General features: G+C 57.1%; 4 protein-coding genes and 1 non-coding gene across 5 annotated transcripts; 2 read left to right on the plus strand and 3 right to left on the minus strand.

The window, feature by feature from the left end:
* Positions 1-1,733: 1,733 nt before the first annotated feature.
* LOC113454515 (leucine-rich repeat and fibronectin type III domain-containing protein 1-like protein) lies at positions 1,734-7,789 on the minus strand. The gene is made up of 4 exons (XM_087940232.1): positions 6,158-7,789; positions 2,721-3,325; positions 2,406-2,511; positions 1,734-1,967 (listed from the first exon to the last, which is right to left on the minus strand). Exons 1-3 carry the CDS (start codon positions 7,609-7,611, stop codon positions 2,456-2,458), a joined length of 2,115 nt encoding a protein of 704 aa, XP_087796358.1. The 5' UTR covers positions 7,612-7,789; the 3' UTR covers positions 1,734-1,967; positions 2,406-2,455.
* A 19,796-nt stretch (positions 7,790-27,585) lies between these two features.
* Positions 27,586-31,109, plus strand: LOC148124993 (uncharacterized). The gene is made up of 8 exons (XM_087939446.1): positions 27,586-27,722; positions 28,384-28,523; positions 28,696-28,769; positions 28,919-29,152; positions 29,790-29,882; positions 29,997-30,140; positions 30,250-30,339; positions 30,946-31,109. The coding sequence occupies exons 1-8, from the start codon at positions 27,586-27,588 to the stop codon at positions 31,066-31,068; spliced, it is 1,035 nt and encodes a 344-aa protein (XP_087795572.1). The 3' UTR covers positions 31,069-31,109.
* A 4,084-nt stretch (positions 31,110-35,193) lies between these two features.
* LOC113450335 (U4 spliceosomal RNA) lies at positions 35,194-35,334 on the minus strand. The gene has a single exon (XR_003375934.1). It is a non-coding gene; the product is annotated as a U4 spliceosomal RNA (small nuclear RNA).
* A 1,252-nt stretch (positions 35,335-36,586) lies between these two features.
* Positions 36,587-37,753, plus strand: SYCN (syncollin). The gene has a single exon (XM_026721445.2). The coding sequence runs from the start codon at positions 36,869-36,871 to the stop codon at positions 37,274-37,276; it is 408 nt and encodes a 135-aa protein (XP_026577230.1). The 5' UTR covers positions 36,587-36,868; the 3' UTR covers positions 37,277-37,753.
* Positions 37,754-43,270: 5,517 nt separating this feature from the next.
* On the minus strand, positions 43,271-59,617 carry PAK4 (p21 (RAC1) activated kinase 4). The gene is given in 11 exon segments (XM_087939336.1): positions 43,271-43,558; positions 43,965-43,984; positions 43,987-44,046; positions 44,049-44,097; positions 44,728-44,853; positions 46,633-46,759; positions 47,560-47,693; positions 48,500-48,964; positions 50,301-50,981; positions 54,684-54,907; positions 59,535-59,617. Coding segments are annotated over 11 exon segments (2,070 nt in total). The 5' UTR covers positions 59,563-59,617; the 3' UTR covers positions 43,271-43,402.
* Between the last annotated feature and the right edge of the window lie 8,434 nt (positions 59,618-68,051).

The raw sequence follows: 68,051 nt of genomic DNA on the forward strand, positions 1-68,051 counted from the left end.
GGTTTGACCTGCTTTCCCGAAGGCCCGGGAGATCTCCTCTCGGGAGGAGGAATCCCCCTGCAGGAGCCCCGTTGAGGTCTCGCCCCAAATTCACAAACCGATAACCGGAGGAAATGGGCCCCGCGGAGACTGAGGTCCCCCCCTCTCGTCCACCGGGGTTGCCTCGGCTCTTGAACTTGGTCTCCTGGAGCACTGAGGTCCCATCCTGAGAAGAAGCAACGTCTGGTCCCCCCGACTTCCAGCCCTGCCTGCCCCCTCTAGGGCAGGGGCTCCCCTTGGCCACTCCAACGCCCTGAATCCCCCCCAGTTCTGGGAGTTGAAGTCCTCCAGGCTTAAAATGGCCAAGGTAGGAGCCCCCCGCCCTAGGGCCCCTCGCTCCCGAGGCCTCACCCCGACATCTCCAGCTGTTCCTGAACCCCCTTCCGGAAAGGCAGCCGATGCCTCCAGGGGGAAGGTGGGCTGGCTTGCCTGCCCTCCCAAAGAGGAGGGGGATTTGCCAAGGCTCTTTTATTTAAACGGTGGTTTTTCTCGCCAATTGCTTTGGGCGGCTCTGCCTCGTCTCCACGCCCGAGAAAGCAAAATAAACTCTGGGCATGTCAGAAGCGACCCACCACCCTCCTGGCAGAGGTCCCCTTTGCCCTGGAAAAGCCACAGCGGCCCAGCTGGGAGGGCACCCATTGGGGGTGCCCAGGGACTGGCCTTCTGGGAGTGGCTTCTGCCAGGGCTGCTCCCTGCCCGCTGCCAGTCGCTGGACACAAGGCCGGGAATGGACCCCGATGTGTGCTGGGTGCTTCCCAGTCAGCAAACACCCCCAAGAGCAGGAAAGGCCGTAATCGTCCAGCCGGGTGATTTTTAAAGCATCTTAATTCAGGAAGTGGGGAGGGGTCTCATTGGGGCTGTTTTCTCTTGGTCTGGGGGCCTCCCTCTCCCTCTCCCCCCCCCCAAATTGATGCAGCCACAGAGATCGGCTGCACGAAGCGCAACTCCCACCTCCCCGTTCTCTGGGAAGTGGGGGTTAAAGGCGATTATTCCCCACCCACCCACCCAATCGCTATGCTGGACAGGCACTTCTCCACTTACAACCAGGGGGGATCCTTCTGCCATTTTGGACCGGTTGGCTCTGAGGATCTTGTGGGCCGCCCACCCACCCGCCTGCCCCTGCGCTGCCCTGGCCGTGACCGTCCCAGCACGGAAGAGCAGAGTGCCCCTCCCCCCCCAAGGGACGTAGCAGCAAAGGACTTTGGCACTGCCATTCAGGCGGGGTCACCGAACCGGTTGTCATGCCAGCAGCCTCCCACCGCTGCTTCCAACCCTCGTTCGGCCTGTGGCGCTGGCTCTGAGCATGGGACCCCCACCCAATTTTACGACTTTTCATATTGTGGTCATTAAGCAAATCCCGTCTCCGCAATGGGGGGATATTTTGGCCAGACACTACAATTAAACACGAATTTCTGGCAAAAAAAAACCCCAAATAAATCATAAATTGTGGTCACAAGACTGAGGAATGCCACACAATGGCCGTAAATTTTGCCGGTTGCCAAGTGCCCCAATTAGGTGACAGCTGGGGGGGGTCGTCATAATCTTGAACCTGGGGTGTGAGCAGCCTTGAAGAGACTGGTTGTAACTCTGAAGGTTCACTAACTTTCCTTGCATTTTCTGCCCCCCCCTCCCCTCCCCCCCCCAAATACCTGCCAAAAGAGACCAGCATCCTCCCTGGGAAGAACCCCGCCCTGTTTTTCACCTCCGTTTATTAGAAAATTCCAGGTGTGGCTTAGAAAAACAAAAGGACTTTGTAGAAAACGGGCCTTGAAGAGAGTCCAGTAGAAAGAGGCCCGAAAGGCCGAGGTGAGACCCCAGGGTCTTCCCCCGCCCAAGGAAGAGGCAGGTGAGTTGGGGGGGGTCTCCTGGGGGGGCCGCGGCACCGTGTGGTGGGACAGCTGAGGAACGGCGCCAACTCCGGATTCAGCCTGCAAGAGAAACCGGCAGAGTCTGGCTTCCTTGCGAGCCTGGAATGCAGACTGAGTTCACCTAGCACACCGCATCGTGGCTTAACTGTGGCTTATGGAATAAACTGCCATTGTCACCTGGGTTTGCACAAGGTGTCGCTGCAATCTGGGACCCTTTGGGCTCCTGCATGAATTTGGGGGTGGGTTGTGGCTCTGCCCCACTGCAGCCCCCCAAATCTTTCTTTTGGGGGGGGGGCCAGGCACCAAAAGCCATTTTTCATGGCAGCAACCCCCCCCCTCGGATAGGAAAGGAGGAGCGCTGGGGTGCTGGGTGAAAGGCCCCCCAGGCAGAGGAATCAGCTGCCCTCTTCAAATGCACCCCCCCTCCTGCTTTGGCCCCATAGTTCCTGGCAATCGGGGGGTCGGGGGGGGTGAGGGTGCAGAGGGAGGGGCTCCTACCTGGGGGACTCCGGTTCCGGTTCCGTTCTTCGACGGCCGACTGCCAGGGCTCAGATCTTGACGCCGGTCCACTCGTTGGCCTTCCTCCTCTCCTCGGCTGGGAGCGCTAACGGGGGTCTGCAGAAAGCCGGGGGCAGGGAAAGGGGGTCAACAGGAGGTAACCAGCACAGGAAGCGGCCTAGAAGCCTAAGCCCCATTGCTACCACGGAGATGCTGAAAGGATCCGAAGGGTGAAAAGCGGTTGGGACTTAAAAGGGTCACTAAATGGACCGTCACAAGTCGAGGGCTACCTCAGGAGCAGCCTGCCCCCTTTACCTTCCTCTTCTGCTTGGGGGTCCTCGGGGCCTCCATGGGGGCAGTCGAGACTCGTCCGGGACCACCTCCGCCTCCGCCGGGGGGACGGGACCACCTCCTCCTCCTCCTCCTCCTTCTCAGAGGAGGGGGGCCGGGCGCCTTTCGCACAGTCCTTGGCCAGCGCCCCCAGGCCACGCTCCCTCCTGGCCCGGCCGCTGTCTGGCTCCCACCCCTCGTGTCTGGAGGCCGAGCAGGGCAGCCCGGCGGGTGGGTGGCTGCCGTTGGTCTGCGAGTAGACGTTGCTGACCCTGGCGGCCTTCTTCTCGGGCTCCTCCGGGCGGCCGCTGGAGGCCTTGTAGCGGATCATGAGGAGGATGATGAAGACCAGCACCGAGGCCACAATGATGCCCCCCACCACGATGATCATGGTGCCCCCCAGGAACTGGGTGTGGAGCGCGTGGCACTGCAGGCCGTCCCGCAGGGTGCTGAAGCGCAGGCAGCCCAGGCTCTGGGTGACGGTCAGCGAGGTCACCCCGTCGTCGTAGATGGCCAAGACGCAGAGGTGGTAGCCCCGCCCGGCAGCCAGGTCCTTCATCAGGAAGCCTTTGCTCGTGGGAGGGATCATTCTGGAGGGGGAGAGAGAGAATCACAGCGTTGGAAGGGACCTTGGAGGTCTTCTAGACCGACCCCCCTGCAGGAGGCCCCAGGCCAGGAGAGTCCCAGATGGGGAACTTTGTGGGCTTCAATTCCCAGAATTCCTCAGTCAGCACAGCAACGTCAAGGCCTGGTGGATGTCAACTCCTACACTGGCTGGGGGATTCTGGGAGTTGAAGTCCACAAGCCTTAAAAGGTTCCCAAGGTTGGACCCCCTTCTCCTATTCCGTCCGGGACAAACCCCACTCCGACCTCTTCTTGAAGATGGACGGAGCCCCCACAGCTTCCGGGGGGGAAACCCTTCCACAAACAAGGCTGTGAGTTCTGGGCGGGGGGGAGATTGGGGGGCGGAGAGACTATCCAGCCGAGGGGAGGCAGCAGGCCGGCCGTGTTGTAAAACGGGGCAAAACTCCCTTGCCCCACAGTGCCTCCCTTAACGACATAAATGGTGCTGAATCGTAAGTCGAGGAGGGTCTGGGTGGAACAACCTCGGCTCAGGGAGAAAACGCCCCTCTCTGTAGGTGGGGGGCTGTCCTGAGGGCCCCCAGTTCTTGAAAAGGAGGCCCCTCCCTCAGACTCGGCCCCCAGACCAGGAGGCGACCCCCCCAGGCAAAGCCTTGGCGGAGGAGACTTCGCAGAGCTACCTGACTGGCATGCCGGCTCTTCCCCCCCCCAGCTCAGCTCAGGAAGAGGAGCCTTGCATGCTAACATGCCCCCCCTTGTCCTTGAGCCCCCCCGTTCTCCTCCCCAGGCAGGGCCGGTGCAGAGGGCGTGGGCGGCCCTAAGCCCCCCGACTCCCCTCCCCAGGATCCCAGGGGCCCGCTCTTGCCAGCCCCTCCCCTATTTGGGGAAGGGGGCCTTTCCCCCCGTGACATTTCAAGGAGACCAAAGGCCCCCTCTCCAATGTGGGCGGGGCTGGCGGTTGGACAGGAGCCTCTTGGATCAATAGATGCTAGATTGGAAGGGCTCCCCCTCCCCCTCCCCAGCTGATTCACAACAGGCAGCGGGGACTTCCTGCCCCCCAGCCCCCCGCTGGCTCTCACTTGCAGGCACACACACACACACACACACACACACACACACAGGGCTGCTGACATCCAACGCTGCATCCTAAGGAGGCCACCCATCTTCATTTCCTTTCCGGCCAGCAGGCACTGGATGGGGGGGGGACCCAGAAGACCCCCCCCCTCCAGCTTCCCCCCCTCTTTGCCACGGGCAGAGCAAGGCAGCCGGGGACGGGAGAGGCTGGGGACGGATGGAGGGGGGGCTCTGCCTGGGGGGGCGAGAGGGAGAAGAGCCCCTCCTGGGATCTCCACTCACTCCCCCCAGCCCCCCATCCGCTGGGTCCGCCACCCCGAGGATCACGTGATCAGAAGTCCAACACATAGCCCCTGACTCCTATTTATGACGGTCGTCATGTCCCGGGGTCACGCGGTCCCCTTTTGCGACCGGGTCACTCCTTCAACAAGTCCAGTGGTTCACTTAACAACGGGGGCAAGGAACGGGGGCAAAACTTGCTTCACCACTGTCTTGCTTAGCAACGGGGATTGGGGGCTCAATTGTGGTCCTAAGTCGAGGACTGCCTGGACCTAAGGACCGGGAGAGGATGATGGGCTCCCCGTTCCCTAGGCCCCATCCCTCAGGGAAGACCCCGAGCCCTGTTGGACTGGAGGAGATGGGACCCTCAGCGGGGGCCCAGGGCAGGGAAAGGGGGCCCCTAGCAAGGCACAAGGTTATGGGGTGGGGCCCGGCCCCCTCTGGCCCTGGGTTCGAGGCACAACCCTCCCCAAGGGAAGCCGAGGGACAGGCCGGCTGGGCGCTCTTGGATGGAAGAGCTGGACGGCATTTTTATCCCTTCAAGGCAGCAGGTTGAGGGTCTCCAGAAAGGAGAAAAGGGAGGAATCCCCCCCAGCCAGGAACCATCCTGTTCTGGGAGCTGGAACCTGGCCGGGCTGTTTGGGAAACCCCCCGTTTACTCAGCCCCTTCCAAAGGAAAGAAAACGACGTTGTGCATCCTGTTCTGCCCTCCCCCTGCCAGCTGCCCCCTCCCCGGCATTCCGCGAGGAGAAGAGGAAGCTGGAGCCAACAGCCTAGATTTGAAAGAGAGAGAGAGAGAGAGAGACCTAAAAGCTCCGTGCAAATCCACCCCCTCCTTTCTGCATTCATTTTGCAGGCTGGGAGGCCGGGACCTGCTTCTCCAGAAAGAGGCCAGAGCCGGAGAGGAGCTGAGAACCGCCGGCACGGACGTCCCGCCGGCTCCTCTGGGATTCTCCCAAGATTTCACTGTCAAGTCTGCGTTCCTCATCAGGCGGGGAAGGATCTGACCTTCAGGAAGGAAAGAGAGGCCAGGCGCCCGGCACCAGCCCTTCAGCCCCCACCTCCAGCACTCAGGTTCCGCAGATCGGCCCCTCCAAGGGGGACTGGGGGCCCATCATCCCCTCCCAGTCCTCAGAGAGCAGGTCGGAATTGCATTTTTCAAGTGTGCCAAGTGTGTTCACACTAAAAGAAATGGCAATAAAGGCAACGCTGTGACATCTACTCCCTTGCAACTCTTTTGGCAACCTATTATGGTGATCTGATTATGGTTTATCGGGCCAACGGTGGCCCAACCTCTTCTTAACATCCCCCCCCCTGTGTTGGGAGCACTCCCACGTCCATCCGGTCCCAAGAGCTGACCTGGCCAGTCCTGCCCCCCTTGAGCGTGAAAGTCACTCCCAGCCCTGGAGGGGCTCCCAGCACTTACTAACCCCGGGCAACACGCCCCCCACCCACCCCCAGGCCTCCCAAGCGGGGCACCCGCTCACCTGTACACCAGGGTGTCATCCGAGGAGCTGTTGTACTGGATCTGGAACATGCGGATGCCAGGGATGTGCCACTGGGGGTACCAGCGGATCAGGACGGAGGAGGAGGAGATCTCCGAGGCCACCACGCCCTTATCCGGAGAGGCGCCCGTGTCGTTGGCGCCCAGAGGTAGGGTGGCCATGGCAGAGGTGAGGATGTCCGAAGGCCCCACGGCCTCGGGCACCTTGGGGGTGGTGCTGTTGGAGAGCAGCGGCAGCAGGTTGACCACGAGCTCCACGGAGGTGGTGGCCTCCCCGGCAGCGTTGGAGGCGATGCAGGTGAAGAGGCCGCTGTCCTGGATGGCCGCAATCAGGATCTCCAGGGTGCCGTTGTCGTAGGAGACGGTCCGTGAGGTGTTAGCCACCACTTTGCCCTCAGGGGAGACCCAGTGGATGGAGGGCTCCGGGTCCCCCGCCCCGCGGCAGCGGAGGACCGCCCCCTCGCCCTCCGTCACCACCAGGCGGCCCGTGTGTCGCGTGATGACCGGCGGCTCGCAGATGAACTCCTCTTCGGCGATGGTCCAGAAGTACTTGCCCAGCAGGTCGGGCGGCGAGGCACAGGTCTCCAGGTCGTCCTCCCTGGCCAGCCGGCGTAGCCAGAGCAGCTCGCAGTTGCAATGCAGGGGGTTGCCGCCCAGGCTGAGCACCAGGGAGGAGGGCGGGGAGCCCTTGGACTTGGCGTAGACCGGGATGCGCAGGAAGAGCGGGTCCGGCGGGATCTTCTTCAGCTTGTTGGAGGTCATGTCCAGGCGGGCCAGCTTGAGCAGGTTGGAGAAGACGCCCTCGGGCACGAAGTCGATCAGGTTGTGGTCCAGGCTGAGGGAGTTGACGTTGTGCAGGCGGTGGATGGTGTCCCAGGGGACCCGCGCCAGGTTGTTGTAGGAGAGGTCCAGGTCCTCCAGCGTGCCGGCGAAGTCATCGAAGGCCACGGGGGAGATGCCCTGCAGCTGGTTGTTGCTGAGGATGAGGTGGCGCAGGTTGGGCAGCCCCTTCAGCTGCTCGGCCCCGATCATCAGCAGCCGGTTGTTGTCCAGGTGCAGGGCCCGCAGGCTGCGCAGGTCGGCGAAGGCGTAAGGCAGGACCTGGCTGATGGTGTTGCGCGAGAGGGTGAGGTGCACCAGGCTGGTCATGTTGGAGAAGTCCTTCCGGCGGACGACGGTGATGAAGTTGTCCGTCAGGCGCAGCTCCACCGTGCGCCGGTCGATCATGGTGGGCACAAAGAGGAGGCCCGTCTTGGTGCACAGGATGGCCAGCGAAGGGGAGAGGTTCTGGCACATGCAGCGCTTGGGACACACCTGAGCTCGGCCCAGGTGGGCCAGGAGTAGCAGAAGACACAGCAGCAGGCCCTCCATGGCGCCGGTCAGGAAGGGGTCTGCAGGGCAAAGGATGGAGAGAGGTGAGCAGAGGGCCTGGTCCATGGGCACCACCAGAAGACCCAAAAGGTGGGGGGAGTGACCCCTGCAGGCTGAAGCCTCCACCGATGAAGCCTCCAGCACAGGTGTCTCCAAACACGGCCTCTTTTAAGATTTGGACTTCAACTCCCAGAATTCTCCACTTCAAGACCTGTGGACTTCAGCGCTCGGAATATCCCAGCCGGCACAGCTGGTTCCTCTCCAGCACAGCTGGCTGGGGAATTCTGGGAGTTGAAGTCCCTGAGTCGTAAAGTGGCCAAGGTTGGAGATTCCTGCTTCGTGCCGGGGTCCAATTCAGCAACTGAATTGGGTCCAATTGCCGCCCCCCCCCCCGCCCCGTCTTCTTCCCCGAATCCACACAACCAAAAGCTGCCAGAATCCCTTCTGCTTGCCTGACCTCTCCCCACCCCCGGCTGACTCCCTCGCCACGGTCCTGAATTATGGGGAAAGGGGGGATGTCATTCTTTCTGGACCCTGCGCAGGGTTTCTATAAGCCTTGGGGTGCCTTTTCCTTGCTCGGATCCGCCCCTGCTGAATCACAAATAGGATTAAGATTCACATTTATCGACGGTGCTTTTCATTGATTTTCCCCTCTCCATCTCTCCCTAAAGCTCTGCAGGTCTCAATGATGCCTCTCAGCCGAAGGATAAAAACCGTCTCGGACAAGGAGGCAGAGAGCCACAAGGCTGCGGCTGGAGGCCTGCTCCTCGCTGGACGGATCCTGTTACCTGGGTGCCGTTTGGCCTAATGAGGGATTCGCTCTGGAATACATTTGCAGGGCCCCTCCTTTCGGCACCCGGGCCCTTTTTCTTTTAATTTTATTTTTAATTTTTAATTTCAAGCAGCTAGAAAGCTGCAGGGCAGATCGGGTGGCTAGCCTTCCACTGAGGCCTCCTGCCCTTCCTGGATTTCCTTAGCAGGGGCATCCGAGGTGGGCAAAGACCCCCAGCCAGAAGTAAAGCACCTCTCGTTTTCAAAATGCTATTCATTCATCACAACAAAAAATACAGAAAGACAGGTAATACTCAACTTACAATTGAGCCTAAACATTCTGTTTCTAAGCGAGACAGTTGTTAAGTGAGCTGTTCCCCGTTTTACAACTTTTGTTGCCATCGTTGTTAAGTGAATCTCTGCAGTCGTTAAACTAGTCCCCCGGTCATTAAGTGAATCTGGCTTCCCCATTGACTTGGCTGGTCAGAAGGTTGCAAAAGGGGATCACATGACCCCAAGGGGATGCTGAGACTGTCGTAAATACGAGTCAGTTGCCAGGCATCTGAATTCTGATCATCTGACCAAGGGGATGATGCTGCAACGGTCAGAAGTGTGAAACATGGTTGTAAGTCCCTTTTTTCAGTGCTGTTATAACTTGGAACAGTCACTAAGCAAACAGTTATAATTTATTTATTTATTTATTTTTTATTTATTTATTTGATTTGTCAATTGCTTACAAGATAATAGGTATTAAGTATATAAATAGTTATGAATACATGAAATGGGTACCTATAAGAAAAATAAAAGAAACAATAGGACAGGGACGGTAGGCACGATTGGTGCGCTTATGCACGCCTCCTACAGACCTCTTAGGAAAGGGGTGAGGTCAATAGTAGACAGTCTAAGGTTAAAGTTTTTGGGGTTTGGGGAAGAAACCACAGAGTCAGGTAGAGTATTCCAGACATTGACCACTCTGTTGCTGAAGTCGTATTTCCTACAGTCAAGTTTGGTGCAGTTAACCTTGAGTTTGTATCTACTGTGTGCTCTTGTGTTGTTACGGTTGAAGCTGAAGTATTCATTGACAGGTAAGTCATTGCAATGTATGATTTTATATACTATACTTAGATCAGAACGAAGACGGCGTAATTCAAGGTTTTCTAGGTCTAGAATTTCAAGTCTGATGGCATAAGGTATTCTGCAACGAGTAGAAGAGTGGAGAACTCTTCTTGTGAAATAATTCTGGACTTTCTCAACTGTGTTAATATCAGATACGTAATGTGGGTTCCAGACTGATGAGTTGTATTCAAGTATTGGTCTAGCAAATGTTTTGTATGCTCTAGTTAGTAGTGTGATATTACCAGAGAAAAAGCTACGCAGCTTAACAACTCTTAATGCCTTTTGGGCTATGTAGTTACAGTGGGCACTAGCACTTAGATCATTAGAGATGAGTATTCCAAGGTCCTTTACAGAGCTTGGCTCATGAACAAGGTCTTGACTATTCAGCTTGTATTTTATTTTCTGATATATATTTTTTTGCCAATATGTAGGAAAGAGCATTTATTTGTTGAGATTTGAAGTTGCCATTTGTTTGACCATTCTGATACATAGTCAAGGTCTTTTTGAAGGCTAGCAGTATTGTCTGTGGTATTGAACAGCTTTACATCATCAGCGAAAAGAATGCAGTTACTCTTAATATGATCACAGAGGTCATTTATGTAGCGTATGAAGAGAGTTGGTCCTAGAATACTGCCTTGGGGGACACCACTATTGACAGGTACAGAATTTGATAGGACACTCCCAATTTTGACCATTTGTTGTCTGTTTGACAGGAATGCTTCTATCCAGTTATGTAGTTGTCCAGAGATACCATAGGATTTTATTTTTAGGAGTAGTTTGTCGTGTACCACTGAATCAAAGGCTTTACAGAAGTCTGTGTAGATTGCATCTATTGCTTTGCCCTGATCGAGTCGTGTAGTCCGTATGTTTTTGCAGTGTAAGAGTTGCAGATTACAGGATAGTTTTTTCCTGAGACCAAATTGTTTATTGGAGAGTAGGCTGTTTGTCTCTAAGTGGAGGATGATGGATTGGTTAATAATTGATTCCATGACTTTACAGGTGACGCAGCATAAGGAGATTGGTCTGTAATTTTCAACTAGGCTGGGGTCTCCCTTTTTGAAGATGGAGATGACCGTGGCTTGTGACCATAGGTTAGGCAAGGAGCTGGTCCTGAAAGATTTTTCAAAGACTATGCTTAGAGGTTCTGCTATGGCAGTGGGTAGCTTTTTTAAGAAGTAGGCACATATTCCGTCCGGTCCAATAGATAGAGATGGTTTTAGATTGCCTAGTGCTTTTTCAACATTATCTTCTGTAAAATCGATATGTATTAGATCATTGTGGTTGTCTGTGGTTCGACTAGGAAATACTGGGCATGATCCATTGCTGTTTACAAATACTGATCGGGGACAAATCGGGGACGAAGAATGTGTTAAAGATGTTGGCTTTACTGGTGTCGTCATTACAGTCTTTACCATTAGGTCCTGTCGGGGTGGGATGAACCTTGAGTCTTTTAGTTTGTTGTTTACAAAATTGTAAAAAGCGCGGGTGGAATTGGTGCATAGGTTTTCCTCTTGTTTAATGTGATAATTGGTGCATTCAGTCTTTATCTGGTGGCATAAATTTTTGTATCGGCTTTTGAAATTGGCAACGTTACCAGATTTGTTTTTCCACCAGGGTGATCTCTTTTGGGATTGAAGTTTCCTTATTGTTATGGGTAATCTGTTTTTTTTTTGTTTTTTTTTTGGGAGTTGTTGTTGGTACATATAGTTTGATGACTCTTTTGACTTCAAGTAAAAATATGTTGTAATGGTCTTCAACAGTATTGCATCCAGTGAATAGAGATTGCCAATCAAGGGATGAGAGATCGTTGTCTATAAGATCATAGTTGCCTTTTTTGAAGTTATAAGTGGGGATTACGTCATTGTGATTATTTTTGTGTGGGCGTATGTTGAGACAAAAGTCAATCAAATTGTGGTCACTGCTTAAAAAGGGTTCTTTAGTTTGTATTCCGTAAATTAAATTCAAACTGTTGCAAAAGATGAGATCGAGGCAGTTGTTTAGTCTAGTGTTGTTGGTTACTAGTTGTTCCAGTCCCAGATTTGTAACAGCATTATAGAAGGTCCTGTGAATGGGTTCAGTTGTACATTCATTTAGGGTCCAGTCAATATGAGGTAGATTGAAGTCACCGAGAAAGATAAAAGCGTGTGGGCAGGATGCTGCCCAGGTTAGTAGTGTATTTAGCTTGTTTACACGTTTGATGTCATAATCAGGGGCTCTGTAACATAGTAAGAACTCACGGACTTCCTGCATTTGATTTCTCTGATTCAGGGAACAAACTGGCAGCCGGCTAGTTTTTTCCCTTCAGAAAAAAGACACGTGCCCCGAGTCAGCTCGCCGGTTCCCTCACTTTTGCTCTGCCCCCGTAAGAGTGACCGATGAACTCCCAGCGGCTCTGCCTTCAGAAAGCCCATGGAGAAGTAGCCCAAGGAGCTTGAGTGATCTCTCTCCCGTCCTCTTCGATCAGGCAAGGCTGGGAACGATGGGGGATGTAGCCCCCTATCTGGAGGGCAGAGAGGAATGCTCTAGCAGCCCACCGCTCTTCCTTGGTGCAGAGGCCGCGGTTCAAGTTTTTATTATCAACATCATTTGGGGTGTGCCGTATCTATTCACCCTGTAAATCAGATCTTGGCTTCTCTTCTCCTTGCAAATATCCCCAAGAAACAGGTTCTCAGGTCACCTGAAACGACCCGACTGGTGTCCCAGGGAAGCAGAACGGAAAAATAAATTACCATAAAGACAAAACCCAGCATTGCTGTAACGCCAGCAAACGCCCAGCAAGAAGATGAATATTTCATGATCAAATACTTAGCAAGCAAACACTGGAGAGGAATGTAGTTTCTATCTCTTATCAACAATTAATCTTAAATCTCCAAATAGAGCGATATGGATTTCTCCTTTTCCAAAAGATAAGCCCCCCCAAATCCATGACCCAAATCCATGACCAAGACACGGAATCAGAAGGCCGTTTGGGGGATCCTTCCACCTGTAAACCCCACCCCTCCTTTTTTTTCTCCTAGACATTATATTAAAAATTCTGGGAAGGGTGGGTAGGTGGAGCTAAGTTCCACAGGACGGCCCCTTGGGGGGTCTTCTCAATCTCTGCCTGGCGCCAGTCCCTTTCTCCCTCAGCCACTTAAACAGTAAGGGAAGGGGAGAGGAATGAGAGAAAGGTCAGCACTCGCTTGGAAAAAGCCCCCTTCTCCCCCCAAGCTAATAAAACTCAAGATTGGACGGTGCCCGTTATGCCAGGGGCCTCTAAGCGTACAAAGGAGAAGCGAAAACCACTTGGAGAGACCCACAGAGGGTACCCGATCCCCTGCTTAGACTTCCGCCCGCAAGCAAGGAAGTCGGTCAGAATGCAATTTATATTTTCCTTCCTAACGACACGGCAATGTTCCCCGACGGCAGAAAAGGCAAGGAGGCCGGTTCTCCGTGCTGACAAAGAAAAGCCCAAAAAACAAACAAGGTTGGATCGGGCTTCTGAAAGGATGCAAGGGATCCCACAAGAGCTTTCCTCATCAGCTCCTAAGGCAGCGGCCTGGTCCAGAAGAGCAGACGGGGGGAAGGGACCCTTGCCAGCTGACATCCAGGTTTCGACTCATGAATCCTCCAGCTCAGGACTCTCCTCCTTTGACCACTTCTAGGATCTGTGGACTTCAACTCCCAGAATTCCCCAGGCAGCTAGAAGACCGGCAAGTCCTTTCCCACTCTGTTGTTCTGTTCAGCTTTGCTGGCCTGAGAATTCTGGGAGTAGAAGAGATCCCTGATTTAAGGCTCCATTGAGGAGCTGGGCAGCCACATCCCTCAACCTTCTCCAACAGTGAACAATGGCTGCAAATTAGGACAATTGCAATAAGGATTTTAACTAATCAGGTCATTTATAGTGGCTCGCTGTCTATAGATTTCAGTCTCTTATTAAATATTTCAGCATTTGGGCACATTGTCAAAACTCAATATGGATCCGAGAGTGAGTTTTAATGGGGAGAATGGTGTCAATTAGAACCCCTACCCATAATTCTGAGCTGCGGCAGCCGGCTTTGAAATACGCCGTTCCAGAAGAAAAATAGAAAGGGCCCTCTACAAATTAAATTAGCAATTAGCATTCTCTTTGCTGGAAATGGCAGATTAATCATTTTACAATTTGGCTGGTCAAACTGGTGATTAAAAGCTGAGCTCAGCTTGCTGTATCAATAAGCAATTTCTTTAAATGCTCAAACCGATTGGCGGGTCCTCAAATGGGTGAGTTTCGGACCGGCCAAATCCCACTACGGGTAGCCTTCGACTTACAATGGTTCATTTAGTGACGGTTCAAAGATACAACGGCAGTATGATCATTTTTCATATTTATGGCCGTTGTAGCATCCCCGTGGTCACATGATCAAAATTCAGACACGCGGCAACTGACTCGTGTTTATGACGCTTGCAGTGTCCCAGGGAGGGTCACGTGATCCCCTTTTGCGACCTTCCGACGCACCAAGTCAATGGGGGAAGCCGGGTGCTCTGAACAGCTGCAGCGATTCACTTAAGTGCAGCAAGAAAGGTCGTAAAACGGGGGGGAAACTCACTTAGTGACTGTCTTGCTTAGCAACAGAAGTTTTGAGCTTGGCTGTAGTTATAAATCAAGGACCCCCCGTATTGTTTTATGGGGAGAAAAAAAATGCTGAGGAAGCTTTCAGAGCCGGCTGTTTCACACCAGTAGACCGAGAATAAGGAGGCCGGGGGGCCTCGGAGAAGGAGCCAAACGCCTTCGCAGAGAACGCAAGAATCCGGCGCCGCTCTGGACGGCAGGGAGTCCAAGGAGTCTGCAGGCCCAGCGATGCTCGGCCTGCCTTTTCCAGCTCCAGGGCCTCCCTTCTTTCGGGATTAACTTCCTCCCGTTTTTATTCCCACACCACTGAATCCTGGAACTAAGTCGCAGCACTGGAGCACGGAATCCCGTGTAGCCACTTGTCACACTAATATAGAGAAAGTGAGGCAGAGCCCCAAAGGCAGAGGGGGGAGTTGGGGAGGCATTTTTGACAGCCTTGTGCAAACACCCGGGACAGGCGAACTTCCAGCAGCCCAGGACAAGGGCAGCAGCCAGAACAGAATGCAGAACAACAGGGACCCCGGAGGTCCTCTAGTCCAACCCGCTGCCCAGGCAGGACACCTTACACCATTCTGCACCAATGGTCGTCCAGTCTCTTCTTCGAGGCCTCCAGGGATGGAGGGAGCGCCCACGCTTTCTGGGGGGAAGCCCTTCCACTGGTTAATTGCTATCGCTCTCAGGACATTTCTCCTCTGTTCTGGGTTGCTTCTCTCTTGGATAACATATGGGAGAAACCAGGGTTTCAAATTGCTTTGTTTGGTTCTTCTAGGGGGGCGTTTGGGGGGCTCCAGGTTCATGCTGCCCACCCCCTTTGGGCTTTTCCATTTATTCCGGGGTCGCCTGGTGGCAGTCGAAGGACGGAGCCGCTCAGGGATCTCTACGCCAAGTGACTTCCTTTAAAACGGGGGTCTCCAACCTTGGCAACTTTCAGACGGGTGGGCTTCAACTCCCAGAATTCCTCAGCCAGCTGGTTGAGGAATTCTGGGAAATGAAGTCCACCCGTCTGAAAGTTGCCAAGGTTGGAGACCCCTGCTTTAAAACCTCCATGCTGCGATATAGAACAGGGGTCTCCAAAGCGGGCAACTTCCAAGACCTCCAAGCCTCCAAAGAAATGTTTGTCGAGGACGAACAGAAACATTTGTATTTCTGTTCTATTAAACGAAACAAGGCATGGACACAAGAGTTCAAGATCAGGATGTGAAAACCCCAGCGGCCTTCAGCAGGGGGTGGTGCTTGTCCTTTAGGTGGGAGGAAAGCCGTCCCCCACCATCCTCGGACAGCCCAGCTAAGAGCAGGAGGAGAAGGGAGGCCCACTCAACAGCTGGAGAACCAGAGGCTGCCCAGCTGAGGATGCAAACCGCACAGGGGCAGAACTCAGTCAAAGGGACATGAAATGCAGGCCCCTCCCGGTTCTCTGCTCTGAATCCAACTGGACCCCCCCCACACACACACAAAGCGTAGGGAAGGGGCCTGAGTTCCTGACCCCCCCCTCACCTCATCCACCAGCAGCATGAATGTCAGAATAACACCAGCCTCCAGGATCTGATGACTCCCATTAAGAGCCGGGGGCTGGGGGCAGCAATATCCCCCCCACCGCCAGCTTTGAATTAATTGCACAATATTTCTGCAATTAAAGGTGAAACTTGGTTGTTCTGCTCGTCACCTTCCACAGCAAAGTTTCTTGGAGATTTTAAGACAGGTGGACGTCAATTCCTAGAATTCCTCAGCCAGAATTCTGGGAGTTGAAGACCCCGAGGCTTAAAGTCAGCCGGCTTGGACAAGTTTCTGAACCGAAAGAAAGAAAGAAAACCAGAATAATCCCCTCGAAGCGAAATTCAGAGCTCCCCCTTCCTGCCCCAAAGAACCCGGAGCCTTTGATCCCCCTGGGGAAATTAAAGGGAGGCCCCGGAATTCCTGCAGGGGTTTTTTTTCTCCCCATTGAAAAAAGTTGATTTGCGCTGCCCCAATTAAGGCATACAATCTGTCACTAATTTACATCGTTTGCATGATGCATTCGGATGGCAAAGCTCCAGTGTGTTTGTTGTTATTCCAAAGGCCCCGCCAAGCAAAACATAGCCAGGCCATTTGGGGGTGGATGGGCTGTTGTGGGGGAAATACAGCCAGGAATGGAGACAATTTGGAGTCCAAACAAGCAGCCCCCAATTCAGCTTCTTCCAGGTAAAGGTGATTTTTGGAAAGCCCCCTGCCCCTTCTATGCAGATCACCTTCCTCGGCCCTCTCTTTCTGGCTCAGCCTCTTCCAGTCCCAGGCTCCTTTCCTGGACTGGGGAGGGGTCTTCATCGCCAGCAAAGGGCGGGGGCTGCTCCCGGGAGGCCTTCCCAGCAGACACGGGGCCTTCATCCAGGCCCCACCTGACTGGCAGATCCTGACAGAGAGCTGGAGAAAGGCAGGGGCGGCTTTGCTGGTTCCCTTTGTCCTCCTGGCTGGAGAACTCCGGGGTGCCAGCCAGGCGGCCAGCTGGTGCCACGATGCCAGCCAGGGCAGCCCTGACCCGCCCAGCAGATCCGATGCCAGGAAGGGGCGGGGGGGGGCGTGAGTGAGCTGGCGGTCCCTCCAAGGCGCCGCGATCCCGGGGAGCCGGCAGGGGGAGGGGGCGTTGCGGGCCCGGCCCTCGCCTCCCTCTCCCGAGGAACAAAGGCCGGGAGAGCCCAGCTCGGAGCCGAGGGCCCCGGACACGCCGCCGCCGCCGCAGCCGCCGCCGCGGCAGCGCTGGAAGAAGATTAATGCCGCATTAGCAACGATCCGTCTGTCTGACCCAGAGCACGTGACCTTCCCTCCCCCGCCCCACAGGCCGCGGGGAGGGGTCGCCTCCCTCCTGCCCGACCGGGGAGCCCGAAGCCCACCGCCCCGAGGCCGGAGCCCGCCCGGGAGCTGTCCAGCCAGGCCGCTCCGAAGGGCCCGGCGCCGCGGCTGGTCCGCAGCCAGGGACGGGCGCTCTGCCTATGCTCAGAGGCACGGGGCGGGGCCCCCCTTCCCCTCCCAGAGAGGCTCCCGGGCGGGACAAGCGCTCTGCACGTGCCCAGAAGCCCCCGCCCCCCAAGGCTCCCCCGAAGCCCCCTCCCCGGCCGCCGCTTACCTGGCCCCGTAGCTCCGCGCGGGGGTCCTCAGGCCCGCCCGACGCCCAGCCGCCCCTCGGGCCCGTCCCGGCGGGGAGCAGCCTCCGCCCGGCCCCCGCAGCGCCCCGGCCCGGGCGGGGAGAGCGGCGCGGCCATCGGCGCCCAGCCAGGCGAGGCGCGGCAGCTGCAGCGGGCCGGGCTGCGGGGGGAGCCGGCGGGGACGGAAGAGCCTGGCGGCAGCCCGAGGGAAGCCCGGCCGGCCGGCGGGTAGCGGATGGAGCCTCCCCGGCCACGAGCGAGCCTCCGCTGCCGGAGGAGCCGGGAGGCGGGGAGGCGGGCGCGGGGGCTCCACGGCGGCCCCTCCCGCTGCAAGGCCCGCCCCGGCCGCGCCCCTCGGCCACGCGCGCCGCCCGCCCGCCCGCCTCCGCGGCGGCGGCGGCAAAGTTTGCCCGGCAAAGGCCGGTGGCGCTCCCGGGGATCCCGGCCGCTCCGTGCAGCTCGGCTCGCTCAGCCCCGCGCGTCCCCGACGGCCCGGCTGGCCGGCTCGCTCCGGGGAGGGCCTGGAAGCGCCGCGCCCCCGAGGAGACCCTCCGCCGCCCCGATGGCCCTGCGGGAGGGGCGGCTCCCCCCCCCCCAGCCGCTGCCCCAAGTCAGAGGAGGGACCCCCGCCCCCCCCCCCCAAGCCAGGCGAGCCGGTTCGTCGCTCTGCATCGCGGCCAGCGCGGAGGGACCCCGGCCCACCTTTCCCGGGAGCCCGGGGCCGGCGCTCCAGCCGGATCCCGCGGCGGCGTTCTCTGAGCATGTGCAAAGCACGGCATCGCGGAGCCTCCCGTTGGGCGCTGGGGCCTCGCCGGGGAAGGGCGGCCTCCCCTCCCCGCCCCTGCCCGGTTCCGGCGCTCCGGTTGGGGAAAAGCGGGCGGGGGTGGGTGGGGGGATTCTGGGATTGAGGCGGGGGGAGCCCAGGACGACTCCCGCCTGGCTCCGAAACGGCCTCGCCCGGGAGCCCAGGCAGCCCTGAAGCGGCCCGGGGAAAGGGGGCGTCGGGGCGGGCAAAGAGCAGCCCCCACCCACCCCCAATCCTGCCGGAGGCCCCCGGACCTGCTGGAGAAAAGAGGCCGCCGAAATCGGCAGTTTGGCGGCTGCCCGCTGAGACTGGAGGGCGGGACTGAGGGCTGCCCGGCCGGCGGGCAAAGGCGGCGCGGATTCCCTTGAAAAGTGACTGATTTTCCCCCTGGTCGTCGTTGTTGTTGTCCCGCGTTGTGGAAGAGCCGCCGCGGTCACCCCGTTTTCCTTTCCCCGGGAGCGACGGGGCTGCTTTGTAAATGAAGGGAACATTCGCGTGTAGATGAGCGCCTTGGAGATTAGACAAATAAAGAGGGGAAGAAATGCAGGTTTCCCACCACGATCACCCTGCACATGACTCAGATTGAAGCGGGACGGTTGTTTACACCCTCGCCCTCTTTTCACACACAGACACGCAACTCCCAGGCAGTTTGTTTAGCAGCTTCAGCAGCACCGAAATCCCTAGAAATCATTCGCAGCTCGTCCCCCTTGCGCAGCCGGGTGATCGGGTGTCGTTGCCCACTTAGCCCTCTGAGGAGCGGCCAGGGACAGGAGCCAACGGATGAAGGATCGGCAGGTCACAGATCAGGCGGGCCTGGGATCCCCCAGTCGATCCCAGGAGCCGCCCGGGCTCTCCTCCTCCCCACGTTCTCTCCCCGTCGGAAGGGCCCGTAGGAACCCTACAAAGACGTCCACCCTTCTCCCTTCGGATCAGCCTGCCGAGTGCACCTCTGGGGAGGTTTGAGGGGCGCAGAAGCCCTTCTGCAGGTAGTCCTCGGCTTACAACCGTTTGTTTAGTGACCAAAGTTACAGTGGCACCCAAAAAAATGGACACGACCCTTTTGTACACAACCATAGCAGCATTTCCCCTGGGGCCGCTTGGCAATTGCTCCATATTGATGACGGCTGCCATGCGCCAAAGTCGTGTGATCCCCTTTTGCAACCATCTGACCAACAAAGCCAACAAAGAAGCCAGATTCACTTAATGGCCAGGTTCCTAACTTAACAGATGCAATGATTCACTTAACAATGGTGGCAAGAAAGGGGGCAAAACCCACTTAAGAACGGTCTCGCTTAGCAACAGGAAGGTTGGGCTCAATTGTGGTCATAAATATCCAGGACTCCCTGTACAGTAGCTCCCCAAAGAGGCCTCCACACTGTGGGGTTTTACAGCTGTGGGGTCCAACCGGAGCATCAGCATGGTGCCAAGTCAAGGCTGGTCCCTCTGAGCATGTACAAAGTGCTTTGCTCCCCCACTGCACTGGTCCTCCCCTTGCAATTGGGGCCCTGGGGGGGAGGAGCAAAGGAAACCCACCACGGCCTCATTTTCTTAATGGCAGCCAGCAATTCCGCCCCTGGCTAGCCATGTGCGGTCACCCTCGGCCAATGAAGAATTCTAATCTGTACTCTAAATTCTGTCCTAGGAGACCCTCTCCATGCAGGATTATCCCTCAGGCCCCTCAGCTTGCACCCCCCCAACACACACACACACACACACACACACACGCACGCACAGAGTGGGACCCTGGCCCCGCCAAAGCCGTTTCCCAGGGCAGCTTCCAATTTCTGTGCTTCAATTGCTTCTCAGCACAGCCTGACTTATTAATCCCTTTTCTGCCGCCTCCTCTCCCCGATGCAGCAGCGGCTGATATTAAATTGGGAGGAGGAGGAGGAGGAGGAGGAGGAGGAGGAGGAGGGTCCCTCTAGAACTTAGCAATTATTTCCCTGGGCAGAAGGGAGGAGGGGAGGGAGGGGGCTGGTGACAGCATTGCCCCTGACCAATTCAGCCTGCCGTGTCTCGGTCAATCTGGAGCTTCTCGGTCTGTCTGCAACGGTCTCTGCCCCTCTCTTCAGATTGGGGGCAGAGAGAGAGGGGGGGGTGACTGGAGGGGAGGGCCAAGCAGATCCATGGGCAGCGATGAGGAAGCAGCCCCTCGCTGATGCTGGCTCAGGCCTTTGGCCTTTCGTGATGCAAACATTTTGGGCAGAATAGAGCCGGGGCCATTTTCTCCCTTCAGGGGAATTTCTATCCAAGGCAGACCTGGGCGTTTTATGGCCCCTGGGCCACTTCCGGCCCCTCGGCTGACCCTCTCCGGCCCAGGGGAGGTCAGAGGGAAATCCGAAATCCAAGGTAAACACCGTAAGTGCCACGCATGGAAGACAACTGGGTTGCTTTTATTTGGAAGCTGGCTGCTATTTTTCCCCCCAATTTACCTGCGTGTGGGTGCGTGCGTCCCTGCCCGCCTTCAGAGGTGTGTTGTTTCAGCCCTCCACAACATTCACCGTTTGCCACGTGAGCCCCGGGAAAAATTTAGTTGCCCGCTCCGGTCCGAGGCATCCCGAAGGAAGCGGCTACTTCCCCCTTTCGGCTCTATAAACGTGAAGCCGGAGCGAAGGAGGGTCAACCTGAGGGGCTCGCCTGCTGCCCAGGTGTCAGCCAGAGGGGAGAAGGCGGCTTCCAGATGGCAGCCCCCTTGCCTGCTGCTTTCCCTGGCGCAGACCTGAAAATGCCCGAAGACGCCCGAGGCGTTTTGGAGACGGGCAGGGGGGAGATGGGGATGAGGCCTCCCCTCCCCTCTAATGGCAGCCCCTCAGCAGCAGCCAAATCACAGGCTCTCTTCTTCTCTGGCTGAATTCTCCCCAAAGCGGGGGGTGGGGGCAGCTACCTGAACACCCCCGCCCCCAATTTCTCATTCCTGGACTTGGAGCCGTGCAGGGCGGACCCCCAGATCTGGGCCTCACTCGGCCCCTTAGAGGGCTTGGAGGCCAGGAGAGAATCTGTGAGGCCAAAGCTGCTTCCTCCACCGGCCTTTCATTCTGGGGAGGGGCACCAGGCCTGCAGCCCCAGCCGAGGTTTGTGGCAGGAGCCTCTCTCAGCCTAATTGGATTTTAATAGACTTCGTGGAAGCCGATTGAAACTAATCAGCACCCAAATTCCTGGGAATTGCAGCCAAAGGGCAGGAGGATTTTGGATGCCGGCAGTTGCGGGAGAACGGGGGTGGGTGGGCTGGGTTTGACTCCGGGGCCAGGGGACCGGCTTGTGGGCACCCCCTGGCCATGGCTTTGGGGGGGTGAGGGTTTGCCTGGAGCCTTGGGTGCTGCCCAACAGGTGCTGCTTCCCTGCCATCTCTCCTCCCTGCTGCACCCCCCACCTTCGGCGTTCCTACCACGGAGCACCTGTGGCCAGCTTCAGCGCTCCTCCCCCCGCCCCCTCTTCAGAGGAGACCACAGCCTCATTCGTATTCATTCCGTCCATTTCCATGTTTTGAGAGCTTTTGCTCAAAGCAAAAGACTGACGGAAAGGCAGGAAAATCGATGAAGGTGAAACCGACTGACAGAAGGCGGCTGAAGGGGAAAGCACTCTCCCCACCCCACCCCCGGCTCCCCCCCCCCCTCAGGTGAGACCCTCCTTTGAGCCCCGAAAAACGGCTCAGCCGCTCCTGGGGGTCAGGGGGGATCGGTCTTAAAAGAGGAGAGAAGCACCTGCCCATTTGGGGGCGCAGGGGGGGGACGACAGTCCTCTAGATGCAACATGCCTCAGATGCCGCTAAAGGAGGCAAGCAGACGGAAGCCCTCCGGGGTGGGTGGAAAGAGGGCCCGGCCAGCCTCCCTCGAGGGCCCCTCGGACTTCGGGCCGCCTGAAGCCAGTTTGACCAAGTCCACCAACCACAGTTAGGCAAATCGTAGTTTGTTTGAAGGGAGCCCGTAACGGTGCGGAAGGAGAGAGGGGAGCCCCTCCCCTTCTGCTGTTTTACCTCCTGGGGCTCCAACGACACCCCTGGGGGGCATTTCAGACAACCAGCGGAGGAAACCACCCCCCCATCCCTCCTCCCCCCCCCGTTTCTCCCATCGCCGCCTCCACGTGTTCTGCCTCTTTACATTGCAGCCGATCCCATCAGGCCAAACCCGACTAATTCTTTATTTTTTAAAAAATTTGGCAGGCACATTTGCATATAAATTGAATTCTGCACCCCAGGATCTCCCCCCTCAGCAGCTGTGGACAGACCCCCCTCCCCCACGCTTGTCAAATCGGAGAGAAGAGGCCGCAGCCTTGTTAGCAGCAGCAGCAGCAGCAGCAGCCCCCAAATGGGGGACGTTTGGGGCTGGCAGGCAGGTGAGCCACAACGCCCCCCTGCCCCCAAGGAAGCCCAGCCGACCAGCCCCAGGGGCTCCAATGCCCCATAGCAAACAATGAGTTCGCTTAACAACCGGGCTCATTTTACAACGGCAGCGATTTTCTTAATGACCACCACAAAAAAACAGGTTGTAAAATCAGATCGACCTGCTTTACAACCATCATGACTTGCAACCCAGTCACAATTCAAGGACCTGAACTTCTGGGGGTGAACCCCCTCTGGACTCAGGCCCGGGAAGGTCCTGGATGCCGCCAGTCCCGCGATGGAAAGGCAGCACCGGCAACACTGGGGAGGGAATATCCCGGGGAAGGCCTGGGGGTGGTCTCTGCCCAACCTTAGGGAGTTTTGTGTCCCGCAGGTGGCCAGGAATCCCTCCGGGAGAAGCCATTTGCTACGAATCCCTGGACAATCTGGAATTCGGGTGGGGGTCTTGTGGCCTCACACGCAGCGTTTATTTCTTGATCACATTTGCCTCCTGTTTCAATCAGGCTCTCAGCACTTAACTCAATGGGTGGGGGGAGGAGAACAGCTTCAACCTCCACGGCAGAAATAAAATCCACATAAAATGAAAACATCGCCATAAAACAACAAATCGTGGGGAAAAAAAACCTACTAAAACCACATCCCGTGGAAGCTCTGATCTGATCCGAAGGCCCTCCGGGCGTCTCCTTCCGCCTGCCGTGGCAGGGAGGGGCCGGCTGGCTTTCCACTGAAACGGCTCGGCTGCCGAGAAGTGGCACCTCTTGGTCCCCTTTCCTTCAACCCTCCCAAGCAGTTTCGGTGACCTCACCGGAGAGCAAGCTGGATGACGGAATCCCTTGGCCCCCAGGGAGGGACGGCTGCCAAGGATGGGTTTTGCCAAGCTGCCACCATGTTGTAACCGGAAGAGCCGAGGGGAGAGGCTGCTCGCCTCACGTCTCCGGCCCTCTTTGAACGGCCCCGGGGAAGCAGTCTTCCAGGAACTGGCTGGGCGATCGGGGGCTGGACTAGAAGGCCTCCAAGTCCCTTCCAACTCTATGGTTCCATGTTCTAACAACAGCACCAGAAATCAAGTTCCTGGTCCTTATGACTTGCTGGCAAGCAGTAAATTATCTCTCCGCAGGGCCTACCTGAACAGCTCAGAAGCCAGCAATGCTTGGGGGGGTCCTTGGGGGACCCCAAAGGCCTCTGAAGACTTGCCCCGTCTTGCCAACCCAGCGCAGAACAGGGGAGCTGTCCCAGAGAGGGCGGGGCGCTCAGCACGGTTCGTCTGGTTTTCCTCCGATGCCAAATTTAGTTCTTTATAGCGCTCGCTCGCTCGCTCCACACAGACCCCACCCAGGGCAGAGAGAGAGAGAGAGAGAGAGAGAGAGACACGCACGCTTGCACACACGTGTGCAAGGCAGCCTCCCTCTCCTCTCCCCGCTCTGGCCAGCCTCCCTGGGGGCTCCCATCTCTGACAGCATTTTCTAGGAAGACGATAAAAGTCGGACAATGGGGGGGACGGAATGGGGGGAAACGGAGGGGGAACTGTCAGGCAGCCTTGCTGCTCCTCCCGAGCTGTCCATGATGCCAGGAGCATCTGAGATGCCAGGAGCCCTTTAGCTCCCTTGGGCGAGACTCAGACCCACCCCCCACCCTGCCTAGAGACCCCCCTTGCCTGGCCATAGAGGACCCCTGTTGTCCTGCAACGCTCAACCTGGCTCATCGGCCAAGGCTCCCCGGGCAGGATTAATCTACGCCCCCAGGTCACGAATGTCGCCTTAGTCCTCCGTTAGCGGCCCGTGGCTGCCACGGCGAGGCTGGGGACACTGATTAAACGGCTGCTGGCATTGGAGGGCCAAAGGAGCCCCCGGACCCCCCCACGCCCCGCTTTGCCAGCTGAGCTGGGCTTCTCCACACCCAAGACTGCCCTGGGTTGCCACCCTCCCTGCCAGGCTGCTTGGGGCCTTGCCGCTCTTGGAAACAGCCCCCTGGGGTCCCTTTCCCAGGGCCCCCGAAAGGCCGCCTTTTCCAGCTGCCGGGGAGCGCCAGAACACCTGCCGAGGCCCCCCTCCGCCCCCTTCCCTCCGCCCTCCCCGGCTCCGTTCTTCGCCATGTCCTCCCGTTGTGGCTGGCATCAGTCAGAGGCCTTGAAGGGGAAAAGTGTGCAGCTCCCATTTGACTCCTCCGGAAATTCAAAGAGCATTAAAAGCTTTGCACTTAGCAGGGGGCGGTGGGAGAGGCTGGAAGAGCATCACGGGGGAGCGTGGCAGCAATCACACACACACACACACACACACACACACACACACACACACACACACATATACACATACACACCCTTGGTGACAGGGCTCCATGCAGCACGTGGGCTCCTGCCAGAGGCCAGCACCATTTTCAGCGCTTCCTGGCCCAGAGGGCGATCTACCAAAGGGGAAGATTTCCAGCTGAGGGCTCCTCGGTGCTCTCTGAGCCAGCTTGTTTCCCTGCAGACGTCGCATTACCAAACTAGGTAACATCATCAGAGCGCTCAGGATGGTGCCTAGTTTGGCTGGGGAATTCTGGGAGTTGAAGTCCACACGTTTCAAAGTGGCCAAGGCTGGAATTTCCCGTGTCAATGCATATGAAACACTTTCCAAACAAATTCATGGTTATTTTTCCCAGGCTCCGTTGTTTCCCCCCCCACCCCGCCTTTTTTTTACTTTCTGCATATTTTGGCTGGAAAGGGGCCGGCCTGACGGGAGGTCCGAAACAGCCAGTTGGGAGGAAGCAACCCAACCCAACTTTTAATTCGTCAGTTAATTAATTAGTCTATTGTGATTGCACCTCGTACAACGAAATCAAACACCGTCTTCAGTGTCCATCATGACCATGAAAGTAAACGCCACACACGTCCCTGTGGATTCTGCCCATGGACAGCCAAGGTAACCCCACCTGGGCCACGGCGGGTTGTGCCTGGCCTGGGATTATGAAGAAACCCCCAGGAGGCGTGAAGCCAGGGGGCCTGTCCAGCAGAAAGGCAGCTCTCTGGACACAGCCAGGGATGGTTTGTTTACATGACCAGTCCGCCGCTGAAGGAGTCATGCCACAATCAACTGAGGACGAAGGACCAAACGGTGCAGAAGGGACTCTGGATCCTCTCCAGACCAAGGAGGTGACGGGGGGGCACAGAATAGGCCAGGAGGGAGGGGGAAATGAGGACAGCCACGAAGGTAATGCAGAATATTATATATAATATAGAAACCAGGACAAAGAATGAGCACATTTCAACCCGTTGCTTCCCCCAAGGGGGGAAACTGTACCTGTAGGTCCCCACTGCCCATTTCCCAATGTGGGGCCCAAATGTCCAGCAATGTCCGGACTTTGCTCGCCAGAGGCTGAGAGGCTCTTTGGGTGAGTGGAAAGCAAGCAAGATCTTCCTTTTCCCCCTTCAGCTCCAGGTCAGGTCAGGCTGCTTCCTTCCTCCCACTTTCCAGGCAAACAGCTTCGGGATCGATACTGTTTAGGGAGGGACGTCGCTAGCAGATAAACCGCCCTGCTTATCTTGGGGAGGGGGCTGAGTTAATCCGTGGAGGGCCTCTAAAGGGGCGGAATGGGAACGCCAATCGATAACCCTGCGGAGTGGCTGCAGGGAGGCATCTGGAGGGGGGGCCCACTGGCTACAGGGGGGTCTAAATAGCCCTGGGGGGGGGGGGGCTGATCCAACCACTGGCTCCCTGCCCACAGCCGGACAGGTCCGGCCATAAATGGCTTTTCGGAAGAGGCACAAAACACGCTTTGGGGCGGACAGGAGCCAGCCGTGATTCCGCCTCCCACCCACCCATCACTTCGCCCTTCCCGGTCCGGGTGGGGAAAGGGGGGAGGGGAGAGGGACCCCTTCGGAGCCCTCCTGCCTGGATCCCAGGGAGGAAACAGCAGCAGGAAGTGGATTTTGTGGAGATGCACTTTGCAACCTTGGGGACTTCAGGACTTGCTGGCTGGGGAATTCTAGGAGTTGAAGTCCACAAGTCTGAAGGTTGGACGCCTCTGTTGGGTTACATCAGCCTTCGGGGCCATTTCGGCCCCCTCCTCAAGCATTTGGCCCTCCACCCACCTCCCCAAATTGCAGCCCCCCCCCCCTCCCAGCAGAGGATGGGCACGTCTGTCACCTCCATCCAGAGAAGCAGACGTGCCGGTGGCCCTTCCTGCCCATCAGAACTCTCACGGGGGGGGCGGGGGGGGGGGGCGGGACTGCTCCAGCAAAACCTCCCCCCTGCCCATTATAGCCGTAGCTTTTTTTCCCTGGAAACCATCTCCGAAGAACAGGAATGGTGCCAGAGTGAAGAAGGGGTGCACCAACCAGCGCTTGTCAACCTGTGGAAGGCTGGGAGGTGTGGGGAACCCGAGGGACATCTAGTCTAAGCCCCGAGTGGGAAGGCCAGGAGCAGCTGGCGGCTTCTCCCTAAGCTTCCCCCAATGCCCTCCCTGAGGAGGCTGGGTCTTTCGACAGTCCCCCCACCACCCCGACCGGAGCAATAGAAGGAGACCAGAGAGAAGCCCTGCAAGGCCAACTCTCTGATTCTCGTCTGTTCTGCCGCCTGGGTTTTCGGGGGAGCAGTTGAAAGGCCCAGCATGCTCAGGAAAAGGCCGGGGGGACGACTTCTTCTTCTTCTTCCTCTTCCGCCAGCAGGCAAGGCCAGAAACCACGGGGGGCAACTAGTCCAGGAGAGAAGCAATCGAGACTTCGGGAGAAACTCCCCAACCGGGAGAGCAACCGATTAGTGGAGCGGCTTCCCTCCAGGGCTGGTGGGGGCTTGGGCACTGGAGATCTCCAAGAAGGGACTGGGAGGGTAGGGGCTTGCTTGAGCGGTGTGTGTGTGTGTGTGTGTCCCAGGTCCACTTCCAGCTGTAGTCTGATGGGTTGGTTCTCGCTTCTCTTCCTACCAGGGCTGGAAGCTGGACCCAAAGTCTGGCCTGGAGGTGGGCAGGCAAGGGGCCTCCGTGCTGGGTGACCTCCGCCGCTGGCCAAGGTCCGCTTCTCCCCTCCTCGGCCTGCCTGGGGTTTCATCATCCTTGCTCGAACCGGCCTTGGAGTTTCAAATTCTTGCAAAGAGCCGAGAGCAGCGGAAGCGCCAGGATCACCATGCATACCGGACACACCTCCCGTGGCTCCTCCTCCTCCTGCAAAAGGAAAGGGCTTCCTCCAGCAATGACCTCACCTGGGGATCCCTGCCTGTGCAGCTCACTTTCATTTTCTCTTGCTTGCTTTCCAAACGTCACCTGCAGCACCGGTTTGTTTTCAGGATTGAACCGAAAACTGAAAACCATGGGGGATATAAAAAGAGGACGCATGGAAGGCCCAGGACATTGCCAGGTTTTCTTAGCTGGGATTTTGGCCCGCAGACACCGCCAACAAGAGAAGCATGGACCCAAGAACCCAAACCTTCCCCCTTCCCCACTGGAACTGCAGCCCAACCTTAGCGGCAGGTGAGTCTGCAGCTGCTTTCCGGAGGTCACCTTTGCAGGCAGGAGGGTGGGTGCTAATCCTTGGAGGTTTGGGAAAGATTGAGGTGGACCTAAGGAAACCCTAAGGCAGTTTCCTTGCCGACGTTTCCTTACCCAACTGGGTAACTTCAGCAGGGAGAGTAGTGGGAGGTTTGCTACCTGTTTATATACAGCAGTTCACCGTCCCAGAGCTGGCGGAGGTGTGGTTTTCTTCTTGGTGGTACTGCTTTGATGGAAGTATTGTTTTCAGCTAGATGGGTTTGTCTGGTGTTAAACTTCTGCTTGTCTGGGTTATTGTTTTCCCGTTGATTGTTCCTCTGGTACTAATCCCTGCTTATCCAGGTTTTAACTGCTAAAGTACCAGAAAGTTCCTCCTCCCGTTCACGGGAAAAAAGGGTTACCAACATTCACCAGACCTTCTACAACAAGAGTGGCCAACGATGGCCCCTTTGTGACCTGCGGACTTCAATTCCCAGAATTCCTGAGCCAGCCACTATGCCTGGCTCAGGAATTCTCGGAGTTGAAGTCCACCCGTCGTAAAGGGGCCAATGTTGCCCACCCCAGTTCTAAAACAAGCCAGGCACAGAAGGGTCCCAGGCACCCCGTCACTTACAATCTGGTGCTCCACCTGCTGCCCTTCCAGGTGTGATGGTCATCCAGCCCAGGAGAAGTTAGAGGACCCTTCGGGGGGCCTCCCAATCCATCAGCCAATGGCCAGGGATAATGGGTCGGTGGTCCGGTCCAAGGGAGGGATGCAAGGTTTATTGCGCGGGGGGTGGTGGCGTGAGTTATAGGTCAGGGAGGACCTCCCAATGGGACTTTTAAATCTTGGGGGGTCCTACCTGACCTGTAACTCATGCACCCACCCTCACAATCCCCGCAAACCTTGCGTCCCTCCCTCGTACCTCACCTCAGAGCCCTGACTGGCATGCTGGCCGTCCTCCCTGACCCGCAGCTCCTATGCCCTCCCTGACCTGCGCCAGGGCTCTCATGCACCCCCAGGCCCTCCCTGGCCCTCAGCGCACCACGGTGCTTCCTCGGCCACAATTCTGCCAAATTTCCATTCCCCTGGAGTCGTGGGTCCCAGAGTTTGGATGCGCTCCATAAGTTAGCCCGTTCAGGATGATCCTGGTTCAAAACCTGATGCCCCATGATGGTCTTTGTTGCCCCGGGGGAAGGCCAGACAGACAGGCAGACAGAGGGGTCTTTGGGGGTGTTGCGTCTTGCCAGGGAGAAGCCGCCCTCCTCTAACCGCCTCCTTTGCTGCAGGGGCCAGGAAGTGGCTGCTGGGGCCTCTTGCCCTCGTGGTCCTGCTGCAAGTCGCCCGGGTGCAGAGCCGGCCCACCGGATCCTGCCACTTCCCCCAAATACCAGAACATTCAAGCGCCTTTAGGCAACTCAGGAACCAATACGTAAGTCCGGGGCCGACTTCGGCTGGGGAGGATGGGCTTTCATCACTGGGGGAGGGAAGGGTCTGGGTTGGGACCGCCCTCTGGAAGCTCCTGGGTGGGTGGGGGAAGCCCCTGGACAGAGCCCCCTTGGAGCTCAGGAAGGGATGGATCCTGAGGGAGAGACAGTTGGGGAGGCCCTCCCAGCCCTGGCCGTTGAAAGTCAGTCTCTGAAGGTGGTTTGTTTTTATTTATTTTTAAAAATGTATTGGCCGCTCATCTTACCACAGAGTAACTCTGGGCATCTTATAAAATATAACTTTGGATTAGGACGAGAGAGAGAGAGAGAGAGAGAGAGAGAGAGAGAGAGAGAGAGAGGGAGGGAGGGAGGGAGGTTAGAAAGGTCTTGCAAAGGCAGCCGTTGTGACCGGTCCAGCGCACCCTCTGTCCCCTGTCCCGGCCTCGGGAGCGTCCTGGAGCCCCGGCAGCAGCCGTACCAGCCAGGCTGCCCCACCGGATGGGGCAGTTGAGCCGGGCCCAGGAGCGAAGGCCTGGCAACCCACCCAGAGCCCCCAGGCTGGCACTCCCAGGGCAGCCCTGCGGCCTCTCCTCTCTCTCCCCGGCATTTCAAAGCAGCTTCCCTCTTCCTTCCCAATTCCAGGAGGACGAGAGGTTCAAAGGGAGCGAACCCTGGAAAAACTGCACCCGCTTCCACCTCCGCTTCCCCCGAGGGAAGATGCACCACTTGAGGAACGTAAGTGACCAATCTCGGGAAGGGGAGATCCTGCCCGTCCCGTCCCTGCCTTGCGCCCTCCCAAAGCTCCGCCTGGAATAGTCCACAATGACCAAGTACCCTCTTTTTTGGCAGAAATGGGACAGGATGGAGGCCGTGGAGGCTGAACTGGCCCTGGTGGTGCCCGTTTTGCAGAACATCAGTGAACCCGCCTTCTCCAAACAGGCGTCCAAGGTTTTGGAGTTCCTCCATCCGCTCTGGGCGGCTCTGGGCACCTGTGTAAGTCCTGCCCTGTGGGGGCACTCTTCCTTTCTCCCCCGGCCACCCCTGGGGTCCAGAGGGAAAGGCAGCCCTGGCTCAGCCCCTCCCTCTCTTTTCTCTTTTTCAGATCAGGCACAACCCCCCCCACGGGAAGACGTCCAGCCTCCTCGCGCAGTTCAAGGAAGAGATCCAGCAGTTCAAGGCCAGGAGCGTCCAGGTGAGCAACACAGGTGCCCAACTCCGTCTGAACATCCTCGCTCAGGCGGGCAGGCAAGGAGCTCCGGAACTGAGCTTAGTGCCCAGATAAGGCAGACCCCCTTATGTAACCTGGGTTTAATTGCTTTTATTGTTTGGTGGGTTTTAAAAGGCTCCTGGAGTCTAATCCAACGTTTTCCAAACTTGGCACCTTTGAAGAGTTGTGGACTTCGATGTCCACAATTCATGCTGGCTGGGGAATTCCGGGAGTGGAGCTCCACACATCTTAAAGGGAAAACCGGGGGTCTCGTGGAGGGCTCTCTAAACTTGGCCACTTTAAGACTCGGGGGCTTCAACTCCCAGAATTCCCCAGCCAGCTTTATTTGTGGGAGCTGAAGCCCACCCACCCGTCCTGGCTGGAGAAGTCTTCAAAGCTGCCAAGTTTGGAGAGCCCCGGTCTAACGGGACAGGCCCCTCTAACGAAGGGGTCCAACCCCCTTCAGTCTTGAGGTGGGTTGGGCTCCTTGATGGATCTGCTACCTGTGGCGCCTCCCCACCTGAAGTCGGAGGGGGGGGGCAGTCTCAGGGCAGAGGATTCATCCACCTCTGCTCGTCTCCTTCTGTCCAGCCATCGCCAAAGTGCCTGGAGGCAGCGGTCGGCCTCAACATCGTGCGTCTCCTGGAAGAGGACATTGGGCAGCTCCGGCACCTCTTCCGCCGCCACTCCCGGACCACCACCCGCCGAGGCTAGATCCTGCGGAGGCCCCTGTGCCCGGCCAAGGCTGCCAAGACCAGGAAAGCAGCCGGAAACCACCCCAACTCCGACTCCTCCACAAATGACATCCCTCTACCACCAAATGTCCTTCAGAGGAACCGGGGTCAAGGCAGCTGCAGACTGTCCTGTATGCCACACGCTCCCCTCTACACGGTGACCTGCAGACGCCTTGGGGACGATGGACACTGTTGCCCCACGCAGGCGCCTGAAGGCCACCAGGCTGGAGGAAGACTTGACGCTGGGACAATCCGAGTGGAGCTCTGGATCCCCCAGCAGGCTTTTTTCGAGGGTTATTTGTCTTATTTATGTCCCCCTCCTTCCCCCAAAGAGCCACGTCTGGCTAAAGGATGCCTTCTTGCAAGCACGCCGGGCTCACCTGCTCCTGCCAGAGGTTCCTGGTGAACCTTTGCTGCATCCTGTGGTGCCATGGAGAGGCGGTCCCTCGAGGGCCTGGTGAAAAACGGCGTGTTTGCAAAACTCTGATAGCCCAGCGTGGTAAAAGGGCTGCTATATTTATGTAATTTATTTTGATCTTCCTGGATCTGAAATTAACAAGTTTGGGGGGGCGGGAGAGACCCATTATTTAAAGTGAGTTGTATTCCTAAAATAAGAATGTTATTTATTCATGCCTCGCCTTCTGCCCAGAACAGTTGTAATTTCAAAATGATTCTAAAAGGGGGCTATAAGTGAGCTCACCTCCCAAGCAAGGCTGAAGCGCCAGCCGTGAGGAGGGAATTATTCTGGAGAAGTCAGCAGCCGGGTTGGATCCGCACTCCGCACCCAAGAGATCCAAAGGGGCTGCCCTGAGGATCGGGGGCAGCTCCCTTCAGAGAGAGTGGCTCTCCAGGAGCAGAAGGCAAAGAGGCGGCAGCAGCAGCCTTGAAAGGGAGACGGCCTTCTGCCCTGGCATCAAAGGGACTTAAAAGGTTGTTAATGCCGTAGACCTAATTTGGTTTCACAAGCTGCCATTTCATTACAAAGTATGAGGTGATAAGAATTCGGCTGACGGACCAAAGAACAGAACTGTATGTTGCTCTTGAAATGATAATGTATCTGTTATTTATTTTTTATAGACAATCCAATGCTATTTATTAAATTTTATACCATGCCAACAGAATTAGCACCTGCCTTGTTTTTTTATAATGTACTAAACACCCGGGAGGGAAAGAGGGAGGAAAATAGGGAGATGGACGGACGGACGGGTGGACGGGTGGACGGGCCCTCAGCTCTTGTCTTGGGGACACGGTGGGGAGCCAGGAGGCGTCTCAGGAGAAGCCCCCCAACAAAGCAGCCGGATCAACTGGATCCACCAAGCAGGACCGCTTGGCCCCCTCCAGGCAGGAGGACACAACCTGGTTTTCTTCACGTGCCTCAGCCAAGCTGCGTTTGCAAACTATGCCAAAGCAGAGAGCGACGTTTTGTTCCCACGACCTGCCAAGCCAAACCCAAACCCTCTTTGGTTCTGGTTCTGGTGCGTAGACCAGATGTGGAACTGACCCGGTTAAGCTGGGCCTTGCAAGCCCCCCCCCCCCACAGCCTAGGATCATCTTCTCCTGAACAGCCTCCCTTGTGCCGCTCTCCTTGACCGGGTTAGTACTACAGCTCCCATCAGCCCCACTAAGTGACGGCTCGCTTTCAATCCCCGTGGCATCTGTGGGTGGGTCTCTGCTCTCCCTCTCTAGGAATCTCTTTCCGCCAACAAGCCATGAGATTCTGGATCTGGCACCGTCACCCAACCGTTTCGTTCCTGTCCAACAGCTGCAAATTCTGCCGGCACGGAAAGGCTGCGGAGAATTGTTTTAACTTAATGCCAGCATTAATCACCCAGGAGCTCAGGATGCGTTGATGGGATTAGTAATTTCTCCCCCCCTCACAGACACACATATGTACTTCAATTAAACACCTTCACTTTTTTGGGTTTAAATAAATTAAGTCTTCCCATCTGCTGTCAAAATACTCAGGGTTAGGCGAATGGGGGAGTGGAAGCGGGGGGCCTTCTGAGCCCCACTTGGGAGTCAGGGACACCGCTCCTTGCCGCAGGGGAGGCAGCGAAGGAAACAGCCTCAGATCCTCCCAGAGAGAAACACAAAATGCAGGCGGTCCTCAACTCACGAGACCACAATGGAGCCCCCAACCCATCTTGCTCAGTGAGAAATCAAGTGCCTCACTCACTTGTCTTACTTTACGACTTTTCTCACCACGGTTGTTGAGTGAATCCGTGGTCCCTACTGAGTTTGCCAGGAGGTCACAGAAGCAGATCACCCCGAGGGACACTGCAACCGTCGTAACTATGAACCAGTGGCCAAGACGAGTGGTTGCAGGTCAAGGCCCACCTGTACTCCATAGACGGAGGGGGTGGTTCTTTCCCGCCATTCCCTGGTCTGTTCTAGCACCTTCTTTTGGGAACCTCGCTTCCCATGTGGGAGACGGTCTTTGAAAAACAGCCCTTCCTTTTTTTCCCACGTCAGGCAAAAATCCCTGCACTGCAATCTAGTTCTGGCCAGGGATAGCAGGACTCACCCCACGGGAAGAAGAGACGCCTTAGACTCAGGTTAAAGTAGAAAAATAGACCAGCCCAACGGGCCTCAACCAGAAGATGGGTGGAGCTCAGCTCCCAGAATCCCCCAGCCTGCATGCCAATTAGCCTGAAGAGGGGCTGAGCTGAAGCCCACCCACCTTAACGGTTGCCAAGACTGAGAAAGCCCCCAGAGGGCATCGCCTGCTCTTTCCCCGAGGCTCTACATTTTGGTTTCAACCCACAAAAGTCAGCCTTTCTCTCTTGCTTGCTGCTCCCAAACCCTTCCGACTTTAAAGCCCGGTGAGACATGCTTGTACCCAACAGCATCCAAGCGGTTCACAGGCTGCCCATCCAACATCCCTTCCCTTCCCGCTGCTTTGCTCGCTTCGGTGCTCTTCATGACGGCTCAAAGCTAGAACAAGTAGTAAAACATCCAGCCACGACTGAAGCAGAACAAAGCAGCGGAAAAGGCTGCGCACAATGCTGTTTGTAGCGAGAGAGCCCACGGGAGAGGGAGGACCATCCTGCAAATCACCCAGGTTATCCCAAACAAAACACTGAAAAAAAGAAGCCATTCAAGCTTTTCCCAGCACTCCTGCAGGTCGCTTCCATTCATTGCAGTCCCACAAAGCTGTTTCGTGGCAATAAAGGTAATTTGTGACTCTACCTTACCCAGCAGGAGCTTTCAAGGGAGTAAACAAAGCTTGTCAGACACAAACAAAAAAATCTATTAGCTTCCCCCTCCTTGCAAAGCAGGCCCACCGTTTAGAAGCTTCTCTTGCCTCCTTGCAACCCAAGGGAGGCAGGGATGAAACCGCCTCTGTGACGCCAACCATGACCACAGGGCCCATCTTCCTCAGCCAATGCCCCTCTCCACTACGGTGCCCACAATTGGGCCACAAATATTCGGGATAAAATAAAAACATTTCTACCAATAGAAGAAAATATTTGCAGCTCATTGGTGAACTGTGGGGTCCTGGGTCCGCTCTGAGTTCGACTGCTTTCTTGCAGACGTTTCCCCGAATCAAGTAGTCAGCATCACCACTGCTGGGGGGAGGGGAGGAGGAGGAGGAGTGGGGGGGTCCTTGGTGATCTCCTGTGGTGGTTCTCTTGCAGACGTTTCATCACCAAAGCAGGTAACACCAATGCTAGAGGGGAGGGGAGGGTTAACCTACCACCAACTCCAGAGAGCACCGAGGACTCTACAGTCCTCCCCCACCTCAACCCCCTTCCCCTCTAGCACTGATGAAGCGCAGAGGGGACCCAGGACCCCCACAGCTCCTGCGGTTCCCCGCTCTTCAAGGCCACCGGGGCGGCTAAAAGCAGCAGACCAATTCCGGGAGCTGAAAAAGCTATGAAGCATTTCCCACGCGAAAGGACGAAACCCGGGTTCGGCATTCCAGCGCAGGGATTCACAAGTCCCGCTTGTTTCAAGTAGGCGCCGCGTTTCCAAACTCTCGTGAGAGCGGGCGGTACACGGATACGAGGACCCGCAAAGACCAGAGAGATAGCAGAGGAGCACAATGCTACCCGCAGGCCTCAAGCACCACTTTTTCCTACTTTTAGCAACCGAGAAAGTTCAGTCTCCGTAGAGACCGTCAAAAATTGCCATTGCCGACTATATTTCAAGTCGTCAAGGCGGGGTATTGGGAAAAGTTTTCAATTAGCAATAATCGCGCCTCGGATAAACCTCATTGGCTACGATACTGCCACTGCGCAAAGCTAAAGAGTGATTCTGCCGGCAACAGCCGCCCTCCTGCTGGAAGCTTTCTCAGGTGAGAGTGAGCCTGCCCAGGCAACCGCTTGAGGAACCAAGAGAAGCATCTCGACGGCGTTTTAGATGCGCGTCTTCTTCCGAGACGATTTTGGGAGGAATTGCCCGCTTGTCTCCTATATTTTATCCCGAATCTGTGGCCGCAAAGGATTCTGGTCCCCGCATACATATTAGGAAAGGTGCGGCGGGAGGCTGGGACGAAAACATGACGCAAAAAAAAAGAAGGCGGAGCAAACGCCGTTGAAAGTTCGGCGGAAAGCGACCGTAAGCCAATCGCGATGAAGAGAGGCGGGGCGAAGTGGGAGCCCGGCCCCGCCTCCCAGTCCCTGACCGTGCCGAGGATTCGGTTAATTGGGGGGGGGCGGGTTTGGCTGGGTTGATTTCTGCTTTTTTTCTGTCTTTTTTTTTGCTCTCAGTGGCGAAGAAGCGTCGCTTTCCTCCCCCAGCCACGCGTGGCTCCCGACCTTCAGGACTTTGCACCACGAAGGTGGCTCCCACCCGGGTGGCTTCCCTTCTGGCGCGCTGCTTCGGACTACACCGCCCATCATCCCTGGCCATAGCCCTGCCCCAAACCCCCCAGCAGATCCGGCTCCCTTCACCGCTCCCCACTCGTGGAGACCCAGCCCGGCCCCTCGCGGGATGTACCCCAAGTCAGATTGCGAGCCAAGCCTCTCGCCAGAAAGACGCGTGGGGAGGGAAGGGGGCTTGAGGGGAACGCAAAGCGAGGAGCCTGCCTTCCCAAAGTGACCCTTCCCACGGGCGCCTGTGGGGAGATTCGGAGCAAAGGGACCGGCCCCCGGGTGGGGTGCTGAGCCTGCAGACTTAGCCATGCAAGCCCACCCCCCCGCCCCACTTCTCTGGAACCCACAGTAGGTGGAGGGGAGCTTGCCGAGTTGCAGAAGCAGCCCCAGAGAATCGGGGTGGCAAATAGAAGCACCCGGCCCTGAGTTTCAAGATGGGATGGGATGGGGGGGTGAAGGTGGTGGGGGCCCCCTGCCTGCCGTGGGAAAGCCACGGCTGGGCCCTGGGAGAGTCAGCAGGTGAGAGGAACATTCCCAGGTGGGAAGATAAGGTTGGCCCCTGGAAGAGATCCCAGCTCTTCCCTCATGCCAGCTTGGCAGCCAGAGGGCAGCAGTGGCCATTCATGCAATCCGGATGACAAAGGGAGGAAGGGTCCAGCTGGGACATGTGGGCCTCCCACCAGGGTACCTGCACCCGTAGGTCTCAGTTTGGCCTCTCAGAAGGGCCCGTGGGAGGCTGCAAGGCAAACGTGCCAAGTTGGCATGAGGTAGGCCTTGGCACCTGGCATATCTCCCTGAGCCACCAAGGCTGCCTTTGAAGCTGGGCACCCGGCTGGCCTCTTCCCTGCTGCGACCTTGGAGCTGGGCCCATGTTCCGTGGGCTGACCTTGGGGCTGCAGTGCCCAGAGGGGCACAGCACTATAAAGCCGCCCTCTGGCTGAAGGACTGGACACTCTGGCCAAGATGAAGGCTTTGCTCAGCACCCTCCTCCTCCTCCCGCTGCTCTTTGCCACTGGCCAGGCCCAGTGCCCGGCCCCCACCGAGCTCCAGAACCCGCACCCCAACGGCACCAAGGTGTGTGCCCAGATGTACACGGACAACAGCCCCTACTACGACCTCTGCTGCGCCGGGAGCCTCCTGATGGTCCTGGAGGGCGAAGACCAGCCCTACATGCCCACGGCGTTCAACAACAAGGTCTCCTCGCTGGTGGTGGCCCAGCGCTGTGAGCTGACCGTCTGGTACCGGAAGGGCAAGGCGGGCAGCACGCGGGTGTTCAAGGCCGGGGCCTACCCACGCCTGCAGGAGTTCAAGAGGGCCATCTTCAGCAACTGGGACAACGCCATCTCCGCTTACTACTGCAAGTGCAGATGAGTCGCCTCGGCGCGAGCCAAGAAGGGAGCTGCCCCTATCCTGCCTGTCCTCGCTCAGGTGACCCCCCCCGGATTCCCCCCCCCAACTGAAGGTCCAAAGTATGTGGATGCCACGTCCCCAAATTTCCTGCCCGCAGCAGCTCCGCTGAAGACCTTGGCAGCCCAATGAGAGGCAGGAGAAGAACGGGCACTTCCTTCTGGGAATTGGGAAGAAAACCAGGGCCGGCAAGGGCCGTTTTTCTCCTGTGGCGAAGGGGGCCTTTCACCGGCCCCGGGGCTTCTCGGCCTCCCCTTTGAGCACCGCCAGGACTGCCACCTTGCGTGAAAGATTTGTTCCAGCGGATGCCTTCCGATCTTCGTTCCCCTCCCTCTTCCCAAGACCCTCTTGGAGCAGCAGCCGCAGCAGATGGTCCTCCCGCCCGGGCTCAGCCTTTATGGTGGCGCCTCCAAAACCTCATTAAAAGCAAAGCAAGGAGACTCTTAAAAACGTGTCGGCTGTTTTTTGCAGTTCAAGGTCAGCAGATGTTGAGGGGGTTTCCGTCTCCTTCCTGGGAGCCCCCCGTTTGCTGGACAGGGCTTTGGGCTGCCATGGGTAAGATTGCAGGTGTGCCCACCAAGGAACGGGGTTCAGTGGCCCCTTTCTCCAAACGTTTGGGGGGGGCAGAGAAAAAGCTGTAGAAACCGGAGGGTGGGTAGGATTCCTCCGCTTCTCTTTGCTCTGTAATCACAGCCAGAGGGACCAAATATATCCCTTGCTCTGGCATGCAGCTGCCGTCGTCATGAGCACTGAAACACCCCCCACCCCCCTTTGCATAGTAAAAAGCCATAAATTTGGGGGGAGGGTCCAGACTGCAATTCTCAACCCATTTGCTCAAAACCGGGTCTGTGGGACACCATGGCTGCCTATAGGGTGAGTTCACACATCGGCTGCTGTTTCCCTGCCACCTGCTGTAGGAACCACACCAGCCGAGTCCTGGCTTTAGGGGGTGAGCCTGCTGGCTGCCCCAGGCTGAATCCACAGCCCCGCAGCTGCGTCGGATCTCACGGAGCAGCTAATGGGGGTGCAGGTAGTGCGAAGAGCTGTGTGTGGAGAGGGAGGGTCTCGGGGGTCTTGTGAACTGGGTCTGCCTGAATGGGGCCCATGGAACCCAGCCCTCGTTCTGCCTGGATCTTCGGACAGGATATGGGGCCTTTTAAATGGGATCACAATGCAAACCAAATTCTTTTGCCTCCACTTTTAAGCAGCATGAAGATTGATCTTTGGGGGGGGGGTAAGGTGATCCACCTCTTAGGTTTCCCTCCAAAGACCCCTCCCCCAGTCTAGCAACCACCCACCTAGAGCTGTGCTATCAGCCTTGCGAGGTAGGCCAGACAAAAGGCCCCCCCTGTTGGACTAACCCGACTGAGGTGTTCTCTGGGTTCCGTTCTTTACTGTTTCTTTATCCTACAAGGTAACATGATCAACACATTGGTGATATTATATGCCGGCAATTGAAGCTCCAGCAGCTTTCCAAGCGGCCTGGCTCGGCTGCCAGGCTGGAAAATCAGAGGAGGGGTCTCCAACCGTGGCAACTTTAAGCCTGGAGGACTGGCTGAGGAATCCTGGGAGCTGAAGTCCTCCGGGCTTAAAGCTGCCACGGTTGGAGAACCCCGTATCAGAGGGTCTCTCCCAATGACCCCCTGGCTAGACTGGCCGGCTGCACACAATAGCAGGAAGGGTGGGAGCCCCTCTGCATTCAACTGGCGTTCCTTTTGCGCAGAAAACCGCCAGGGGCCTTCGCTCTCAAAGAAAAGGGGGATTAGAGCAGCGCCATTTTCTCCTCGTCCCAGAGGAAATCGGGAGAAAGCGCCACGCTAATTAGTAGTGACAGGAGGCCTAAGAGACGTAGAATGACTTTTGCAAACACGTAAGGATTATGATTGCCAATTAATTAGGAAAATTACCGTGTTCCTCCTCCACCTCAAAGCCAGCAGGCCCAACGAGAGGCAACGTCAAAGCGCTTGGGGAAAATGAATTCAGCCCCGGCAGGAACTTGCGGGAAGCCAGGATAAAGTCCCTGCCCTGGACGGTGGCTCTGATCCGTGGCTGGCCCAGAGACGCTGAATAAACGGGGCTTTGTGCAGGAAACCCACACGGAGGGTCTGTTGAACACAAAAAGGGCCGGACCAGATCCAGGAAGAATGCAGACTGCCCCAAAGGTTCAGGGAAGGCAAGGTCACACGGGCGGGAATAGGTTCCCCAAATCAATGCATTTATTACAATTCCATTTTGGCTGAAGAACTTGACCAGGGCTCCTCAGACTTGGCCACTTTATAAAGACTTGTGAACTTCAACTCTTAGAATTCTCCAGCCAGTCCACAAATCTTAAAAGTTGCCATCCCAGGATATCCCATCCCTTGGGCCTCAAAGGGCAGAGGTGGGTCAGCAGGGGCCGTTTCCTGAGGGCCCGAGCCTGAGCAACAGCTTCAGGATGGTTGGGGGGCAATTTATCCTTCAATTCATCTGTGGGGAGGCATTTGGAGCTGCAGGACATCCAGCAGGTGCCAGGTGAGGCGATGCAGCTCCCTTTCGTCATCGGATTATTCCCTCCAGACTTTATACCTGAAACGTCTTTGGTTAAAAGCCCAGGTGTATTATTCCTCAGGCTTTTTTAGTACCTGTCTGCTCAAGGGGCACCCCCTCCCCCCCACTACAACAGCCCAGCCAGGTAGACTGGCAGCTGGGCGCCATGCAACCCCCTTCCCCAGCAGTCCTGCTTTGTCCGGTGTATGGAGGGGGCTGCTCAGTCAGCTCCAGTGTTGCTTGGCCGGCCTCGCCCTCCTGGCCGGGGCTGGAGTGGGATGAGCTGCCAGCATCCACCTTGCCCCGTTGCCGGGCTCCTTTTGGGGCTTCTGCTCAAGGCAGATTTCCAAGGGGTTCATCCCCCTGGGGTTGGCGGGATGACACGGTGGACAATGAAACCTCCCAGGTGGGCAGAATTCTCTCCCTGCAGCTGGACCCTGGCACGGCAGGGACAGAGGCTCTGGTGGAGCCTGAGATGGCGGAGAACGTCCCAGGGATCCTTAGGCAGGTTCAGCAAGTGGAAACCGGGCCCAGGTCAGGGTTGCCACTTTGAGCCCACATGGGCACAAGGGGAGAATTGGGGAGGCAGGCTGCAAACAGAGCAGCCCCCAGCCCTGGTGCTCCTCGGCGGCCCCCATGCCCAGCAAGGCCCCAGCCCTGGGCTCCTGGGGAAGGTGGACCGGAAGAGGGCTGGCTCAGGCCAGGGAGGCAGGCAGGCAGGGAGGGAGCTCAGGAGGCCCCCCAGGCCGGCCTTTCCCACTTACTCTGCTTCTTGGGCAGAAGGCGACATTTAAACGGCGAAAGGGATTTCCCTCTTCCATGCAGAGAGACCCTGAGGCTCTGCCGCTGCTTCTGTAGCTTCTTCTTAAACACGTCAGCAAGTTTGGTTTTCTTCTTAAATGAGGGAATTGAACGTAAACGAAACAGCGTGCTCTTCTTCTGGAACTATCGAAGGTTACGGTTGACCGGGGGTCCCCAAGACCCGTGGACTTCAACTCCCAGAAGTCTCCAGCCGGCTCTGGAGACCTCTGCCGTGTTTTATGGGGGGGAGAGGCTCACAACCACCACACCTTGACACAAAATCCAGACTTTTTATACAAGACCATTCATGGTTAAACTTACTAGAATGAAACACAGATATTTTTTTTTTCTCAAAGCAATTAAAAAAAGATCATTTCAACACTAATACCACTGAGTTACTAAAGGGAGAAAAGAAGAAAATAAAACCAATATAAATAATGTCTTTTAAAAAAGTAACAAAACCCCACAAAATGAATCAGTAGTCATTCCTGTAGAGGGAAGAACATTTCCGGTGGGGGCCTCCAGTTATAAAATTCTTCAAGCAACCAGGTGAGGGTGGGGAGGGGGCGTTCGAAGCCGGGTCTCCCCCCTCCCGGCCTCCAGTTTTAAGATTCCAGTCCTTTTATTTCAGAAAAACGGGGGGGGGGAGATGTAGTGTTGTGGTGAGGAGGAGTGTGGAAGCAGGAGGGGGTTATCACCCCACCAACCCCCCTCCCTGGCTTGGCAGCTTCAACTGAGATGTTAAGCCTCTTCCTCCTCCCCCAGCAGGGAAGGTGAAGCCATCCTGGCATCCTTGAGAATCTGCGGATCAGAAAAGGCAGCAACCGTCGTGGGAAAGGGAGCCACTGGCCTGGGAGAGGCAGGCGGCCCCCCCGGACCCCTGGCAGGGGGAGGAAACCGGGAGAGGAAAGGGGAGGGGAGGCTGGATGAGGCTGAGACCCACCCCCCAAGAATGAAACCTGCCCCCTGGGGATGGGGATGGGGGGGGTTTGAGATAATGCATCTGGGTTGCCTTTAAGTCAGGAATGCTAGCACCAAAGGCCCATTGCACACCCACTCCCGGGTGGGTGGGTGGGCCTGATCAGAGCTCCCCTGCCAGAAGAGCAGGGCTGGGGGCGGGCCAGAGGATGGAGGGGGAGAGGAAGAGTCCCCGGAGGAGGTCAGCCAAGGCCGCTGGCCAGGCAGGAGGCAGGCAGGGAGGGGCTGGCTGGGCAGCCCACCCAGAGGGCCCAGAGGAGCCTTTCGACCCCTGCCAGCTGGCTCCAGAGGTGCACTGGGGGCAGAAGAAGTGGAACACACACACACACACACGCCCCACACCCCCGCTGGCAACTGGCAATCTCTTGGGGGGGGGGGAGGAAGCATGCAGCGAGCGAGCTGAACCCACTTTGCAGAAAGGCAGCAGGACGGGGAGGGGGTGTGCTGGGCAGGGGGCTTCTGAAGGCCTGCAGGGCAAAGGCTGCGCTTGCAGGATCCGGCCCTGGGCCTCCTCTGAGCAGAGAGGCCCAGGCTGCTCCCAGCATGCAAGGAACAGCAGTGGTGGGAGGGGCAGTGGCGCCCCCCTCCTCCCCCAAACACGGCCAGGCGGCCCCCCCTCACCCCCAGGCTCCCAGCAAGTAACGCTTCCGGTGCCTGGAGGCCCTAAAGAGCCCCCCCGCTGCCTTTCTGGGCCCACGAGGAGAGCCCCCTCCCCTCAGCCAGGCCCAGAGCGGCCCTCCTTCCCTGCTGCCAGGCCCCCAGGGGGCAAGGCCACGAAGGGACAGCCCCTCCTGCTCCCTTTTCCCATCCGCTGGGCTTCTCCTCTCCCAGCAGGCAGCCCCCCGCTCACTCCCCCCAAGCCCCCTGCCCCCAGCGCCCTTCTGCCCACAGGGGGCCAGCCTCACCCCTTCAGCCCCAGTTGGAAGGAACTCCCCTGCCAGCCACAGCCACTTCGCAAGGGGGCGAGAGGAGAGAAAAGAGCTGGGCTGGGCAAGGAAGAGGCCGCCCAGGGAGGAGGGGGCCCCTCGGGGGTCTCGCAAGGGAGGCCGCAAGAGAGCCGTGGGCAGGGAGGGCCTTTGCTGGGGGCTCTTTTCCTGCCCCTCCCTGAAAAGCTCGCCTGAGCCCAAGAGGCCGGGAGTGCCACTCTGACCCGCTCAGTGCCCGTGACCAGAGGACCCCACGCTGTGATGGGCAGAGCTCCGAACGAGCCAGAGCTCCGGAGATCTCGAGGCCCCCTGAAATATCGCAGCGCCTTCCTTCCTGGCGGGGGAGGAACAGCTTCCTGGGCACAAGGGGGTCTCCTCTCGGAAGGGGGAAGAGGGGCTTAGGGGAGAGCCTCCTCCCCCCCCCCCCGGGGGCCCACTTTCTCTGGGCTCCGCTGCGGGAAGAAGAGGTTCCTGCAATGCCCCCCCGCCAGACCCCGGCTGCCCCCAGAATTTAGGAGACTGACAAGGGAAACGATGCCGCCTCTTTTTACCCCACCCCACAGCCAAACAAGGCCCCCCCTCAATTCAGTAGTACAATATGGTGAGGCAGAGCAGCTCTGCCGGAGACGGGTCCCAGAGTCCACTTGGGGGCCCACGTCACCAGATGACCGGGAGGAGTCCTGGAGGAAGGCTCCGGACTGCTGGCTGAACTCCCCCCAGGAAGTCAGGGCGTGGTGGGGGGGTCTCAAAGCCCCCCCCCTTTGCACGCAGGTCTCCTCTGCTTTGTGGGGGGGGGTGGCTCTTCCCCCCCCCGCCCCCCCGCTTTCGCTCTTCACGAAGGAGTCCGGCTCCGGCTCGCTCATCTCATCCGGTTCTGCCGCATCAGGGGCACGATGCAGGAGGGGGCCCCGGCTTTGCCCACGAAGGGGTGCTTCAGGAGCTCGCTGGCCGTGGCTCTTTGGGCCGGGTCTCTGACCAGCAGCCGGTCCAGGAAGCCCTTCAAGGAAGGAGAAACCTGCCGGGGGAGGAGGAGCGCCATGAGCCGGGGCTGGAAGGGGGAGGGAGGGAGCAGCCCAAGAAGCCAGGAATTGGGTGGTCCCGGGCCTGGCCCCGAGCCCCCAGGTCGTAAAGTCGCCACAGACACCCAGCCCTGAACCGCAATGGGGGCCTGGCCTCGGTGAGCAGGAGGCGGCCATAGCCGAGAGGGGAGAGGCCATCGGGGTGCTGGTGCCATCAGGGACGGAGGGCAATTCGGTTACCCCCACTGGGCTGAAGAAGAGCTGGCAGCAGAAGCCGCCCTGGATAACGCGTGATGCGCCTGAGCCAAAAATGGCAGGACAGGGCAATGGGGGGGCTTGAAACCCTCTCAGAGCTGCCCTCTCGCTCCGCTGGGTGAGGCCGAGAGCCGGAGAGGGTCTTACCTTGTGCACATTTTTCAGTTTGGGGGCAGGTTGTCTCGGATCATCTTCATGGCCTTCAGGGGGGGCTCATTGAAATAGGGGGCTCCCCGTCCACCATCTCAATCACCATCACCCCCAGGGACCAGATGTCCACCTGCAACGAGAGAAGGGCCATCGGGAGGCATGGGGGTAGCAGGGGCTGAGGGGGGGCTGAGGGGGTCCGGGGTCCAGAGCGGCTTTATTTCCTCTTATAAACTGCCCTGTCCAGGCCTAGCGGAGGGAGGGAGGGAGGGAGGGAGGGGGGCGCGATTCTCTCCCAGGTAGCAACCGTTTCCTTTTCTCAGGTGGATTCTACAGCGTGCAGGTTGAGTTAACTGCAGCACAATTTAAAAAACAAAAAAGCATTGGTGAGAGAGAAACATGCAAACCCCCCTCGTATCTGGGAGCCCATTTCATCCCCACACCGCTGACCGAAGGGCTGGGTTGTGGCCGAACTCCAGGGAGGTGGGTGGGAGTCGGAAGGAGGGCAGCCACCCAGAAACGCTCCCTTGATCGCCAGTTTCAGGGTTTGAGGGATAAACTCTGTGGTCTCTGGCGCTTTTAAGGTTTTCTGGGAAAAGCCGGCAGAATCTGGGGCTCCCCCCCCCTGCAAATGGGCCCCCAAGCCACACCTCGCTTAGCTCCTTAGCACATGCCCATGCACACGCACACACACACCCCACACTGGTTGGCGCAAAGCCTCCCGGAGAGGAGGGGGCCTCCGGAGGGTCTCCCCCTTACTCACCTCTGGCCCGTAGGGCAGCCGAGAGATGAGCTCTGGGGCCATCCAGTAGGGGGTCCCCACCAGCGACTTCCGCCTGGGCACCTCCTTGTTCACTTGCGCACAGAATCCGAAATCGGAGAGTTTGACCTGACGGGGGGAAGGCAGCCGTGAGGGTCTCCGCAGGGCGGCTGAATGGCTCCCTCCCAGACCTCCAGAAAGGCCCCCACCCCCCCCACATCTCCTCAGCTCCATTTCTTCCATGTGGAATTTAAAAATCGGGAGGGGGGATGGGGGGGCAAACGAAAGAGCCATATTACAAGTAGTCCTCAACTTATGGCCACAATGGAGCCCAGAGTTTTCTGCTGCTAAGCGAGAAGACTTTGCTGTTTAGTGAGCTTTGCCCCAACTGAGCCCCATTCCTGCCCCAGGGGGTGAGTGAATCCCTGCAGCGGTTAAGGGACTCTGGCTTCTCCCGTGGCCTTTGCTTCTCAGGAGGTCGCCGGGGGGGATCACGTGACCGTCGCAAACAAGAGTCAGCTGCCAAGCGCCTGAGCTTTGATCCCGTGACCATGGGGGGAGGCTGCAATGGTTGTAAGTGTGAGAAACGGCCATAAGTCACTTTTTTCAGGGCCCTTGGAACTTTGAACGGTCTCTAAATGGACTTGTCATGCCCTTGGTAGAGTCGGACTCCGAGGGAGAGGAGGCTGGGGAAGGGCAGAGGAAGAACCAGGCCCATCCCCTCTTCATCCTGGGGCACGCAGGGAGGAATGAAGACGGAAACAACTTGGCTTTACGAGAGAGGAAGTGGCCATGATCCCCCCCTCATTGGTTGCAGCTGGGGAGAATCGTATGTAAGAAGGTGAGATAGTGTGACAAAAAATTTTTTTTTTTTTGGGTTAAATTTTTTTTTGGGGGGGGGGGAGCTGAAGTCTTGGTGCGTCCTTCCAACAGACTGTGTGCCTTGTTACCTCCTTGAAGTTGGTCATTACTTATCCTGGCCCTTGTGGAAATTTTGTCATTGTAGTTTGGTTGGTTTTTTTATTTCACTTCTATCTGCTCATTAAATTCGGACTGTATTGCTTTCTTTGGAAGACTATTTTTGAGTACTTTTTATTTCCAACTGAGAATTATTGAACAGCGGGACCAAGTTGGAGGCATTAAAGGACATTTATTTACGTTTTGGATTTTGTTACGTTTGTGTTACACATCACAGGACTGTTGTAATTGGAGGACAACAAATTGCAATTTTTTTTTATTTATTTTTTTGCAATCCGTCAATTCCGTTCCACGCAGGCCGGCCAGCTCCAGGGCTGGCTGGCTTCCTTCCTTCGCCCCCTGCCCCCCTGCCCCCCTGGTGAGAAAGCAGCCAGGATTATGTTCCAGGCCTGGATAAAAGCCGGGGATTTTCTTCAGGAGGGAGGGAGACTCGCTGTCCCTCCTCCTCCTCAAGAGGTGGCTTCGACCTTTTGGCCTTGGCGGCTGCTTGCTTAGCTTCCAATTCCTGAGCCTCAAATATTTGTGCACACACACACACACACACACACACACACACACACACACACACCACACCAGCTTGGCTTTTCGCTTTCCAGCAAGAGGCGGCCACAGAGCTTCTTCTATTCCCCCAAGGCTGGCAGAAACCCCCTTCAATCTGAGTTAGGGTCCCCAGCGGAGAGGAAAGGGGTTTACCTCCTCGGCGCTTTTCAGGCCTCTGGACTTCAAAGCTGGCTGGGGGATTCTGGGAGTCCACGTCCACAAGCCTGAAAGTGGCCACGTTTGGGGGGCCCCGCTCTAAAAAACGTTCCCGAGGACCAGGGAGTGGCCGGGATTTCCTCCCCAGGAAATTTTGCAGGCCCCCTTTGAGGAGTTTGGGCGCCGAGAGGAGGAGGGGCGGGGGCTGGTGCTTTGGGCCTTCCGGCAACTCACCCGCCCGTCGTGGGTGAGCAGGATGGAGTCGCTCTTGATGTCCCGGTGGATGACGCCCTGGGCATGGAGGACGGAAAGGGCCTTCAGCACAGCGAGGCAGACGGCGGCGATCTGCTCCTCGTTCATCCTTCAGGCAAGAAGAAAACAAGGCGTGTGTGTGTGTGTATGTGTGTGTGTGTGTGTGTGTGTGTGTGTGTGTTCCCATTCCTTATTTTACCCCCAAAGACGTGAAAATAAAACGCGCCAGGAATGTTTTTAAAGACACCAAGACTCAAAACAAACGAGACATTTAAAAAGGTGCGTTAAAACCCGCCACAGCAAAAGCACCTATTGCTCCTCCTGTTGAATACTGATCGATTTATAGGTAGCCCTCGACTTATGACCACAGAAATTAAGCCCAAGGTTTCTGCTGCTAAGTGAGACGGTTGTTAAGTGAGTCTTGCCCCATTTTACACTCTTTCTTGCCGCAGTTGCTAAACCGCTGCAGTTGTTGAGTTATTAAGAGGGCCGTTAAGTGAATCCGACGTCCCCGTTGACTTGTTTGGGCTGAGGTCGCAAAAGGGGGTCACGTGACCCCCCCCCCCAAGGGGCCGCTGCAACCATCATAAGTGTGAGTCAGGCGTCAGGCACCTGGATTTTGATCAGGTGATCACGGGGAGGCTGCAAAGGTCGTGACTTTGAAAAATTGTCACGAGACCCTTTTTTCAGTGCTTTTGCAACAGTCACTAAACGAACTGTTGAAAGTCGAGGACTTCCTGTGTTAGAAGAGGATTAGCAGGCCCTGATCCCCCTGGAAGGAAGGGGCCGATTCTCAGAGTCGGTGCCTGGTACCGTGCGCAGACAACGGCCGGCCCCCAGGCGCAGAGGGTCCCGGTGCGGCTCACCTCTGCCAAGGGGGGGGCGGGGGGGGCAGCCCGCCCCTCTTACCTGGTGTGGGTGACAATGTCGGTCAAAGCGCCCCCTTCCAGGAACTCCATCACGACCCAGAGCTCATCGCCCACCAGGTAGCTGTTGTACATCTCCACCACGTTCTCGTGCTGGTAGTCCCTCATGATCACCACCTGAGGGAGAGAGGCAGGTCGGAAGGGAAGAAGGAAGGCCGCACATTTGCTCTGTGTGTGTGTGTGTGTGTGTGCGTGCGTGTGGTGCCTCAAATGAGAGGCTGCTGACCTGGCCCAGGTGAGACCTAAATGCCTGGAGCGGGCAGAGAGTTCGGGAAGCACCAACAGACTCTGTGCCCTGCAGGGGGGAGAGAGAAAGAGATCCGCAGACCCCTCCTATCCCGGACGTAAACTATTTCAAGTCCTCCCCTCAGGACGCCGCTATGGGGGCAACGCAGGCGCAAACCACGAGGCTGCTGACCAGCTAAGCCTCACAGGGCTGCCTTAACTCTGAGGAGATTCCCCCTCGTCGTGGGGCTGTGATTATCCTTCGGATCTCCTCTCCTCCCTCCTCCTCTCAGTCCGATTATTAGGGTTATTACTCTGTTGCTTGGCTTGTACGCCCAGAGCTTCCGCACCGGAGACCAATTCCTTGTGCGTCTAACCCCATGTGGCCAGATAAAGTACCTCATCCAACTGAGACCGCGTCTCTGGAGGTTCTCCGTCATCCAGGCCGGGGTTGCCTCAAAAGGCCCTTTTTGAAAGAGCACCTTTGTGTTTTTCTTCTTTGAAGGCCTTTCACTTCTCCTCCAAGAAGCTTCTTCCCCTCTGACGGAATTTCCGCCATTTGGGGCGTAATGGTTCCCCGCACCATTCAGTCAGAACCAAAGAAGCTCCCTGGAGGGGAGGCAAAAGGCCTTCAAGGGAAAGAGCGCGGGAGGCCCCGCTGCCTCTTCCAAAAGCGCCTCTGGGTCGATCCAACCCACCTCGTTGAAGAGCAGCTCCCGCCTCTGCTGCTTGCGCAGGTCCATCTTCTTGACCGCGACCAGCTTGCCGGAGCTCTTGACGGTGGCGATGCAGACGATGCCCGTGGAGCCCTCGCCGATCTTGATGAAGTTGTCCAAGTAGCTCCGGGGGTCCCCGGGGTCGACCACCATCTGCAAGGCCGCTCGGAACTGTTCGTGGGAGACCCTCTGGGGCTCCCGCTGGGGGGAGCAGGGCTGCTGGGGGGCCGGAGGCTGCTGGGGAGGGGGCTGCGGAGGCTGCGGGGCCGGCGCTGAGGGCACCTGGGTCAGGTGGGGCTCTGAAGCGTGCTGGGAGAGCCCCGGAGGGGAGGGCTCCAGGTTGCGGGATCTGGCCGGGCCGGAAGGAGGGGCCCTGGAGGGGCCGCTGTTCCCACTCGCGGGGCCGTTGGAGGCGGCTTCTGGGGCTTTCCCGGCCCGATGCTCGGCCTAGAAAGAGAAGGGAAAGCCGTCCTGAGCCCTCGCTGGGCAGGGGGAAGGGCCCGCCTGTAGCCCGGCAGCCAGAGGGGATCCCGCAGGTTCCCCCAAGCCCCACGGAGCCAAACAGCCGGGAGCCTGCGGGCCTTTCCCTCCCCACGCAGGAGGAACCCCTCGAAGTCGCTTCTTTGGGTCCTGCTCCTTTGCGAAGCACGGGGGCCGGGCCGTCTCCGGGCAGGTGGGCGGGCAGCGGTCCCCAACCTGGAGACTTTATGGCTTGTGGACTTGGCAGCTTTGCTGGCTGGGGAATTCTGGGAGTGGAAGCCCGCAAGTCGTAAAGCTGCCACGGTTGGGGACCCCGCTATAGAGGCTCACGGGAGCCTTCCGTCCTTAGGGCCAGGAAGAGGGTTGAGCCCAGCTGAGGGCTGCTTCCTCTCCCCACCCGCTGCAGCCTTGTCCTTCCCTCCTAGAGCCCACCTGGGAAGCCTCCTTCCCCCCCCCCGTGGACGTCCAGGGGTGGACTTGGGGAGCTGAGGGCCAGGCCCTTCCAAAGGGCTGAGTTGGGCCCCTGCCGGAGGGGTCCCCCTGAGGCAGCCGGGTGAGCGAGAGGGAGGGTCAAGGGGGCACGGCTTCCTCGGGGATCAGCGGGAAAGGCTGCAACCGGGGCAGCCACACGAGTAGCTCAGGGAAACTGAGTTTTACGCCTGATTTCTGGTCCTATCGTAAGAGAAGGCGGAGAGAAGAGGTGGGTGGCAGAGGCAGAAGGCGAAGCAGCTTGATGGCTACCACCGTAACATGAGAGGTCATGGCGCAGCTGCAGAGTTTCCACGAAGATGGACAGAGAAGTTGCTACCCAGGAGAAGAAAGTGGCAGCAGGCGGTGGGTTACTCGCACGAAGAGGAGAGGAGACCAAGCAGAGGGCAGACGACAAGGTGGACGACACAGAAGGGACTCTGGTTAGTGGAAGCGAGGAAGGCAGGAGCGCGACCAGGAAAGGAAGGAAGGCAGGAAGGCACCGGCTGCAGTCGATGGGAGGCCAGAAGGCGAGGGAGAACTACGGAGCGGAAGAAGGTGAGGAGAGAACCCGGGAGAGGTGCAGAATGGAGCATGGAGGAAGAGCCGACTCTGCTCTGGCCGGTCCAGAGGGTGGTCCAACTGAGGTGCTCGGAGCTCACCGCCTGGTCAGCCAGCGAGGCTACGCTGAGGTGGGGGCTTAAAGGAGGCGAAAGGGGGCCTTTCTCCGGGTGGACGGGCTCAGATGTCACGAGAACGGCATCTCCAGCGGAAGGATCCAGGCTGGCCAGACCCACAAGGGCCTCAAGCTCTGAGACGCCCTGGGAAGTTTTACCTGAGTGCCACGGACAAGGTCGGTGTCGGCGCGGGGGTAGGTGTTAAAAGGCCGCCCCGTCTGCTGCGCGGTCTTCATCACCCCCTCCGAGATGGGGATATTCGGGGTCCGGATATTGGGGCCAGAGAGGGGCCGCTTTTCCCGGGGGGACTGCGGGCTGGGCTGGCCAGTGTAGGTGGACTTGGGTCTCTTGTCGGGCCCCTCCGTCCGCTCCCTCTTGACCACACGCTCGGCAGGGGGCTCCCTCTTCCTGTCCCGCTCGGGCGCTCGGTGACCCTGCTCCAGCAAGGGCTTCGGGTGCTCTGGAGGCCGGGGATGGCCAGACTGCTGGTGAGGCTTGTGGTGAGGCTCGTGTCCGCGGGAGTGCGGCGCAGCAGTCCTGCTGTCCACATCGTTCTTGGGCCCGTGGCGGTTCCGCTCCTTGGGGTCTCTGCCCTTGCTGCCCCCGCCATCCTCCTCCGTGTGGGGAGGGTGCTGGTGGTGGTGCTGGTGGTGGTGGTGGCGGGGCCTGCCCAGCGCCTCCCCCAGGCCGTTCTCCTGGTAAAAGTGGTCGTGCCGGGCCGGGAACGGAGGGCTGTCCCTGCGCAGCGAGTTGGAGCGCGACACCGACATGTTCTCAAACTCATCAAGCAGCCAGGCCAGGGAACCGTCCTTGGCAGCTTTGTTTCCGCGCACGATGGTCTTACGCGCATGGAAGGGAACGTGGAGCAGGCAGGTGGGGCGGGGGGAGAGAAGAAGACACACAAACAGAAAAGAAAATAAGGTAAGCAACATAAACAAAAATAATAAGAAGCTTGATGGATGCTTGATGACGACCCGAGACAATTTCAGCTTTGGCGGAAGCAGCACACGGCAGCAGGCACGGCGGGGAGGCCACAGGAGGAGGGGCAAGGGGGGGCCACAGAGCCGCTTTCGCCCGCTTTCGCCATCCACACGGAGACGCTTTTTAGAAAATATATGAGGGATGATGGTAATGATGAAGGCCAGGAATGCTGGATTTGGAAGGCAGTGACTGAAGGGTGGCCTCCCCACCTTCCCCCCAACCAGGTCGGCCAGGCGCTCCCCGGTTTTCAGCCAGCAAAATCCAAGTTGCTCAGACAACTCTAAGTGGGGAAGGTGGTCTCTGTCCTCCCGGCTCCGCAGCCAAGTCTTCAGGTGAGCCCGCCAGCCAGTGGGGGGGATGCTCCTGAACTGAGGTGGACCAGCCCTTGGCAGCCTCCAAGGCGTTTCAGGAGGAAGGACCCCCTGCCAGGCCAGCCCTTTGGGGCGGGGGTCCCTCAAATGCTTCCCTAAGCAAATCATTACAGACCCCCAGGCCCCAGCTGGCGAGAAAGGCCCTACCTCATCCCATCCCCAGGAAGTCAGTTGGTTCTAGTAAAGTGGCCCAGTTTGGGGTCTCCAAACTGGGCCACCTTAAGACTCCTGGACCAGCTCCAGAATCCCTCAGCTGGCACAGCTGGGTGTTGAGGTCCTCCAGCCCCCCAGTTTGGAGACCCCCAACTCCAGAAGGGGGGAGAGGGCTGTTCCTCCCAGAAAGGGGGGCCAGGGGTCAGGGGAAGCAACCGAAGGCTTCGTCACCTTTTCTGCAGAAAGAAACAGGCGGGAGGAGTTGGGTGGGGAGGGGCCCTCCTGCCTCGCAGTCCCCCCCCTCTCCAGCATGGGTGGGCTGAATGACCTCCCAACGGCCGAGAGCTGCTCTGGAGTCCGGCCCACGCAACGCAAAGCTCCGCAATGGAGACTTCCAGGGGCCAGAAGTCTCGTGTCCGGCGCAGCTGGAAAGAGCAGGCAGAGGCTTCCCAGAGGCCAGCTGTGGCCACAAGTGGAGGTCAACTTCTGCCCAGCAGGAAAAGGAAACCGCTGGCCAGCTGGCCAAAGGATGCCCCAATTCTGGATAGGGAAACAGGGAGTCCTTGACTTACCACAACTGAGCCCCAAATGTCTACAATTAAGTGAGACGGCTACGTGAGGCTTGCCCCATTTTACGACCAGTCTTGACACAGTTGTTCAGTGAATCTGGCTTCCCCATGGACCTGGCTGGTCAGAAGGTCACCAAAGGGGACCACGTGACCCCAAGACACGGCAACCGTCATAAATATGAGTCAGTCGCTAAGCGCCTGAATCTTGATCCCCTGACCATCAGTGAAAAGTGGTTGTAAGTCCCTTTTCTCAGGGCTGTTGTAACTTCAAACAGCCCCTAAGTGAATGGCTGTAAGCCAAGGACTGCCTGTGGTCCTAATCCGAGCTTGGGCGAACTGGGCGAACACCGTCCAGTCCCGGGAGAAGGGGGGCCAGACCAGGCTTGGGGGAGCTGAGGGTCACAGGCTGTTCCCCATCCCCCCTGGGCCCACTCCAGAGGGGCATCGATCCCCAAAGGGAGCCATGCAGAGCCATCCCCAGATCCAGACTCGGCGTTTCTCCCTGGCTGGGACTGGGAGGAAGGCCCACTTAACCACGGAGAGCCGACGGGGGCGGGGGGGGCGCCCAGCCACAGCCACAGCGGCTCGCAGGGATTCCTGGAAACGGCTTGTGGACCCTGTGAGATTTGTGGCTCCGAGTGACCTTCCAAAGCGCCTCCTCCCAAGTCGGACGGGTGTGGCGGGCCTGCCAAGACCTTCCCTCCCGGCCGCAGCCCACCCGGGGGGGGGCCTCTCCCCACCACAGTGACCTCGCCCTCCCGGACAATTCAGCCGGTCTCCAACAGAAACAACCCAGCCCTGCAAAATGCTACAGAGAACAGCAGGGAGCCGGCTTGACTCCTCTAACCGACCATTTGTTTTGGACAAATCCCACCAAACCCCAGTCCCCGGTTCTCTGCCAGGCTCCCTCGCCCAGGGAACTGCATAGCGCCCCCACCCCGCACCCCTCCCCCCCATGCTGGGTGGGGTTGAGAGGTGGAAGGGGCCGGGGTCTTCTGTACCGGGGGAGGGGGAGAGTCCTCCACCTGCACGGGCCTTTCTGGCGGAGGGGTTCCCTGCCACCGCAGCCTTCCTTTGCGGGCGGAGGAAACCCTGCACAGGGAGGCTCTGTGGGGCAGGACCAGGACCTCCTGGGCCCCAGTCGAGTCGCTCTTGGATCCCATGGAAGGAACAACCTAGCCCAGAAGCCCCTCCCCTCCTCTCAGGGGCTGGGCTGGCCACCCTCCCACGCCTGCTCTGGGCCACCCGCAGCCCCTGCCAGATGGGGGAGGCCAGGGGCTTGGCAGGACCAATCCTTGCCCCGGCTTCCCCCTCGGCAGAGGCCGTCTACAGCCAGGCACCCCAGGCAGCTCCCTTGCCAGCCCAGCACCAGGTGGGCATGGCCCCCTGGCCTCCTTCAGGTTGGAAGGTGGGAACGATGTGACCCCTTTCCAAAATAGATTGTGCCTGTTTTTCAATCAAACCTGGTCTATCTGTCTCCCCGAAATAATAAATTCGCTCTTGTTTGGGTCCCAAAGCTGCCTGGAAGCTGACAAACCTGCTGCTCACAGATGCACCCAGCTCGCCCAGTTATTTGGCCAGGTCCTCAGACAAATAACACCCATCCTCTGCCATGCCTTGCCAGGCTCCTTGCGTTCAAGGAAGCCTATCCACGTGGCAAAGAGGAGAAGAGAGAAATGGGTACAGGTGGTCCTTGACTTAGAACCATCCATGAGCTAAGCCCCGTGACCCCTCTGGAAAGCCACGGCCTGGGTCCCCAGGGCTAACTCAAGGGTGGGCACCCTGGCTTGGCTGCTGTGCCAGGATCCAGATCTTGGGAGCCGGACATGCCTCGCATCTCCAGTGTCAGAGCTGCAGACCCTGGAGAAGGGGACAGACCATCTGCTGAGTGACAGACCATCTCTTATCGCTTCTGAGAACTGAACTCGCAACCTTGGGAACTCTGCCTGGAACCAAGTGGCAGTTCAGGAACAAGCAAAGCTTCGTTGATACTTTCTCGGGCCTCACATTACAAGCCAAGAGCTCAAGGTCTGCGACTCCGGTTCCTTCCTTCGGGTCTAAGCTCCACAAGAGACCAAGAGCCTGAGTAGAGCTAACTAAGTCTCAGCCTTCAACAGGTCGCATACGCTGACAGCCTCTGGATGTTCTCAGCCGCCCAGGGGATGCTTGTCCCAGAGGTGCACAACTGGACTTTCTTTGTGTTTTTGTCTCTCTTGGTTTCGCTTCTCCCCTTTCGACTGAACCCTTCCATACATCCAGAACCGAGGAAGCTTCTTGGATGAGAAGGGAAACCAAGAGGGGAAAAAAAACCACACAGAGAGAGAGAGAAAAGTCCAGTTGCCTCGTGAGAAAGCGCCCTTGGGACATCACATCAGCTCCTCCACAGCCCAACCGCTCTCCTCTAACACCGCTTCCACCTCCGCCGCAAGGGGCCGCCACGCGAGAGCCCAGCGCAGGGGCCACCAACCTTCTGAGAGCCGGGCTGGACGGCCGTAATGTACACGGGGTCCACCAGTGGCTTTGGCCGCTTGGCCGACTCCTCGATGATGCCCTGCCACTGCCTGGGCAGCCCCGTGAACTTCTGCTCCTGCTGGTCATAGCCCGTGTGGACCCGGTGTTCGAAGTTGGAGGGGGCCGAGATCTCGATGCGTTTCTTCTTTTTGGTGAACATGGTGATGTTGGCTAGCAGACCTACAAGGAGAAAGAGGGAGGGGGTTGGGGGTTTTTTGTTGTTGTTTTCAAAAAAAGGTGTCGATGCAGTAAACCTTCTGGTGAATCAGTCGCTCCAGAGCCTGCATGGAAAAGCCCCCCCCACACACACACACACCCGGTGTTCCCGCACAAAAGGTCTGCGGCATCCTAGCGACTGTGTCAGCAGCCTGTGAGATCATGGCTCAGGGCCCCAGTCTGCGGGGCGGGCAGGGTGAACATACGGACTGCAGAGGGTTCAGGTACAGGATCCACGGGAGGCAAATTCAAAGCTCCAGAACGGCCGTGAAAGGCGCAGCTTCCCTAGTCCGGCCTGCGGGGCTCTCCCAAAAGTGCAGATCACCCCCTCAGCCTTTCCAGCTTCCTCTGGGTGGCTGGACTGAACTGGAGGAGCTCAGATCAGGGAAGGCTGGCTTAAAAGAGGGAGGGCGTAGAAGCCCCCCCGTTGCTTCTCAGAAACATCCCTTGGCTGGAGGGGCTTCAGCCACTCAACTTTTATTAACCTTTTTTTACCCAGCTCAGCAGCGCCAGAGGAAGCCCCCCCACACACACACACACAGACAGACAGACAGCCACGCCACCACCCCATCCCTCCATTCTCAGAGCACCTGAATTTTCCTCCCCCTCTGCCCCTCCCCAGCCCTGGTCTTCTGCCTCACCTACCCTGCTCCCCGGAGAAACGGCTTCCATGTGAATGGGGGGTGAGGGGGGGGGGCGAGATGGGAAGTCTAGTGGCTTCCTTCTCCCAGGGAGCCCTGAGTTGATCTCATTTCAGCCCCAGCCCTGGGGATCCCAAAGGCATCCCTGGGATCGGCTGCAGCCCAGAGACCTGGCACTCTGCTGCACGGCTTGCCGATCCGGTTGGACCGGTCCTTGCGTCAGCCTCCCCGCCCCGTTCCGTTTGCCCAACTGGGCCAGCAGGCTCCCTTGACCAAGGCAGGGAAGGCGGCCAAGCCAAACCAGGCAGCGGTTCAGAAAAGAGCAGCCGTGAATCATGTCGCCATTTTTGTCAGGGCGGAGAAAGATTATGCGGAGATTTAGACAATTAGGTTTCTCAGGAAGCGTAAAATTAGCATTAGAAAAAAACCTGGACAGCAAAAAACGTGGGTCCAAAGAGGATCCCTCTGGTTCCAGGAGCGCCAGGCCTGTTCATACCAGGAAACGGTACGGAAGGGAGAAGCCAGAGTGAGAAACTGAGGAGCACAGAAATGTTTTCCTTGTGGTCATGTCACTTCTATCCAGGGTGCTCTCCTGAACTGCTTCGGCTGCAGCAAGACGGCCAGCATATGTGAGTGGAAGGGAAACCCAGAGGAATCTAGACTCCCCTTGCTAATCAAAGAGGCTGCCTTGGTGGGTCTCTCTTCCTTCCCCTCTTTCCAACCTGCTCTGCAGCCGAGCAGCTCAGAAGCCTGGCTCTTAATCTGGCCAATCAAATGCACATCACAGAGACTCCGGAACTCAGCAAGGGGTTACAGGTGTGTCACCTGCCACAACCACGCCTGCCTTCCTAAAGAGGAATCTCCATCACCAGGTCTGGAGGGCCACGAGCGAAGACCCTCCTCTTAAAAGGGGCATGGCCGTTCCTTTGGCTGCAGAGAGCAACCCTGGACACCCCATTCCCCCCCCGCCCCCCAGGCAGGTTGGGATCACAGCCTATATCCTATGCTGGCTGGGGAATTCTGGGAGTTGAAGTCCACAGGTAGTGAAGGGGCCACAGCTGACCACCCCGACCACGCCCAAATCGCCTGTCTAGTGGAGTCAGAACAGAACGACAGAGTTGGAAGGGACCATTTGAGGTCTTCTAGTCCAACCCTCTAGCCTTTCAGACAAATGGTTGTCCAGGATCTTCTTATCCTGAGCGATGAGTGTGCAAACCAAACGGGACTTCCACTAAGCCAGCCTGCTGAGGACCTCCACAGCTCTGTTAAGGGGAGTCCTGTTCCCACACTGCCCACCCTTAGGGGAAATGGGACGGGGTGGGGTGGGGGGAGCAACATTCCTCCCCCCCCAGTCCTTATAATGCTCCAGCAGGGCTTGGATTCCGGGTGGGTGGCCAGGGCTGAGGCGGCTCTTCTCCCATTTCTCAGCCCAGCCCAAAAGGCTTCAATTCTTGACCTCGGCTTCCCAGCACCGTTCAAGCAAAACACACCGGGAAGTTTCCACGCGGTCTGGTGGGCTACACCGGTTGGCCTCTTCACTTCCCACCGCAGCCTGCAAGACCGGCTTTCATGCACAGACAGAAATCATTTTGATTTTATCTCAACAGTGTGTGAAAAAGAGGAAGTTTTCTTCGGGAACGAAATTGAAGTGTAGGGCGCCTCAAACCACCGCAGCAGGTTTGGGCTCTCTGCCAGAGCTCGGCTTAAGTGCAAAAGCAGAGGAAAAGCCCCACAATGCAGCGCAGAGCCTGGCGCTTTAACGGGCCCAAATCCCTTCCGCCACTTCCCCAGGATGGAGCAGTCATAAAAACCCAAAAGTCGGAATTGCAGGAGTCAAACCGCTTCAGCTGGGAAGTGCCGGAACTAAATTTCAGTTCCCAGGAAGAGAGGCCAGGACGGAGAAATCGGAATTCGCAGCCAGCCTGAAGCCAGCCGCTCTTCTCCCGGAGAACAGGGAACGGTGGTGCTCGGAGGAGGTTGAGGCGGGAAAGGCGGCCACCCCGCAAGAGCCAGCAGCCTCAGGGAGCACCTTCCTTCCTCTTCCTCCTGGAGGCCCAAGTGGGATCAGGGGCCACCGATTCCAGGAACAGATGCGGAAGCTTCAGGCCTTTGGTTTGAGTCGGCTCTCGCCACCTTTGTTGAGATGGCCCTGTGGGTTTTTCTCTGTCAAGTGCCCAGCGTCGCTGAGACCGGAGCAGTGAAAGGAAAAGTTTGAAAAGCTGTGCTTTAAAGTTCAGTTCTCCAGAAGGGGAGAAGCTCCTTGGACCAGAAGCAAAATGCCTTCAAGGGAAAACGTCCGGCTGCCCCTGGAAAAAGCACAGGGTTGGGGGCAACCCTGAGCTGGACATCCGAGACGCTCCACAGGCAGCTCAAAGAATCCTCCGCCTGGCGCAGGCCTGGGGGACCCCCACCCCCACCCCCCACCCCTGGTCACCCGCTCCCTGCTCCTCCTAAGAAAGAGCTGCCTGGGGGGGGGGCGCGCCAGGCACGGCCTTCTTCACCCAGCAGCTCCACCCCGAATGTGCAGGAAGCCCTTGTGCTGGTCGCTCCTGCTGCTGCTGCTGCCTGCGCAGAGGGCAGAGAGCGGAGGCTCAGCACAGCACGAACTGAACCTTGCGCCTGGCTGAGCACATTCTTCAGGCCTGTTATTATGCCGATTCTGCGGCTGGCCCAAGGCGGAAACTTCGGCTGCCGACCTGTATGGTAGAAGCAGCAGCAAACACCCCTGACATGCTCAGCTCTGCAGACCTGATCCCCGTAAACGAAGAGGCTGCTCAACGGTGAACGTGCGTGCGTAACTCCAGTGAATCCGAAGCAAAGCCAGCCGCTCCACCTCTGGGAAACAGGAGGCACGTGAAGACTCCAAGGGGCCAAAAGGTTTACTTCGCACAATCTCATCTGCTCTCATTCGAAGGACCCCGAGGGAAGGCGCTCTTGCAAGCCTCCCAAATGTCTGAAACGACACCTCACGAAGGGGCCTCAAGTCCTGCCCCCCTCAAAACTCAGTGGGCTCAGATGCATCGGCTGCCCGGCAAGCACGTTTACCGACTTATTCGATTTATACACCGCCCACCTCCCTACCCAAAGCGACTCTGGGCGGCTTCTAGGATGAAGAACATCTGGAAGTAGACCAGCTTTATCCACAGCTCTTCCTTTGTTGCTAGCTGCCCACGATCCTGGCACGGCCCTGGGGCTTCCTGGGCTGCTCAGTGGAGGCGACAGGGAGCTTTCCCGTGAACCTCCTGCGGCTCAGCTCTGCACTGGTCCAGAGAGGCTCCCTCAAAACGGATGGGGAGCCAAGAGGTTTGCAAGTTGGGGCTGTTTTCTAGACAGCCCCAACTTGATCCCCAAGGGCTGAGCTTGCATTTCTCGGGAGCCCTGCTTGCCTTCTCTGCTCTTCCGCCTTTTCCACGCCCTTCCCGTCACCCAAGACGCGCTTGCCAGGCGGGGGAACAAAAGCCACGTCTCCAGGACGCGCAGGAACTCAGCCGGAGAGCCGCTGCACAGACAACCCTGCAGCAAAACCATCTCCAGACTCGCGTCGGCTTTTCTCTCCAAAGCGTGAGAGAAAGTTGATCCATGAGGAGATTCAGACAAGGCGGCACACCAAGACAAAAGTTGTGCTGGGACAAAGGAGTCCCACCCGCCCCTTTCAAGCTCTAGGGGGCTGCCCCAAGCCCCTCCGGCGCAGGCCCAGATTCCCACCGCTGATCTGCAAAGAGATCCAAAGACCGGCCACGAATCCATCGCCCAGAGGACCTTCTTCAGGCAGGTCATGGCGCTCGCTTGCAGCTCCGAAAGCCCCCCCTGCCCCAACAACGCCCCCCCCCTTTTTTTCTGGCTGTAATAACAATGGAAATGAGGAAGAAGGTGCCCTCCCCCTTCAAGGGATCCTTCAGGCTCCTCCTCACACTCCATGCTCCCGAAAGGTGCCGAGGCAGGAGACTTACACGCGCACTCGTCCTCGGGAGACGCCATCGTGGCCCCGTGTCCACAGGCTGTGGCAGCTAAAAGGAATCACCTCGGCCCCTCCCCTCCTCTTTTATGGCTCTTCGGCCCATCCTCTCTTCAATTAAACGCGCCCTCCCTTCGCCCCCGTCCATTGGCTGGGAAACTTCTCCACACTTCTGGCTCTGGAGCACAAGCACTTTCCAGTTACTCCCAGAGGACCAAACGCTCCCAGTTCCAGAATGTGTTTGCTCCGATGTCCAGCATTTCCAGACTGAGTTTCAACCACCAAGAATGCAACGGCAGCCCTCCTTCCAGATTGGGGGGGGTGTATCCACACATCCGTCTCCTCCTCTCTCTGAGACATCCATGCAGCCTACCAGTGCGAAGGGATTTTGCCTTCCGGGTGTGGCTCTCCTGGCCCACGGAGTAGTTAATACTCAAGAGTTAATATCGCATCTAAACTTTACCCCACAAAACACAACGTTCTCTACTGCAAAAAGCACAACAGTAAAATATGTATACAAGCCTTGTTGGCAAATCTGACAATAATCCACAAAGCCTTTCAGCATCATTGCACAACAGGGAGATAAACTGTTTTCCCCCCTTGGGATGGCAGCGGCTGAATCGTCACTCCTAATTTATTTATTCATCCATCTGTCATATTTACATGGCTGTCGAATGATGCTGGCAATCAAGTGACTCTGGTGGTTTTATTACAAATTCTCCTATCCTCTTTATAACGCGCCGGTGAATCTGCTTCACTCCACAATTAAAAATCCCTTTGATGAGCCACAAGTGAGCGGACTCCTGAATGACCACGATCGAGGAAGAGTGAAGAGTGGCAGGGCCAGGGCCAGGACGATCTTGCTGGCCCCCGTTATTAACCCTGGCCTGCTGGAAAACTTCCGAGACGATACGCGCACTCACAGGAAAACAGCAAGCAGTACTTGATCACAAAAGGGTTGAGGTGTTGTGTATAAAGGCCAGAGCTCCTTTGCGTTCAGATCGATTCCTGGTCACTTTTCAGAAAGAACAGAGTTGGGAGGGACCTTGGAGGTCTTCTAGTCCAGCCCCATCTGCTCAAGCAAGAGACCCTCTCCCATTCCAGGCAGGCGGCTGTCCCGTCTCTTCTTAAAGACCTCCCCACAACGTCTGACGGCCAGCTGTCCCGCTGATTGTTCTTACGACCAAGAAATTTCTCTTCGGTCCAAGGTTGCTTCTCTCCTGGAAGAGCTTCTATCCGCTGCTCCTGGTCCTGCCTCCAGGCGCTCTGGAGCAGCGGGCGCCAACCTTTCGGAGCTCAGGGACCACCAAACTCATCATTTTAAATCCCGCGGACCAGAGACCCTGGTCTCAAAATCCCAAAAATAGTCTGCAGGAAAATCCCCCACCCCGTTTTCGATCGATCCGATCGATCGTTCTTTATTTGGGGTGGCAGGATCCTGTCTCCGGCTCCGTTCTCAGGGGGAGAGCGAGAGAGCTGGTGGATCCTCTTCTTCTTTGTGGTAGTGCCTCAAATACTGTAACGCTGTGATCATGTCTCTGCTAGTTCTTCTTTCCATACATGGGCCACAAAACTCTACCCAGCTTGTCACAGCTCACACGCCTCCTTGACCTTGACCAGCGTGCATATAGTTTTACACCCAGTAGGGGAGAGGTTGCCACCACCTGCCTGCCGGGCCTGTGGCAAGGGTGGGCTTTAAAAGAGCTGCTGCCCTTGAGCCGCTCCGTCATTTCCCATGGCCTGCAACAGAATTGCTCCTGCATATTAGCATGGCTGGCTGGGGAATTCTGGGAGTTGAAGTCCACCAGTCTTAAAGTGGCCAAGGCTGAGAAATACTGAGCTAAGTAGACTTGTGCCAAAAAGAGAAAGGGAAGCTGTTCTTGTTACAGGAGAAATATGTAAAATATGAAAGACAAGACCACGAGGCGTCCACTTCTCCCCGCCATGCTCATCACTGCAGTCTTTGGGATACACCAGAGAACCTGATGGCCATATTTGTTCTAGGCTGTTCTTTGAAAAAAGGGACCATGTCTGAATTCCTGTCCACTGGTTTCCCATGACTATGAAAGCACTGAATAGCAGGATCTGAGGTTGGAATAGCCCTGGGGAAACAAAAGGAGGAATCCTTCAGCACATGCCAGGGAGTGAATTCTCCCCAAACCAAGAAAAATTTCCAACAGGTGCAAATTGGGCTTACAGAAAAATATGACCCGAATCTGAGCCGTCGGATCCGAAGACAAAGGAAGCTGGATCTACAGGAGGTTCGAAGTGTCCAGTCTTCCTGGACCAAGACCCAAAGCACTGGAATTCGAAAATCTATGGGAGACGTTGAGACAGAAAGAAGTGGAGGAGAACCACAGGAGTGCCGGACCAATTCCCCCTCGGACCGAAGGGAAATAATCGGTTATTTATTCAATGTATAGGCCCTCCGTCTCACTATCTGGGGTGAGTTGAGCCATCTTGAGTTGACCCACATATCCAGCTCGTGTAGCTCAGTCCTGGAAGATGCGCTGTTGCCCTCCAGAAGTGGGACAAAATACCCTCGCCAAATTGCGACTGTGGGGCCGAAAAGGAAACTATCCAACATTATAGTGTCAGAGGCTGGACTGGAGACTTCGCTGATTTCCTGGCTATGACAAACGAAGCAGAAAATTGTACCTGTAATCTAGACGTGTGTTTATACTATTTAGACTTCCTACTTCATGTTTTGTATCTTTACTTTTTTGACTGAAATGTGATGTGAATGTTCCATCTGTGTCCTTACTTGTCTTCTTAGGGACTGAGGTATCCGGAGGCCGCTCGGTATTGGCTGATCTCTTAGCGGGATGCAGTCAAGGAAGCCAAAAAGTCAGGCAAGCGATCAAACTGACCCAGATCCAGATCCTCAGAAGTGACCAAGCCCCCGATCCTCACTTCCAAGGGTGCCAGTGAGGGTCAGCCTGGCCTCCCAGCCTTGGAGGGCATAGCAAAGGCAGTGCTGCTCTGAGTAAGGGGACCTAGAGAGGAGCCCTCGGAGCAGACCTCGCTTTCCGAACACAGTTGCCTTCATTGTGGAACAATGCAGAGCCGGCCGTGGGCTTCCCCCTTCAGGAGGTCAGTAACTGAGCTCCTCAGTCAAAAGACAACGTTCTACCCATTGGCTGCCTGGGTGACAGGAATCAACTCATTTAAAGTATGTATTTACTTGGCTGAATTATTTGCCCCAAAGTGTTACTTTTTGGCATAAATCAGGGGTCTCCAACCGTGGCAATTTTAGGACCTGTGGACTTCAACTCCCAGAATGCCCTAGTTGGACACTCATGCCTTTATTCTTTCAATAGATTACGCAAGGCTGCAAACATACGTCTTTGTCCTCCTATTTTCCCTACAGCAACCTCATTCTCCGTGAGGGAGACGGGCAGCTCTTCAATATGTCAAATAAATAAACCCTGTGAAGTGGGTTGGACTGAGAGGGGAGGACTGGCCCAAAGTCGCCAGCTGGCTTTAATGCCTGAGGCAGGACTACAACTCTCTGATTTCTGGCTGGTGCCTTCACCCCGGGAGCAAAACCTCGTCTTGTGTACCTGCAGTGAAGAAAGAACCCTCTTTCCACTCCTCTCCTCCCAGCAACGCAAAAAAGCAGGGAGAAGATCAAACAAAAGTCCACAATTGTCAAGAGGTCTGGAAAGACCACCCCGGAGACTTGGAACTAATCAAAGCAGTGGGATCTGTTTTCTGTCTTGTCCCTAATTGTGGGGAGGAGCAGATATTTAAGTGCAGCTCCTGGCAGATTCCCTTCTGCTCTGGGAGGTCTCAGATCACCCCACCAGAAGGCAGGACAAGAAACCATGGGTGGAAACTCATCAAGGCGAGAAGCGACCTAGAACTACGGAGAAACTTCTTGACCGTGAGATCAACCAACCAGGGGAATTCCCAGAAGTTGTGGGTGCCCCATCACTGGAGGCTTCCAAGAAGAGACTGGACAGCCACCTGTTTGAAATGGCGTAGGATCTCCTGCCTCAGCAGAAGACCTCAGAGGTCCCTTCCAGCCCTATTCTGTTCTGAAATATTCTGAGACTTGAAGGACTTTTTTTAAGCAGGCGCAGGGAGAGGCCTTTTAAAACTAGAGCCAACCTCTTGCAAAGCCCATTTGTCTGCTAACTGCCCTTCCCACCCTGGCTGGTAGCAGCCAGCAGCAGCCTTTCTCCAGGTCAAGCTCCCCTTATCAGCCTGCCTTGTTTGATTAGTCAGCCATAGCCAACACTTTTTCACAAGCTCGGATAAACACAAGAGCTGAGCATGCCCACAGCCACCAAGCGTACACCCAGCAGTTAAGATCTTGCCACTGGCTGGAAGTATAATCAGATAAGTATAACCTTACCAGGGAAAAAAAACCCAACATGGAATGAGCCAGAAGACTGACAAAACATGTTTGTATCAAGAGCCAGAGGGGTGTGTGTGTGTGTGTGTGTGTGTGTAGGAAGTTGGAACTCCATCTAGCCTATCAGAATGGGGAAAGCATTAAGGCAAAGTCAAGAGACATGGTGCATGAAAAAAAAACCTCACAAATTCCAACGCCACCCCTGCAGTGTTTAGCAAAGGGTCTTCTTTGCTCCAGAGCAGGGCTCTCCAAACTTGGCAACTTTTAAGACTTGTGGACTTCAATTCCCAGAATTCCCCAGCCAGTGGATGCAGGTGTTGGCTGGGGAATTCTGGGAGCTGAAGTCCTTCAAGTTGCCAAGTTTGGAGAGCCCTGCTCTGCAGGAGCCGGGTAGGACTACAGCGGTGTTGGGAGCAGAAATGGGAGAGCTTGACTGACCCTCCGCACACGCTCCCCTAACGCAGAAGCCCTGCAACATTCAAGAGACCCCTCCCCACCCTTTTCTCTCTCAGGGGACCTGGTTCTGGCCCAAATGCCCATCCTGCTGACCCAGCCTCAATTACGCCGACCGATCTTCCTCCAAACTGCTCCCTCCTCTCCGCTCAGGAGCAGAAACGGCACGTGGAGCTGACCGTGTTTGAGCTGCACTTTGGAACATGGATTCCGCCCAGAGCCAGAGCCCGCCGGGTCCTGCAGACAACATTAAAGGGTCCCTCGAAGCAATAAAGAGCCAGGAGCCCCTCTGGATGGCAATTCCCTCTGGGGCCTCTCAGGGGCCCCTGTGCCCTGTGTGCTCTGCTGTCCTGCAAGGGGAGGGAGGGAGGGAGGGGAGGGGAGGGGAGGCGGCCAGGGAAGATTCAGCCCTTGCTGGGCAGGAAACAAACCTGCCAATTAAGTATAAATAGCTGGGGCACAGAACAATCATTATCTTGCAAAGCCACTTTTGCCTCACCAGCTCTGCAGAGCAGTCCCAGCATGAAACGGAAGGGCTTAGGGTTTGCGGACTGCCTTGTTTTCTTTGGCTAAATCCCGGGCGGGCTTTGCCGTTTTCCTGGGGAACCAGAGCCAGCCAGCCTCGCCCTGCCCTCTGCCCTCACGCACCCAGGCGCTGCTGCCTCTTTCCCTCTCTTGGGTCTCCCGCACCTAGCGCAACACCTGCCCAGGTTTCTCACTTCCTCCTAATCCTCTCCTCGGAACTCACCCGACCTACGCTATTTCCCAACTACAACCAAGCCTACACATGCACGCAGACACACAGACACACAAAGGCATTCTTCCACACTCCCTTCCTGTGACTTCGACTTTAGTCCGCAATCTTTTTGGAGGGGAGAGCCATTGTCTTTCGATCTGTAAGCTGAGGGCTTGCTGAGCCTAATCCCCATTATACTCCAGTTTGGAGGTGCCGCTATGAAGGCATTCCAGCTGTTTCAAAGCTTATTATCTTCCAGAGAGATTTCTTCAGCTTCCAAAAAAAGAAAAAAGAAAAAAGGCTGAATTTCAGAAACAAATTGGATTATTATGACAGGATCTTCAAGCTGCCGAGGAGTTATCTGTAATTGCTTTATAAGCTGCTTCGCTGTGGAAGATCAGGTGATTCTTTTAAAAAGGAAATTCGGAACTCCAGAAACACATCACCGTTCAGTCAGTACAAATCATTCTAAATCTGAATGATAAGCAGGATTTTTAAGACAGCAGCCTGAAAGCCCCACCCGCCCAGATAGCATAAAACATAAGCATAATAAATTGATTTAGATATCAAACCAAGTCGGAAACCAAACGGGGGCCGGGGGGGGGTTAGGGTTAGTGAAATGTGCAAGCCAGACCACTACTCAACTTTATTCAGTCCTCAACTAATGGCTAATAATGAACGGGAACTAATAGCCACATGGTGGCCTGGCAAATGTGTATTGATCAGGTGGCTTCCTGAACTGGGGAAGGATCTGGCCTTTCCTCCCCGGCCAGGTTTCCCTATTCTTGGCCGGCTGCTGGGCTCCTTACCTCTACAGCCCCTTCCTCCAATTTTCCCCTCACCATCTTGCACTGGTGATCTATTGATGAGAGTCTCGGGAGCCGCAGATACAGGCAGGGCGCTTGGAAGTGGGGCTGCCCGCCCCCTCTCACCCGCCTGGCAGTCCTCGCTAAGAGGCCAGCCCTTCCCGATGCCCACCCTGGGCCCCCAAAGGCAGAGGGCAAGGGGACTGAGCTGGCACCCTGTCCCAGGAAGCCGGGATTACATTTCAACTCGTGGCTCCTGCCCTTCTGGTCCCTCCCACTGTTAGAACTCCACTTTTACGAGCCACTTGAAGAGGCCCCAAAAGAGAAACCCCAGAGAAGAAGCGGGAGCCGTTTTCAGAGTCTCTTTTGCCTCCAGAATATTGAGGGGGACGAATTCTACGGCCGGCAGAGCTTGGCTGACGTGACACCTACACCGGGAGGAGGGCGTGCCCGCTGCCTGTGCCCCCAGCGCCTAAGGAAAGCCACGCTGTGCCTCCCAAGGGGCGGCAGCCCAGCCCAGCCAGGGGCCCTCCTAGTCTTCAGCAGAAGGCTGGAGGCGGAAGTGGGAGGGGGGGAGAACCCAGGGCAAAGGGAAAGAGCCCCACTTCTGGAGGCACCTCCCCTACCAGGCTGCGTGGGGAAGGGGAGCAACAGGGGGGGAGGAGGCAGGCACCCCTTCACTCACCTCTTGCATCGCTGTACTTCCTGCAAAGCCAACTCCCTGGGGGCTGGGAGGGGGCAGAAGGGGAAGTCTCCCCCTCCTGAAGGGAAACCGGCCTGCTTCTCGGCTCCCAGTCAGCTGGCTTGGCTGAGCAACAGCTCCTCAACCCAGGCAGGGAGGGACATTCCTTCCCTTCCTTGCAGCCCCAAAGCCCGGCCCACAGCCGCCTGCTTGCCTGGCCAGGGGAAGGGAAGAGTGCCCCCGGTGGCCGTGGAGTGCAGGCACAGGCAAAGAGGAGGAGAGCCACAGGCGGCCGGCTCTTCTGACCTTGGTGAAGAGGGGGGGTCCACGCAAGCCCTTCAGGCTGAATTTGCCCACACAGAAAACGCCTGGAACCCAGATGCCTTTTGGGGTATTGGGGTGGGGGGTGTGGAGTTCTCCACACACGCTCGAAATGCTCCTGCTCCTTGTGACGGAAGCCTTTCCGTTTCCCCACCCGCTGTTACCTGCAAGGGAAGAGCCACCCCCGCTTCCTGCAAACCGATCGCCCCCAACTCCTTTGCTTCCCACCGTCCCAGGGAAACAGACACACAGAGGCATATATGGAGACAGTTTTAAAGTGTGTCCCCCACCCCCCCACCCCCACCCACAGAAGCACACCAAGCAGACTCCTCCTCGCCTCTGACGTCGCGTCGGATGAAACCGGGACTCTGGACCCTGCTTCCCCCGGAGTCTCCGTTTCCCTTGGCCCGTTTCCACTCCAGCGGCACAAAGAGCGTGCAGCTGCCTTGGAGGAGGCCCGGGAGGGAGCGGTGCCTGGTTGCCAGACTCAAGGATAGCAGGGGGGAAATTCCCCAGGCCCAGTTCAGAAGGGGGGAGCCTCATCGGTCAAGGGAAAGCGTCTCTCTTTCACCCAGAGTATAACCCAACCCGCAATCCAAGTTTCGGAATGGCCCCAGTTTCTGTTTTGGAACAAGGTGACAGGAGATTCCGGAAATACGACTAAAGAGAATAAGGAAGTGTAATGGCAAAAAATCAGTCCTTTTCAAAATTAAACTGCCTTACTCTCTTTAATTAGGATCCTGCAAACAATAGAAGCCAATGCATTATTATACATGGAATTGTCTTTAGCAAAACACATTTTTAATATTTAATCTTATTTTGGCAGCCTTTTCAGAATAGACACAATTCAGTGGACTCCAGGCTTAAAGGCACAAGGAGAACTGTGCCAGTGCCTGATGGAGGTGAGGTGGGCAGGCGGTCTGCCTCTTTCTTCCACCCAATTCTCTTGTGCCAGCAGATGGTCAACACCCCCCCCCCCGAAAAGAGTTTTGAAATGCTGCCCCTTCCCAAGGATCCCCCCGCCTCCTAAAAGTGTGCAGTCTATCAGCCACTGGAGAGTTTTGGTGGGACATCCCTGGGGTCCCGCAGAAGAGAAAAGGGTTAAAAAGGCCCAGGGGGATTTCAGCCGTCGGCCAATGAGGCGGCAGCAGCAG

Source organism: Pseudonaja textilis, chromosome 10 (genome assembly GCF_049901715.1).
Source record: "Pseudonaja textilis isolate UNSWEBS1 chromosome 10, rPseTex1.2, whole genome shotgun sequence".
NCBI classification, from domain to species: domain Eukaryota; kingdom Metazoa; phylum Chordata; class Lepidosauria; order Squamata; family Elapidae; genus Pseudonaja; species Pseudonaja textilis.

Coding starts and splice junctions, on each gene's coding strand:
- LOC148124993 (XM_087939446.1), top strand. CDS start 27,586: ATGGAAGGCCCAGGACATTGCCAGGTTTTCTTAGCTGGGATTTTGGCC. Junction 28,770..28,918: donor CTGGCCCTCAGCGCACCACG/GTGCTTCCTCGG, acceptor CCCCGGGGGAAG/GCCAGACAGACAGGCAGACA. Junction 29,883..29,996: donor AGATGCACCACTTGAGGAAC/GTAAGTGACCAA, acceptor CTTTTTTGGCAG/AAATGGGACAGGATGGAGGC.
- LOC113454515 (XM_087940232.1), bottom strand. CDS start 7,611: ATGGACCAGGCCCTCTGCTCACCTCTCTCCATCCTTTGCCCTGCAGAC. Junction 3,326..6,157: donor GATGACACCCTGGTGTACAG/GTGAGCGGGTGC, acceptor CTCCCCCTCCAG/AATGATCCCTCCCACGAGCA. Junction 2,512..2,720: donor CCCCCAAGCAGAAGAGGAAG/GTAAAGGGGGCA, acceptor GACCCCCGTTAG/CGCTCCCAGCCGAGGAGAGG.
- SYCN (XM_026721445.2), top strand. CDS start 36,869: ATGAAGGCTTTGCTCAGCACCCTCCTCCTCCTCCCGCTGCTCTTTGCC.